The sequence below is a fragment of the Macadamia integrifolia genome, chromosome 5 (assembly GCF_013358625.1).
Source record: "Macadamia integrifolia cultivar HAES 741 chromosome 5, SCU_Mint_v3, whole genome shotgun sequence".
Classification (NCBI taxonomy): Eukaryota; Viridiplantae; Streptophyta; class Magnoliopsida; order Proteales; family Proteaceae; genus Macadamia; species Macadamia integrifolia.
Window position 1 is genome coordinate 27,088,513 of NC_056561.1, and position 72,089 is coordinate 27,160,601.

Genomic DNA, 72,089 nt, shown 5'->3' on the forward strand with positions numbered 1-72,089 from the left:
CAGGCCGTGCTGTCACTTCGACATCTCATCAGGCCGTGCTACCACCTCGACCCTCCATCAGGCTGCGCTGCCACCTCGGCCCTCCATCAGGCCGTGCTGTCACTTCGACATCTCATCAGGACATGCTACCACCTCGGTCCTCCATCAGGCCGTGCTGCCACCTCGGCCCTCCATCAAGCCGTGCTACCACCTCGGCCTGACGTCAACAACAAGGTTTTCAGAAACGTGCTTTCGTCCACCCCTACATTTAAGAAACGTAATTTCTATTCACGGGGATAAGACTCTATCCACTACACGTCATCAGAGGCGTCCACCCCTCTCACAACTTGCACCTCTAAGATCAAAGGAGAATATTCCCAGAACATGCCCTGGAACCCAGAATATTCCCAGTATCACAGAGCCACTCCCCTCAAGGACTCTACGCCTAAACAGGACTCTCCACAAATGCCCCTCCTTCTCTCTCCATCAGCAGCCTATAAATATCAAGGTAAGCCTCCATCATGGGGGATCGATCAATCACTTCTTTTACTGGAAAAGCTCTCTTGAGCATCTACTGTGGAAAGATCTAACTTAGGCATCAGAGAGTCTCCTGTCGGGTCAGCCCGGTTCTTCCCTGTCATCTCTTCTATACAGGTCGGCTAAAGCACTAGGAACTACAAGGAAGATCATCTGGTCAATTTTTACCGCATCAGATTGGCACCGTTTGTGGGAATTAGTTACAAAAAGTCACCTTGGACCAATGCAATTAAGGAGTTAGAAGGTGGTTTCTTCTAGGACAACACGAGTAAGATCCACCCACGAGTTACCACTTGGACGACCCCATTCACCACCAATGGCAAAGCAGAAGAATGTCCCAACAAAGACTCCTCCACAAGGACCCCAGCAAATCAGGCCTGATGCACAAGTTGCCCAGGGAGAGGGGGATCAGCGCGAGCAAAACCCTCGGCTATCTTAATATCCCATCATCCCAGGTAACTCACCCAAACATGGAAGAGCAGATGTAGAGCCTGTAGCTACAGGTGTTAGCGACAAACACACTGGTGCGGGACTTCATACGTCAGTCGGATTGGCACTTCCAATGCCACGGACTAGTTCAGCTCAGCCACCTAGGCCTGTTCCGGGCAGATAACTCAATGAGGAATCTCCTGACAATAGTGTCATCCCTCAATCAATAGCAAGGAGGGGGTCGGACAGAACGTCACGCACTGTTCACTCAGTACCACCCCACTCTCCTACTGAGGGGCGCAGGCAAGGTCCCGTTCCTGCCCAGAATGGGAGAGCTAGTTATGTCATGCGTCATCGGAGCCCAAAGACACATGATGTCCATAGATCCCCACCCTAGTAGGAAGACGCTAGCTGTTGCCTCAAAGACTCACTAGAGGCGTGCGTTTGCATAGAGAAGAACACGAAAACTCTCAGAGGACAGCTCGGTGAGATCAACCCCATGGCCATCAGGCCGACCAGAGGCGCACCACAGCAAGGTCAAGATTGACCTGGTGGTCACCAAGGCTGAGGAAGAAGCCCCAGAAGAGGTGAAAGGGCATGCAGATCCCCGGATCTTTGAGCTGGGGAGAGAAGGGATGACCTGGAGAGACACATCCAGCGCCTCACTGAGCGAATAGAAGGAATGCAGAGGCAAAGGCACCTGGCCGACATAACTGTAACTCCGGCCCATAATGCACTGTCCGACGAACTGATAGACGCCGAGTTGCCCCTAAATTTCATGATTCCCGTCTTCAATGGATATGATGGCACCACAGATCCCCATGATCATCTACTATATTATAGCTCAACCATGATGGTTCATGGTAGGTCAGACGCCATTCTCTGCTAAGCCTTCGCAGCCTCATTAAAAGGAGCAGTGCTAGTATGGACGTCGAACTTGCAGCCCCAGTCCATCTGCAGCTATAAAGAGCTGACAAGAGCGTTCCTCACACATTTCCAAGCAAGTATGAAGCAGAAGCAAACTAAGCAAAATGTGATGAACATGAGGTAGGGAGCAAGAGAGACTATAAGAGAGTTCCTTGCCTGATTCACCAAGGCGACACTGGAGATAAAAAACCTACCGGAAGGAGTGGCGTATAGCACGCTGTGAAATGGGGTAATGCACCCCAATCTGGTCTAGTCTCTGGCCCTTGTCTTGCCAAAAACAATGCACGAGCTATTAAGACGATGCAATCAATACGCCAACATAGAGGAAGTCTTGGCCACCAATATACTATTAAGCTTCTCCCAAATATCTGGCTCTTCTAAGGACTCAAAGACCTTAACAACTAAGGCATAAAGACCGAGCTGGAGCTCGGTAGCATCTTAGACTGAGCTCCAGCTCGGTAGCATCTAAGACCGAGCTCAAGCTCGGAACAATCAAGACCAGACCCTAGTTTGGCAACTCAAAGACCTTAACTAAGGCATAAAGACCGAGCTCCAGCTCGGTAGCATCTAAGACTGAGCTCCAGCTTGGCACTATCAAGATCAGACCCTAGTTTGGCAACTCAAAGACCTTAACAACTAAGGCATAAAGATCGGGCTATAGCTCGGTAGCATCTAAGACCAGGTTACAGCTTAGCAGCATTTAAGACCAAGCTCCAGCTCGGCAGCATCTAAGACTGAGCTCCAGCTCGACAGCATCTAAGACCAGACTACAGCTCGGTAGCATCTAAGATCAGGCTATAGCTCGGTAACATCTAAAACCAGGCTATAGCTCGACAGCATCTAAGACCGAGCTCTAACTCGGCAACATCTAAGATAGGTTACAGCCCGGTAGCTTGTAAGACCGAGCTCCAGCTCGGCAACATCTAAGACCGAGCTCAAGCTCGGCACTATTAAGACCAGAGTTTAGTTTGGCAATTCAAAGACCTTAACAATTAAGGCATAAAGACTGGGCTACAACTTGGCAGCATCTAAAACCAGGCTACAGCTCGGTAGCATCTAAGACCAAGCTCCAGCTTGGCAGCATCTAAGACTAGGCTACAGCTTGGTAGCATTTAAGACCGAGCTCTAGCTCGACAGCATCTAAGACTGAGCTCAAGCTCGGCACTATCAAGACCAGACCCTAGTTTGGCAACTCAAAGACCTTAACAACTAAGGCATAAAGATCGGGCTACAGCTCGACAGCATTTAAGATCGGGCTATAGATCGACAGCATCTAAGACCAGGCTACAGCTCGGTAGCATCTAGAACGAGCTCCAGTTTGGCAGCATCTAAGACCAGGCTACAACTCAGCAGCATCAAAGACTGAGCTCCAGCTCGGCAGCATCCAAGACCGAGCTCAAGCTAGACACTATCAAGACCAGACCCTAGTTTGGCAACTCAAAGACCTTAACAACTAAGGTATAAAGACCGGATACAGCTCGGCAGCATCTAAGAATAAGCTCCAGCTCGGCAGCATCTAAGACCGAGCTCAAGCTCAGCACTATTAAGACCAGACCCTAGTTTGGCAACTCAAGACCTTACGCAAGGCATGTAAGCCCAAGCACAGCTCGGCACCTCAAGACCTTACGCACTAAAGCATGCAAGCCCCAGCCCCGACTTGGCACTACAAAAGACCTTAACTCCAGGCACCTCAAAAGATCGAGCCCCATTTCGGCACTGTCAAGACCAAACCCAAGTTTGGCACCTCAAAAGATCGAGCCCAAGCTCGGCACCCTCTAAGACCGAGCCCAAGATCGGCATTCTCTAAGATCGAGCCCCAACTTGGCACCCCCATGGCAAGGCCCAGGATTGGCACCTCAAGAGCTCATAAGCTAGATATGGAAGATCAATTCCGAGCTCAGCTAGGGAACGGAGCCACACTCAGGCAGCTATATTGGTCCTTATTCTTCTAACAGTTACTCATTTCGAGCTGCGCTCGAAGTATAAGAAAATAAAGAAAGAAGCACAAGAATGCTGAGAGATGAAGACATCAAAACAAATTTTTCATTCATCAAAAAAGTGGAAAAAATCCCTCAAAGTACATTGCTCCAGAAGGAGACATCTACATAAAATATATATATATATATATACAATGCTAATCCCGGGGGGCTAATCCATGAGCCTAGCTCTTCACTTGGCTATCCTTCGAGTCGGATCACCTCTTCACCAACGTCAATTGAGCCGTCGAGCTGCACCGAAGTAGTAGGGGCGGGAATGCGCTACTCATAGTTCATCATATTGTAGTCTGACATCTTACTCAGGATGAACCGGATGGCATCGTTCGAGCCTACCTGAAACGAAGCAATGTTAATGCCAACCAACCACTTCTGACGAGCCTAGGGGTTCAGCCATCTCGTTGGCCTCCAGGTCAGCCCGATGTTGCCTTTCCAGCTCGCCAACCCTAGCTGTGAGCTCCTCCTCCTTCTTACGAGGGCCCCAAGTCTCGGATAACTCATCCTAGAGAGCATCATTCTCCTTCATCAAGTTGCTATTGGCATTGAGCTACTTAGCAACCTCCTATTCTAACTCTCCTGTTATCAACTCGGCATCATTGGCATGGACATCCTTAGATTGGGCCATTTTCTTCTCAACCTCAAGTTGGCCTGTGATCTTGTGCGGCTCCCCATGAAGGCGCTTTGCCTCCTCCTCCACCTTTGAACAAGCGACAGCCACATCCTTGAACCGTTGAGTAGCCTCGAATGAGAAAGTGAAGCAGCGCGCGTTTCGCACCGAGTAGACAGTGCATGTACGAAAGTCGAGATAGAATTAAATGCTCTAGAAGATCAATCCAAACTGCTAGAGCGGGGGGTTGGTGATGAGGCAAAATATGTCCCCTTCCTCAGCACGACTGAAGTGTATGCAAACCTAAACAGAAGACTGACCCGCCACCCCGGCATCTCATCAGGCCGTGCAACCACCTCAGCCCTCCATCAGGCTATGCTGCCACCCTGGCATCTCATTAGGCCTTGTTACCACCTCAGCCCTCCATCAGGCAGTGCTGCCACCTTGGCATCTCATCAGGCCGTGCTACAACCTCGGCCCTCCATCAGGCCGTGCTGCCACCTCGGCCCTCCATCAGGCCGTACTGCCACCTCAGTATCTCATCAGGCCATGCTACCACCTCGGCCCTCCATCAGGCCATGCTGCCACCTCAGCCCTCCATTAGGCCGTGCTACCACCTCGGCCCGACCTCAACAACAAGGTTTCTAGAAACGTGCTTTTGTCCACCCCTACATCTAAGGAACGTAATCCCTATTCACAGGGGTAGGACTATCTACTACACGTCATCAGAGGCGTCCACCCCTCTCACTACTTGCACCTCTAAGATCAAAGGAGAAAATTCCCAGAACATACCCTGGAACCCAGAATATTCCCAAAATCACAGAGTCACTCCCCTCAAGGACTCTACGCCTAAACATGACTCTCCACAAACGCCCCTCCTTCTCTCTCCATCAGTAGCCTATAAATATCAAGGTAAGCCTCCATCATGGGGGATCGATCAATCACTTCTTTTACTGGAAAAGCTCTCTTGAGCATCTGCTGTGGAAAGATCTGACTTAGGCATCGGAGAGTCCCCTGTCGAGTCAGCCCTACTCTCCCCTGTCATCTCTTCTGTGCAATTTGTTAAAGCACTAGGAACTGCAGGGAAGATCATTCGATCAATTTTTATCGCATCAATATCAAAAACAGACTGGTGAGAAACACAAGGCATTGCTTTGGGTTCTGGAAGTCTAGAAAGACTGCTAATGTACCCACAGGATACCCTACCCAAGTGTGGGAGCCACTAGTGGTTTCCCCTCAGGTGACCCTAGTAGTGGTAGAATTCAAGAAACCTGACTATGTAGTAGAGGAAAGCCATATACCCTATTAAAATTTGAAGATCCAAGGTGATATTAAATTAGACAGGCTGGGGTAGGATTGTAGGATTTTGTTCTAAAAATATTTATTTAAATATTCTATGTAATAGGAAATATAACTTGCGGTGAGGACGTATATTTGAATCATGAATCTGAATTTCAAGAGCTTGGACACAGGGGTGAGTTGGTGCCTTGACTTAATTTACGAAGTGTTTAATTATTTTATTTTAATTTTTCTTGTATCTCATGCATAGTGTTATGAGCATTTTACTATTGTTGTGATTGTCCTTGCGAAGCGGAAAGCTGGGAAAAAGGTAAGACGGGACAGTTGTGAGTGCCCGGCATTTATTGGAATATGATATGTATGGTTGCTGATTGGATATGCATCATGTAGAATTGTGGGTTAGGTTATCACTACCTGAATGCTACAACCCCTTGTCAGTAGGGGTGAGGTATTGACTAATCCCGACTCGTGGGTACATGATCAGCAATAAACTTCCATGGTACGATGTACTGTACCTAGAGACTGATAGCAGTGGGGAACACTTGCTGTACACTTGACTACCGAGGTTACTAACCTAGGGTTTAGCTGGGGGACTGAGGTTCTTTTTGGGACTTGTTGGTTTCCACCTGCAAAGAGCTTGTATCTCTGAGGCCCGACGTATTGGGAAGGGAATACCACCTATGTTGCGTAGCACTATACCACTACTACAGATTTAGTAATGGACTAAGAAATAGTATAATGTTAAATGAATCCATGAGCATCATATAAAGTGTGGAACATGCATTGCATCATTTGTATTGTGTTTCCTTGCTTGTCCCCACCCCCTCACTGAGCATGACGTGCTCACCCCTAACTTACCCTTTCTAGATGGTGAGATCAGTGTTTTGTTGCTTTCCAGCACTGATCATGAGACAGTGGCCATGGATTCTTGGCCAATATTTCAGAGGATGAGACCAACCATGGACCCGAGTGTGGATGTGATGACTGTACCTACGGAAACCAGTTCTTTTGAAGAATAAGACAAACCATCCAGATTCTCTTTTTGTATTTATATTCCATTGGAACACGTACTCTGATGTATATAGTTACTGCCGATGTAACAAGAACTGTGTAAATATTTGTTTTTTTTAAGTAAAATATTGTTTAAAATTTGACACATAATCCATCCAAACCATTCCCTACATATCTAACTAGAATTACCACACTTCTATCCAAAAAAAAAAAAACTAAAATTGTCACACCACCCGTGGATGTGCAAATGAGACATGCCAGCCAAAATATACCTTTTCGGGCAAGCCACATGGACGACTAAGGGTGTTAATCGGTTCGGTTTCGATGTATATGGTTCGGTTCAGTTCGGTTCACATTTATTTGGCGGAAACCAAAACCGCACCATTTATTAAACTGTTGCACTTTCTGAAACAGTAACCGTTTAGTAAACAGTTTCGGTTCCACAGTTTTTAAATGGTGTCAATTTCACGATTTTGATCGCAGTTTATTTCATACGGTTTCTAAATGGTTAGCAATCGGTTTGCTAGTTTATTCGCATACTCACTAAAATTTTCTTTTGTTGATAAATGCTTCAATCTTGTATTAAATTAAATGAGGCATTAAACAAGCAAAGATTTAACTACATAACTACATAATAGGAGTAAATTATTGAAGACTATTGGACAACCTCTATGGTCCTTATGTCTTCGCTAAATTAAACCATTATGTTTTGTTAAAACAACCAAATATTTAATCGTTACATGGGTTAATCAGATCAGTTTTAACGGTTTAAACAGTTCAATTTTCACGATGTCAATTTAGTTTGAAACCAACAGGTTAAACAGTTAAAACCGACCCGACCCATTTAACTAATCGGTCTTAAACTTGAAACCGAAACCAAACCATTTACTAAACTATTTTGCGATTTCGATGTAAACAGCTCAGTTCGATTTTGGTAAATGATTTCGGTTTCAAATTCACATCCTTATGGACGACACTTTACCAATTCTTATTTATTTCATTAAAGTTTCAAAAGAGTGCACATTTGTCATGGGGTTAAAGTGTGACCATGGGCTCTTGTTGATTCCTCCGTGGGTTTTTGCTTGACCCTTATGTGGGTTTACTATGTAATGGCCAATAGGCCCTTAAACCTGAAGAGAAAAAAAAAATCATGGGGCTAATCCTAGGCTGACGCATAACGTAAAAACAATAAAACCTACTCTTTCTTGCCTTCCCCACCCTTTTTTATATTATTAAATAGAAAAAAACCTTGCCCATGTCAGAAAGTGGAGCAGGGGCATGGGCATCTTTTCACAACCTTATTTCACTTTCACGTGTGTCTAGACATACACAACACTATCCGGTACACTATCGGGTAGTTATATTTTTTTCTTAATACACAAAAGGCAAAGAAGACTTGTCTCATCGCATGGAACCAGCGCCTAAACACAAGGAGCCCAAGAATTTGCGGCCCTGCCTCACCCCCTCTCCCCATAAAATAAAAAATCTCATCCATATTGATGCCCCTATGCATGATCTCATTGGCCCACGCTGGTGTAAGGGGCCACACGACCAGAAGTGATCTCGATGTCCATATATAAATTCTTTATACGAAGTCAAAAATTTTCTTCATTCAGATGACGTTTTTGATCCATTGAGGAGACCATAATTTGAACATCTAAAACAGCAGGAGACGCTTGCTCGGTTCTCTCCAAAATCTGCTCTATTAATAGCTTTCCCAAGAGAATGTAATTTGTTAATTGCTGTGGATGGCAGGTTCTCTCTGTGGCTCAGTTATCCTCATTAACTCCTCATAGGCCTCATTGTACACATCCAGTACTTCCTCTGAAAGATTTAGAACCCGGGGCCTAGCTATGTAATCACTATCTTCAATCATAGTTGGACATCCATAAGAAGATGATGGTCCTATCTCACAGTTCAAGAAGTCCCTTTGGGACTTGACCCCCCCTGATTCCACTAGGGGCGTCCAATTCCGACTTTGCTGAAGTGCTGTCTCAAGCTCCATGATCCGTTCCTCTAGTCTTGCTTGAATAACTTCATGAAGACGCAAGCTCAGCTCTCGAGGCAAGACTGCATAATTAGCAGTGTGGGTGGGAGTGGTAGAGGTGTGACACGTCTTGGTCTGAATCATATTGCCCCCTGTCCCCTCTGTTGATCATGTATGCTCTCAATTCTCCCTGCACAATGTCTCCGTAAAAATCCGGAAGAATCTGCAAACAAATGTTGGACCTATCAGACTCGATGAAATAAATATTTAAGTTGAAGTAGTTACCTCACATACAAATAGAGATCCATTTCCATCAATACAAACAGGGAACAGAAACATAAAAGTTATAGAAGAAATAGTAACATAAGCTTTTCTCCTTCCAATAGATCAGGAGACTGATCCGTTTCTTACTTTTCAACCATCAAAGAAGGTTAGACAAGACGATGAAAAAGCTCTCGAGATGGAGGGAGGGACTGATCCTCTATTACTGACTGAAAACAAAAGGAAATTTTTGACTCCCTCATATATAATCAACTGAATCCCTTTAGTTGTGACTCCAGTTCTGTTTCCAGAATGCTTGCAACTTTATGAGATCGAAAAGATTGTTAAGAGGGGAAAAGAGAGTCAACAAATTTTCATTATCTTGACTGTTGATTGCTGTTCTCCTATATCTTTAAGTTGACATTGAAGATTACCACTTTGAGACCTACAAGTATTTGATGATGAGATTAGGTTGATATGAAATCTGAGTTGATTCCAAACCCTTTCGTCCTTTCTTCACTCAAATCAATGTGTAGTACTACGGGTATCAATTGGTCGGTTGCAGTCGGGCTGACCGAGCCCTTTAGAACATATTGTGGAACTGATTAGCCGTATCTTATCGGCCCCTTATTCCCTTATTGATCATCAATATTTAAAAATAAATATAAATAATATATCTCTTAATTATCACCTTAAATTGAGTTTCTGTAGGTCCATAAACATCATATATGTTGATTTTTAGTAGTTATAATCAATTATAACCCAATGAATAAGCACATAAATAACAAAAACTATTGTTTTATATCGGTTTTTTTTTTTTTTTTTTTGGAATTCATTTGGTCCAATCGGGCCCGACTGAAGCCAAACCAATATTAAAGATTTATCTAAAATAAAACCGAAAGTGGACCAATAAGAAATTCGGTCAGTTCGTTTTTGGTTTTTTTTTCTGTTTGGTCCATATAGGTATTTTGGTCCAGCCTCCAAATTAACACCCGTAAGCAATAATACTGTCTTTGGACAAAAACAAGAAAAAAACACCATAATAACTGACCAATGCATATTCTCACTAAACTCTTAACTCAGGAGCCAAGTTGTCCTCAGAAATCTTCATTTGGCAGGAAGGTTCGATGGTAAAGTCCAGTTGACCTATGGTCTAAAACCTTGATAATCTCTGGATTTGTCCCTACAGGATCTGAACTCTTGATTATAGAGGTTGGTAATCCAAGTAAGAAGTGTTTCATTACCTTCACGGTTGCATCTTATGAAATGTAAATCTGTGTCCTTACAAAAAGGAAAATGCCTGGGAAAAAGGTTGCATCTGTACTTAGAGGATAAAGAAACAAATATGATACCAGGTAACAAGTAACCGTGACAGCAGAACATGCTACAACAGAAACCTCCTAATTATCAATAAATGAAGAAAGGAAGTAATCAAGTTTTGGAGAAAAGGAACTCCAACTTGTAATAGAATTCAAGTGACAGTGGAGGAGGACTAACTCTTAAAGAGTCCCAGAAACCTCCAAGGTATTGAAAAATTATTGGGAAAAATATCATTACAATCATCGCATCAAATTTATCATTATTACTATTAGATTGTGTTCAATGCATACCAAGTGTACAAGGATCCTGCCACTGCGGTGTCTGGGACTCTGTTTGAATCTATATAAAGCCTTTTTAAGAAGGCACACTTTCTCTTCAGCTGAAAGAAACTTGAAACCTGGTGGAGTTTGCTTATACACTTCCGCTTCTAAATCACCATGGAGGAAGCTTCACATACAGCTGATACAATGGGTAATCTCTATTATCTGCCGATGATAAGAAGTTTCTCATTGAATTGTGCTTAACCGCAGGAGATGTCTCCTAATTGTCATTCTCATACACCTAACTATACCCTTATGGCCACCAACTAGGCCTTTTATCTCTCAACAGAAACATTTGATCGGTACTTGATTGTGCAAACCTATCTACACCCAACTGGAACTCTCTCCCTCGGAAGATCAATCAGCTTCCAAGTACAATTCTTCTCAAGTGCCATCATTTTCTCAAACATGGCTATTTCGACTTTGGGTCAGACATGGGCCAAGTGACATTCTTAGGAATGGAAATAGAGGAAAGGACAACAGTAAAAGCAACATTTGTAGGAAAGAGAGCATCATATGAAACTAACTGGGCTATACAAACTCTCCTACCCTTTCGAATAGAAATTGGAAGGTCCAACTTAGAAGAAAGAGATGTAATGTTACGTGACCGAGGAAGGTGATCAAGATGTAAATCCAAAGAGGATCCTTGATAGGTCTTCTTTCCCCTTCATTTGCACACAAGTAACTCTTTCTCACTACCAAAACCAACACATGAACAATCACCAATATCAACAACATCCACTTCTTTGTGTTTCCTAACATCAAGCATAAAAGGAGGAATAGGAAAAGGTAGAAAAAAATGGATGACATCAACAGCCTTCTTCACTTATTCTCCATCTGAAAGAGGGTGCTAACGAGGAGTAACAAAAGGCACAAATTCAAAGAATGTGACATCTTTGGAGAGAAGTCACCATCAGGAATAGGGATGGTAGCACTTGTAGCCTTTGGTAAATGTAGAATACCTAAAAAAAGGTATTTTTGAGTGCTTAGGGTCAAGTTTAGTTTGAGTAGATTTATTGACATGAACATACCAAACACACCTAGACACCATGGGAGGAAGAGAGAAAGCAAAAGCTTGAGAGGATAAAATGTCCAAAGGAGATTTGGAACCATGAAGCTTAGTGGGGCATACTGTTGATTCGGAAAGTAGTAGTAAGAAGAGCATCTAACCAAAAAGTCTGAGGGACATGCTACCAAACAGTAGACTCCTACTAACTTCCAATAAATGACGATTTTTCCTCTCAGCTACCCTCATTTTGTTGGGGTTTGTCAACGCGAGCAAGCTGATGGATAATGTCATTATTGGTAAAAGAGTTTTGGAGTCCATACATGTACAACCCCCCTTTATCAGGATGAACAATCTTAATTTTAGTATCAAATTGACTACAAATCATTGATAGAAATTGTTCAGGTATGGTGCAAATGCCGATCAAAGCATGCTCAGTAGCTCGACAACCCATCTTTTCCTTTATAGCTACAGCCTTTTCTTCAGCCCATCCAAAATGGTTTGGTTTGATACTTCGACCTAGCCGTTCGACCGCAGATATACCACAAAGGTGTTGCGAAATTCGATGTGGTATTTTGCATAGAATATTCTGAATGTTGGGTTATCGAATTGCTTCTTATTGTCCATTAGCAAGATCTTTGGCACACCGAACCGATAGATTGCATCATCATGAACAAACTTTTCTATGTTTTCTTTCGTTATCCGAGCCAATGGGCAAGCTTCGATCCACTTCGTGAAGTAGTTGATTGCCACCATGGGGAACTTTACATTTCCTTGTCCAGGTACAAATTGTCCCAATATGTCCATCCCCCACAATGCGATGGGGATCGGATTGAGTATAAAGGATAATTGGGTGGCGGGTTGGTGTGTTACTGGAGCATAGATCTGGCACGGCCAGCACTTTCGAATGTAAGCCGTTACATCTTGCATGTTGGGCTAGTAAAATCCTTGCTAAAGGACTTTGTATGCCGGGGATTGTCCCCCTAAATGACTTCCGCATATTCCTTCATGTACTTCGGCCAAGGCATATTCGGCTTTAGTTGGACCAAGTCATATGAGAAGTGGCCCAGAGATCGTCCTTTTGTACAAGACTCCCTTTTCTCCTAAGACGTACTTAGCCGATCAGCTTTTAACCTTCCTCGCTTTGGCCCCATCTTTAGGTAGGGAGTTGCCCTTAAGGTATTTTAAGATGGGATCTATCCAGCTTGGTTCCTATTTAGCACAGTACAATTCTTCTTCCTTATGGGTCGGCTTCTCAAGCACTTCAATGTATACCGTGTTTCCTATGTTCTTATACTATGTCATCGCCAATCAAGACGAGGTGTCTGCCAAGGTGTTCTCTGCTCTAGGGACTTCTGATTTCAAATTTGGTGAATTGGGCGGTTAGACTTTCCACTTTCTTCAGACAGTTCACCATCTTTTACTCCCTTCCTTTATACTCATCGTTCACCTGATTCACAATGAGTTGTGAGTCCCTATAGACTAGAAGATTGGTTGCCTACACTGCTTGGGCACCAGGAGTCCTGCTATCAAAGCCTAGTAGTGCATATTGGATTTTGAATCCTTCTGGGCTAGTTAGGATCAATCCTGCTCCACTTCTCGTTCCGCTGCTTGAGCCATCAACGTATAAAGTCCAAACTCGAGTGTCTTGAGTATTTTTCTCATTCTCCTCATTCTCCTCGTCCGTCAAAGTGCATTCCACTATGAAGTCTACCAATGCTTGGCCTTTGATGTCTATCCTGGGGTGGTAATCAATTTCATGCTCCCTCAGTTCAACAAACCAACTAACGAGTCTTCTTGAAACATCTCGGCTTGTACAGTATCTTCTTAAGTGGCCGATCGGTAAGCACCACAATCGGGTGAGCCTGGAAATATGGTCTCAACTTCCGTGCAGAAACAACTAAGGCAAAGGCCAACTTCTTCGGGCCTAGGTATCTCGTTTCAGCATCTAAAAGAATATGGCTGACATAGTAGATCGGGCATTGTTGCTTCTTTTGCTCTTTCACTAGGGCTGCGCTGACGGCTACTGGTCAGACAGCTAGATAGATATGCAGTTCGTCACCTGGTTCTGGCCAAACAAGTGGTGGTGACTCGAGGTAAGCGGTCAATGCTTCGAAGGTGTGCTAGCATTCTGCCATCCAGAGAAAGTCCTTCGGGGACTGTAAGTTCTTCAATGTTTTAAGCACAGACACTTGTCCCCTGCATAGGAAACAAAGCGGTTGAGTGCCACAACCTGTCTAACTAGCTACTGAACCTCCTAAATGTTCCTTGGTATGGCCATGTCCTAGATCGCTTGGGTCTTTCTTGGGTTTGCTCCTATCACCCTCTAAATGCACATTTTGAAGGATTTAGTTTCATTTGATTTCTCAGCAAGACCCTGAAGGCCTCTTCCAGGTCGGAGACATGCCGATCGGATTTTTTACTTTTGACGACCATGTCATCCACGTACACCTCCATGTTCTTCCCAATCTATTACGCAAACATGTTGTTTACCATTCTTTGATACGTGGAGTATGCATTCTTCAAACTGAACAGCATTGCTTTATAGCAATAATTGCCCCGTTCGGTCAGAAAAGTTTTCTTTTCTTCATCTTCATCTTTATATGGTTATATCCATAAAAAGCATCCATAAAATTCAGCATTTCATGTCCTGTTGTAGCGTCGATCAACTAATCAACCTTGGCAAAGGGTAGCAGTCTTTTTGGTAGGCTTTGTTTAGGTGTGTGTAGTCAATGTAGATCCGCCACTTTCTATTGGATCTAGAAAACATGAAGAAATTAGCGAGCGCCAGGTGGGGAACCGGACTTCCCTAATCAGGTGTGAAGCCTTTAGTTTTCCACCTCTTCATTGATGATCTTTTGTCACTCAGGAGCAAAGTTACTACTTTTCTATTTGACCAGCTTTCACCCTGGCTCTGCATTGAGGTCGTGTTCTGCGATGGTTCGGGAATTCCCAGCATGTCCTGTGTTAACCAGGCAAAGACGTTTGCATTATGCTTGAGAAAACCAAGTGTTTCAAGGGATTTCTCTTGGCTCAACAAGGTGCCGAGTTGGACCATACGGTTCGGATAATCTTTAAATAACGGCACTTGTATCATTTCTTCCACAGGTTCCCCCTATTGCATACAGGATTCATCTTGGACATCTGCAATCTCTATGTCGTATGCCAGGGACATACTGACACTCTTCTTTTCCTTAATGAAGTTGGCGTAGCATTCTCGCGAGTCCTTTTGACTCGAACGATATTCTCCAATCCCTTGTTCTACTGGAAATTTGACTTTGAGGTGCTTTGTGGAGGCTATAGCCCCTAGGTCATTCAGTGCCGGTCGGCCCAAGATGCCGACCATCTTGACAACCATAAAGCTGAAGAGAGTTGTTGCCGAGCAGGGGCTTTCCCCAATGGTCATAGTGTTGTTTGCTAGTTGTCCTTGTTGACAACCTCGACCACATGTCGATGATGACGTGGCTAGTTTAGGTGACATGGCCAGAAGTGGTGACATGGTAGCATTCGGTCTCACTAATGAACTGATAGTGTTACATGATGCGCATGGAGTTGATTGAGTCATCTATATAAGGTGGTGCGGGATTCCGGTTTAAAGCTAACAAATTTGGCCTATTTACGCTCAGAGGCATTTTCGGCTGTGAAAATGATTTTTTTAGAAGATAGCTTCTTCATGGAAGTTCCAACACACCTTATTTCATCCAATTTCGATATCGTATGAAGAAGTTACAGCATTCATAGTAAAAAACTGGCTTATATGGCAATTGGGGGTAGTTTCAACATTGAAGATGATTTTTATGGAAGAAATGTCCTCCATGTAACCTTACGAGAAAATCCAATCTTTCCAAAACACTTGGTTTCATCACAATTCGATTCCCTATGAGGAAGTTACAACATCCGAAAGGTTCAGGGGCAATATGATCTTTTTCCATGGCTAATCTGATGATCGGGTCTTCTGGAAAATTATAGAGAATCGAGTCATGGACACCAAGCTTTTCGTTTCGTCATGAACGAAAATTGTATGAAAAAGTTACACGCGTTTCCGTAAAGCCGGTCCGAATTTCCAAACAAAAAAAAATCCAAATTGATCTCAGTGATGGGAGGGTTTTTTTAGTTTTTCAAGGGCTTTTGTGCGATTTTCAACAGATTATGGTAGAGGGAGCTGGTTGTTATAAAGGAGAAGTTGGAGATTCCCTTTGGGATGATCCGGTTCAATCTGAGATATTAGAAGCCGATCTAACGGCTGCTGAATCATTTCAGCTTTATGAAAAAGCAAACAGACAGGTTCCGTACTCTGCGCCAGCTCCAGCCAATAAGAGTTAGACAACGGCTGGCTGATGAAGTCAGCGCCTGGTGCTACGTCAGGCCTGTATCTTCAGATCCCCATCTCACGGCTCCAATCATTTGCCCATTACACAGATCCAATGGATGATATCTCAAGCGCCATAGGCCCCCGTTCGGGTATGCCTCTACATGCCTAGTTGAGTGCTTAAGCACCTTGTATGAATCTCCATAACACTGAGCAAATGTAGATTCATTGTTCTGAGATAGAATTATTCATCAAACTACTTGTTTGTACCCCTCAACAAATTAGTGTTGTTGAAAGGAAAAAATCGAATTTTGTTATAAATTGCTAGATCATTTTAATTTCATATGAATGTTCCTAAGATTTTCTAGAGAGATGTTGTTTACTACCTGTTATCTAATTAACCATATGCCTTCTACCGATCTTGGAAATCAGTCTTTGGTATTTGTTGTTTCCTCAATTCTCCATTTTCTTTACCACATAGTTTATGGTTGCATTTGTTTTGTTTATTATTTTTGCACCCTAGAATTGACTAGTTTTCTCCTCTGCCATTGTGTTTTTCTTAGGTATTCTCATACTTAAAAGGCTATCGGTGCTATTATCTTATTTCTTGATAATAGTATTTTAACGCTAATGTTACCTTCTTTGAGAGTAAATATTATTCTAACAAGGGTCATATCTTAGAAAATGAGATCTTTGCTACTCCTTCTACTGTCTCTCCTCCTATTACCACATTAATTTCACTTGCAAGTGATCTTCCTTGGTCGAGCACTAAGCCACTTCAAGTGTATAAGCATTGCCTTAAAGGTGAACCTCCCTCCTCCTTACCACTCTCTCCCCTATCAAAGTCCTTTTCTGGAGCTCCAATCCTTCTCCATGCGACATTAGCCATTTGGAAAGGTACTCGTTTATATATTTAAAAATCTTTTGTTACTTATCCTATATTCCTATTGCTCAATTTGTCAATATCTCATTTTCCTACTTCATTGTGTACTTTTACCACGTTTCATTTGAGAATTTTATTAATGAAAATTCTATTCCCAAAACTTATCAAGAGGCTCCTTCTCATTCTGGGTGGAAGATGGCTATGGATGTTGAGATGGATCCTCTGTACGGTTGCCAAACATGCAAGTTGGTTGATTTTCCTCCAGGTAAGGAACTTGTGAAGTGTCATTGGGTTTATTCCATTAAGTATAACCTCAATCGCACTTTTAAGCAGCTCAAAAGTCAACTAGTTGCCAAAGGCACACAGATCTATAGAGTTTATTTTGAGACTTTCCCTGTTACTCATCTTAATTTTTAGGTGCTATTATTTCTCTAACAGTTAATCTTAATCGTCCCTAATTGCAGATTGTCATTAAAATGTTTCTTTCTATGGTGATTTAAATAAAGTTTATATGGAGCAACCTCCTGGGTATGTTGCTCAAGGGTAGAGTGCAAGAAAAGTGTGTAATCTTCATAAGGCCACTTATGGTCTAAAGCAATCACTAAGAGCGTCGATTGACAAGTTCAACAAGGTGTTTATTGGTTATGGGTTTGCAAAATGCTATTTTAACCATTATGTGTTTATTCATTGTCAGAATTCCAAGACAACAGTTTAGTCATGTATGTTGATGACATTATCATCTATGGTAATGATTTAGCTAGTATCAACTATGTCAAAGCTTATATGCAACAACACTTTCGGATGAAGGATTTGGGAGCTCTCAGATATTTTCTAGGAATTGAAGTTATTCGAACCAAAAAGAGTGTGGTTTATCTCAAAAGAAGTATGTATTAAATCTTCTTATTGACAGCAACATGTTAGGCATCCCGTGAATACTCCTACGATCCTCATCTGAAACTTAGAGTCAATGATGATAAAGATTTGTGGACAAGCACAGGTACATAAGATTTATTGGTAACTGGTAAACTCATCTATCTTATTACCATCACCAGACCTGGGAGAATGTTTGCAGTTGCCATTGTTATTCAATTCATGGAGAATCCTTAGCTGGTTCACTGGGAGGCAAAATGTCGAATCTTGGGATATCTGAAGAGTGCCCCAGAAAGGCCTTATTTTTAAGCATCATAATCATATTAAGATTTGTGGACAAGCACAGGTACATAAGATTGATTGGTAACTGGTAAGCTCATCTATCTTACCATCACCAGACCTGGGAGAATGTTTGCAGTTGCCATTGTTAGTCAATTCATGGAGAATCCTTAGCTGGTTCACTGGGAGGCAAAATGTCGAATCTCGGGATATTAGAAGAGTGCCCAAGAAAGGCCTTATTTTTAAGCATCATAATCATATTAATATTGTTGGTTATTCTGATGTTGACCAGACTAGAGCTGAAGGTGATAAGAAATCTATGAATGCACTTTTGTTGATGGTAATCTAATCATTTGGAGTAAGAAACAAACTACAATGGCTAAGTCTAGTCTTGAAGCTAAGTACAGAGCCACGGCTCATTCTACAGTTGAGTTGTTGTGGCTGAAATCACTCATCTAGGAGTTTGCGTTTTTCGTTCACGAATCCATTGATATGTTTTATGACAATCAAGCCATAATTTATATTGCTAGTAATCTGGTTTTCCATATGCTGACCAAATATATAGAGTTTTATTGTCATTTTATTCAATATATTGTGACGTGGAAGCTGACCTCCACTCCTTTTGTTAGTTCTGCAAATCAACTTCGCGGTAAGTTTACAATGCCGTTATTTTGGAATGTTTTTTTCCTCAAGGTTGTTCTAAGTTGCGCATGGGTGATATTTATTCTCCAACTTGAGGGGGAGTGTTAAGAATTAATTTATGTGTGTTATAGTGCTTTTTGTAATTATGTTTTTCTTTCAGGAACTTATAAGTAAATACACATAAGGCTTATTATAAGTTAATGAACTTACATTATTATAAATATATTATTGTTAGCTGATTAAGGATTAACTTTTTTCCCAATTGGTTTGCTCTCTCTCTTACTTTCTTCTCTGCTTTCTTCTTCTTCTCCCCTATCTTCTTCTCTTATGCAACCATAGATACTGGTTAGCTTTTGTTTCAATTCTGTACAAGAACGAACAATTTAGATTTTCAGAAAAGCATGAAAGAGAATTCTATTTGGATCATCACCCTTTCCACTACAGGCTCCACTTAATTCAAATGTGGAAGGCTGCCAAATGGACGATTTAATGGGGCTAATGTACATAACTTGATTCATCATGAGTCAATAATATAATCTTAGCCCCATGAGTTCTTAGAGAGAGATTTTCAGACAGCATAATTATGACATTGGGTAATCATATCTCCCTTATGCATATAAAGGAGGAAAAACTCTGAAACAATGGACAATGATGGAAATTTAAAAGCAGCAATGCTTGACAATCCTACTCTAGTTTCCTTTGGGAGGAGTAGAACTTCCAAAACTACTTATTCTCGAAAGTAACTAACACATGCAAATAACCAGAAGGGCATAGTTGTATCCAATGTATGATATGATGAGAAAACAGCAATAAATACAACTGAACAAGACCATTGAGCAGTAATGAAATGAATGTTTAGGATTAAAATGACAATTTTACCTCCAAAAGATTGGATAATCTTGTCTGTACAGTAGTAGAGCACATGCTTAGCTCCAACCTCTCCAATTCAGCCTCAAGCTCTGCTTCAATTTTACTCATAGACTCTGGCTTCTCATCTTCCTTCTTATCATAGAGTTCTTCACTATCACAGTTATTTGATTCTGTGAATCTCTGTTTGGGGAAAAAAGGGCCTAGAGGTTGATGACGAATGGAGAAGTCATTGTTTTGTTGGGATGCATAAGCCTCATTTGCTAGCTCCTTCACAGTTAGTGAGTCTTTCATCTCGAGCTCCTCTTGCAGACCTTGAACCAAGTTCTCTCCCTGCTTTAACAACCCATTTAGCTTGTCCACCTCTCTTTTGTTTGCCATTATAGTAGAGATAACACCAATAGTGATTCCAATGCAGAATAGAAGCATTCCATTTGGTGAGCCTGATGTTATTTGTAGTGTTAAAGCATGACAGAGTTAGAAAACAAAATCTGAAGTGGTCATGTACTCAATACATTTGGCATAGGAAGCCAGACACAACAAACCTAGAAACCACTGAGAAGTCTTCAACCAAATATATAAAAGGCTCCGTTTGGTTGCAAGTTACAGGAAGCATAGTTGACACGGCGTTGGAAGGGAGCCTGGACAGAAGGCAACACCTACAAGGTGCCTAAGCACTCAACTAGGCAAGCAGGGCCCCTGGATGCCTAGGCAATGCCTTAACAACTATGAAGGGAAGTGAAGGAAAGTGACACCACTTTTGAAAAGAAAAAGAAAATTTTTGCAATCATGATTGTGTAACCTAACTAAAACTCATAGTGCATGAGGTAAATAGCTTTTCAATGTAAAATTTATTTTACTTTTCAAATCGAAGGAAATTTACGGAAAAGAGAAATGAAATTTAATAACCAAATCTGTTATGTTTTAGAGTTAGTTACACCATCATGTGAAGTAATGATTACAAAGATTTCCATGTTAGTATTGATTTAGTTTCACTCCCTTCACTTTATTTCCCTTGCAACCAAACTAAGGCAAAGGATTACATGTAATACAAACACTGGTTTACGGTTTCATGTCAATGTAGTATCAACACAAAAGTGTTTGGATGAATGATGACTACTCATACAATAACATACAGGTTGTTGTATTCATAATCCTCAGTTGCCTCTTGTCCAATTTCCAAAATCATGTGACCAACTCTTTGATTTAGACCAGAAAATGATTGGGCGCATAGATTCATGGAAACCATTTTAGGGTGGAAGCCAAACAGTAAACATGTTAGGGAAGAAAAAGGCAACTTGTTTTAATGCACGGAAATGTAAGATTTGTTTAAGGGATGATCTATGGAAATGATTGGGAAACAAAATTAAAAGCATTGAAGGAAGATATTTGTTCTGGAAAAAAGAGAAGCAAGGAATGAAGAAGAATTGACAAGAAAAAAAAGAGATACATAACATAGAAAGCTTTGATCTGATCGGGAAAACACAAGAGGTGATAAAGGAAATTTGTCGGTTCTGTCAGGTAAAAGGGTAAAGACAAAAGTGGGGACCAAAAAAAGAGAGGTTCTGATCATGCAAAAATTAAAGTAAAAATCATATTCAGTATAGAACTAATTTGGCATTACCAGAAGGCACCTCGAAAATTCACTTCCTGTTTCCCAATGGTCAATTCCTCCACCACCACCCCCCTCCCCCGGAGCCCCCATTTTCCCTCCAGGCTTGTTCATGCTTTGCTTGCAATCAGCATCCATCCATGCTGGAAACTATCATGTATAGGTTGTTGCCACTGGGGGAAAAAAATAAAAAATACCTGCTAATTGTTTTACATTTTGAAAACTATGGATAGAACAAGGAAATGCTAAATGTTTCCCAAAAATTAACAGGAAATCACAAAATGGAGTTCTTAGGCCCACTACATTGATAATGTTCTAGAGAATAGCTAAAGCTACCCCTGCTGCCAAGGATGACATATAGTGCAGCATTTCACATTTCTATTTTGAACAAATGTACTCACACAAACATTAGAGATCATTTTACGGGAAACAGAACGAGTAAACAGAAAGAGTTCTAAAGAATTCTCAATATAAAATAATTAACTAAGCAGAATTTCTTATCCATTAAACTGTTCCCACATTCATTTTACTCAGAAATTTGATGGCACTCTCCAGTAAAAGTTGCTGTGAGATGAAGTTGGAAGAAATTTTTTGGAGTCGTTTTCTCTTGCAAATTGATTTCCAGAATAACTGATCTTTGAACAGAAAAGGAAAAACAGCAAGTAATGGGCCAAAATAAGATCATTAGGAACAGATTACCACCTTGTGACCAGAAGTTTTTTGTAGTGACACTCATATTGGAACTGTTCGATCTTCCAAGGCAACCCTTTCCTCTTTTTTGTTTCAGTTTCTTTGGAAGTTCTACAGAATCAATTTCTGGAAGTGATGGAACCCCCAACACTGATTCTGTTTCTGCATATGCTTCACCTCCCTTTTGCACCTTATTTTCTCCACTTCCAAACTGTACTCTATATGAGTCACTACTTGCTCTGCAGATTATTTCTTTTACATCTGGTACAAACAATGGCCTCAAAGTTGGGGCAGTTGGGGATGGGGGTGGAGTATATACATAATCATCCATTTCAACATGCTCCTTGTACAACTGAGCTATGAGGCAGCTTTCCAAAGAGCTCAGAGGTTTAATAGAATACCCACGAGGCCACCTACTTGTAAGGAAGCTAGTGCTTCTGTTTCTGCCTCTGCCATACCTATAATAAAAATCTCTCTCTCCAGTGGTAGGTTCAGATGATATAAGATCCCAAGGATTATCAAAAACCGCACTCTTTCCTTTAATTCCATCTGCTATCTCTTGATGCTTGTTCTTCCCAGAGAACCCTGGAGGCAAAGATGATAAAGAGAGTATATTGTACTCCTCATACACCCGCAAATTCATAGAGGTTTCATCACCAAACCCACTAGTAGAAACCACTTCTGTTGCTAAAGCACCTACTGACCCATTAGCTTCGGACAATCCTGAATACAATTGTACCAGAAGAACAATTTCCTTCTGATTGCCTCCGAGAAAATCTATGGAGGGTACAGAATCGCTAGGGAATCTGTTGCAGCAAAGTCTGGGGCTCCGATTTATCATGTGTCGAGCCTCCGGTAAAAGACTGCGATAAGCCTTCCCCTTTCCTATTCATTGACAAGTGTTTGGCTACATATCCAGCACCAGCAGCTGCTGCAACAACCCACAAATCCATTCTTCACTCTGCTCACTTAACTTGTTCCGATTTTCAATCTAGAAACCCAGATAATAAATGCCCCATGAATCTACAAATAACAAGGGAAGCCCAAACCAATGTCCAGGAACAGAGACTGTAATCTCTCAAGGAAAAGAGGAAACTAAACCCAATATGGAAAATATAGACCCAGAGAAGCAGGAATCGAAATCAAAGAGCAGAGCATCTATACATAAAAAATCTAGGCTTTCTAGCATTTGTAACCTTGAACTAATCAAACCCAATTCCAATGACGAAACAATCGGCAGACCCAATAGTAAACTACACATAAATAATCCAAGGAGGCCAGCAGAAACATACCATTAATTGAAACAGCCCATTTCAAACATATTATAAACTGAAGCAAACCATTTCCCAATCAAACAGAAGCTAAAAATCTGAGAAAAGAACAGACGGCAACAGCTTACTTCCCTTGTCCTAACAAGAAAAGCTCTTCTTTTCTCCCTTTTTCCTCCTCTAAAGCTGTGAGGGGAACCAAACATTCTCCCAGCACTGCGAGCCAAAAGGTCTTGTTCTCGTTCACCTCGGAAGAACATCATCCGTTGCTATATTATCTAAACACTGGTGGCAAAACCAAACAGAGATTAAAATTCCATATAGCTTTATTAATCTGCACAAGAAAAGGAAATAATGACCAAAATGAAAGAAGACGGCCGCAAACCTAGGTAGAATTTATACTTGCCAGTTGCCAACAGAACAATTCAAATTGGGGAAAAGGCTGTACACACTGCTAGGGTGTACAACGCTCTCATTGTCTCTCTCTATCCTTGTCATTGACACATTCTCTCTTCTGGACCAGAGTAGATGGATGCTCAACATATATCCGACGGCTGGGGAGTCTTTTAAAATTTATAACGGTATGTTGAGGTACATGTCGAAATACTCTCAGCCATCAAACGTGTGCTAGGTGGCCAACTGCACTAGAGATGATCCATGGCCCTCTCTTCTCCCTCTTCTATTGTCAGGGTCTGTTTGGATTGAGGCAAGGATTTAGTTTCCAAGTATATCCCTATCTGTCTCAAAAAAGACCCTAAAAGCTAAAAAAAAGGTATCCTGAACAATTGCAATAATTGGGTTTATTGATAATCCAGATATATTAGATGCTATCACACATACAATCATACTCAATTCGATGGAATTGTTTGATCTTAAAGGAGAACTTCTACAATTTTGCACGCGAGGGGTTATTTCTTGGTTTCGTCCAGTCTATGAACTAGCTCATGCTTGACTAGCCAAGCAAACAAATGACCCAGCATCTTTTTTTTTCTCCCACATTTTTTATTTAAATATTTCACATTTATAAAGAAATCTATGAATTGACCCACAGTTTGTTCTTCTGCACAGAAGAATCATGCCTAATTCGTGGGATTTGAAAAATGTTTCAGCTTCAAAAGGGATCTTTGAAATAGATGGCAATTGTCGTTGTCGTTGGTGTTTCTTCCGAGCTCTATGCATTTCACCATTTCACCAGAAATTCCCTCTACCCCTACTGTACTCCAGCTTGGTAGTTTCCACCGTATGTCCATAGTTGCACTTTGGGATTTGACGGCGGACTTGAAGAGCCACCTATAGACGGTTTACACCCAATCATTTCGGATAACGCTTGCATCCTCTATATTATCATAGCTTCTGACACAGAGTTAGCTAATGCTTATTCCTCAGATACTATCATTGCTTCGATCAAATATAAGTTTTTTTCATTATTTTACCCTTGTTTTAATACCAATTCTCTATCTAGATTGACAAAATATGGACCTCAATCGATGTCAATAAAATAAAACCGATCTGATACTGATACTTAGAATCATGGATGGAAGAGTGGGTGGAGTGAGATTGTTGCCAAGGTAAATCGTTTCCCGCCTGTTAGTAGTGTAAACAAAAAATGTGGAGTGAAAAGAATATTTTAATTTTCCATTCGAGAATGAAAATTAAAATGAAATGGCATCCGACACTTCATCCGGAATGGAAAAGCATGTGGTCTATTGGATTTCACTATATCTTTCCGGTCATGGAGGATACATGATAAGCCTATTTTGTAATCAATAGATGCAATTCTTGGAGCTTGTCATATATTTTGATGTTAGAACAAATGAATTTCTCTACTTACGGTGATGCTTTTGAAATTTTTATATGAAAAAACTGGAAGGAATTGATCCAATAATATAAGAAGTTGAAGGAATTAGTCTCCGTACATGGTGGCATATGGTTAGACGCGATATTAAATTTGGCATGTGATCTATCCAAAGGATTCTGTACTTATTCAATTCAAAGATCAACACGTCAAATCATATAATCCACATGATACAAATTAAAGGATGTGTGTGTAGAAAAATTTCTTATATTAAGGTTAGGCTGCGTTTGGTAGTCATTCAGTTCCAAAAACGATGTTTCATGTCAAAAATAGAATTTTCAGTTTTATGCCAAATTACCGTTTTAAAACAAAACAAATGATATTTGGTGGACCTGTTTCAGGAACGATTGCCCTAATTTTCACATTTTTTTTGTATTTGGAACGAAATGTAAATGACGAAACAAGATTTTGTTGTCTCATCATTTTGCGTTTCTAGTCTTTTTTTCTCCCTTTTCATTGCAAAAAAATGGAAAAACACCAAGTTGACACCAAACATTTTATTTCATATTTTTTTTTTCTGTAAAATGAAAAAACTCTAGAAAAGTTTTTCTGAATGACTACTAAACGCAGCCTTATTAATTTTTTTGAGGGAAAAAGATACGCACAATGACTTGGTATATCTTCTTGCCAAAAATAGGTCACACACAATCTCTCTCCAAAAAAACATTATGTTTTATGTGATTTGCCCCAATTAGTGCACGGAGTGGTACCCCCCATTGCTGCCCTCCTTAAATAAGAAAATGATAAAAATATATAAGAGAAGCAAAGTCATGAAATTCTAGTCCGTCATTTTAATGGGCTAACTTACTTGGCTATTGACATGACCCATGTCTGGTTGGACAGTCAGTGGTCCAACTCTTGTGCATGCCCCATGCAAAGGGTGCACCATGCGGTCCATGCCACCAATGCCAATCACTTAAGTCAGTCACCAATGCCCACCAGTTTTCACTTAGTTAAGCAAACGTTTATCAAGAGATGCAGTTGCCCACCTCGTTAAATTGGGATAAGGCTAAATTTTTTGTTGTTGTTATTTCTAAGAGATGCAGTTTAGAACTTGGGCTAATTGTGTGGCATTTATGGCTAGGACATGTTGAAAATGATGGCCGCTAAATTATTAAAATAAAGAAAAGGACACGATGCATCTGTTAATAGTGTGTAGAATGTTTCTTACAGGAACAGTGTAAGAAGAAGCTTACACACTACATCAATGAGCGGCTGAAATGTAGTATCATCTACATGGACATGGTCTTTATTAGTATGATTTTTTTTTTTTTTTTTTTTTGATTGAAGGACCCACATTATCAAAATAGGAGAAAGTGTCAATGTAGATCATACTATTCATTATGTGAGAAGGGTATAAAAGAATTTTTTTCAAGGACAATAAAAGGAAATTAATATTGATTTTCACACATGATATGGTTTTCTTTTTCTCTTATTTCCTCATCTGGTCGACATAAATTTTCCCTTTTTTCCTAATATTAACTTATTGCATCTCAAACCTAGGGATACAGTACCAAGGGAGGAATTTATTTATTTGTTTATTTTTTCTCGCTTAGTAAACTGGGGCAAGATTAGATTTCTCAATGACTTCCCATGCTTTATAGATTCTAAGGAAAACAACTTTTACTAAATGAGCATGGTTTGATACTATTGTAGGAAAACTGGTAGTAAATCAGAACTTTTCCATTTTGATATAATGCATCAATCCTCTCGCAATATAGGGTATTTGAATCCAACAATATAATAGGGTTTATGGTTTTCTCTCGAGTGCCGCAATTGAAGCACCTCCAATGGTTCACAATGGTTGAACACAGGACCACACAGGACCATCAAAATAGGAATCAACCTCCAATCAACACTTTGATGGAGAAGAATGCAATGAATCTATAATATTTCAAATTTCTATTAATAGAATTTTGGATATATTGTAGGAAACCGATGAATATAAAGATTATTCGTTCGCGACGGTCATACAAAAGTTGAAAGAGTCACAACTGCTAGAGGTAAATTTTATGGCAAAATTTATGTTATATTAAGAAGGCCTTATATATGTGAGTATGCAAGTTATTGTATATTATTTGACTAAGTGTATGCTTGTATGTATATGTATGTTTTATATTTAATGATATGCTTCATAATGATCTTGTATTTAAATTTAGACGTTTTGAGCACAAATGGCAAGGTGGTCTAGTGGAATTAAATCCCACTAATGATGCAAAGCAGATTTCAAAATTACTTTGACTTAATCTTTAATGGAATCTGCATAATTAGTCTCTTTAATGATGAGTAAAACAGACAATGTACACTCAAAATACTATTCGGGGTACCGTGAATAGTATTTTTATTGTAGCATGCACTATATACAATTTTATTATTGGATGACACAAAAATAAGGTCCAATACTAAACTGGAGCAATGGAGATTAAACTTGAAATAAAAAAAGTTATAAGGTAAGTAGAATAAAGATGGAGTATATGATATGCAACTTTAGCAATACTATGATGGATGACGACATAGAGACAATTGAGGGGAGAGAGATACCGCAAAGTGACTTTTTTAAATCTTTGGTGTCTATCATAAATAAGGAAGAAGATATAGAGGATAATGCATCTCATAAAAATAAAGGAAGATGGACGAAGTGGAGAAGTGTGTCCAGAGTTTTATGCAACCGACGTATTCCTGTAAAACTTAAGGAAAAATTTTATAGGGCATTCACACACCTGGCTGTAATGCATGGGACTGAATGTTGGGCAATTCTGTGTGTAGTGGAGATGAGAATTTTAAGATGGGTGTCTGAAAAAACTATGAAAGATACGTTAATGAATGAAAGCATTAGAGCGGATTTGGAAGTCACCCTTATTCATGATAAAATTTAGGAAAGTTGTTTGAGATAGTATGACCATATTCAACGAAAACCATCAGATGCACTGGTAAGGAAGAGCGTTCTGATCTAAATAGAAGGATATAAAAGAGTCAGGGACAGGCAAAAAATGACCATAAGAGAAATGGTGAGGAAAGGCATACAGAGATTAGGCCTTGGTCCAAGTATGGCATCGAATATAGTGGATTAGAGGATCAAGATCGGGATAGCAGACCCCATTTAACTATGTTCTACTTCATTATTTTTTTTTCCCCTTACTTGGATCCATGTAGCTAACCCCATTAAGTTGGAATAAGGCTTTATTGTTGTTAGATACAATTTAAATTTAGTAGAGGAGGCTGACTATTAATTCAAAATATGAGAGATACCCCTACAAAGAGGGTTTATCACTAAACATATGGCAATTATGAACGGTAATCTCATTTTTCTTGTTTTCCTACCAAGAACTTCGATGCAAGAACTTAGAAAGAAGCTGTGAGAGAGAGAGAGGTGTTGAAGATCAACTTCAATAATTTATGCAAGTGTGTGAAGTGGAAAGATCATGCAATTAGGAGTGTGAAAAGAAGCATTCACAATTCTGATCATCAAGTCCTTGTTGAAGGAATTGAAGGAAGAAGGAGAGTCTGAGCAAAATATTCAACAACTTTCAATATGGGTAAGGAAAACTATACTCAATCTAGTGAAAGTAGAGCATTTTTTAACTTTGATTTCAAAAAGTGGAAGTCAGTTTGGTCGGAAACCCACAAATTGATAAGAAAGTGGGTTGATCTTGTAAAAAAGCGCATGCTTGTGGTGTTTTTATGTTGAAGGGGTTCAAATTTGTGTGAATGTGTTTTGTGTGCAAGCCTCAAGTTAAGACCAATCATAAGGATAGAGATCGAACCTCGGACTCGAAATCAGTTTCTGGGCATGATTTGGTGAGCCACTTGGGAAACCGGTGGGCATCAGTAGCCCCTGAAACCAAATGGTTCTCAAGGTTTAGCAGGCAGAGGTTTTCAATGAAGGAGCCGACACACCACTTGGCTACTGGCCTGGGGATCCGACGACACCAAATCAAGCCTTGTTTGATGATTTACTTGTTTTAATGGGTTGTGCCATTAAGATCTTGAGATTGGACTTCTCTAAGGTTATTAAACCAATTTTTTATGCTTCTTCTCATAGGTGATTTGTGATTCAAAACTAAAGTGCATACTTGTAAATTTGGCATTTGGTTTTGGCTTTTAGTTTATCAAGGAGAGTGCAATATACTTGGGTTACTTCCCAGTACATGTGTACATGTGATTTTATTCATATATTGATAAGTGATTGACAATTATATTGAGAATTTCTTAGATTTCCACTTGAATCCGGGGGATAGGCTAAAGTTTGGGAAGAAGGTCGATCCTTCAATCCCAGCAACTTGTTCCTCAATGTCTTTGACTCTCTTATTGCTTTATTTAGTCGTTTCACATTCTCTCGAAATTCTTTCTCTTTGTTAGTTTCTTTCCTAAGATTGGGTGGTGTTTTAGTGTTTGTAGATGTCTTGGCCAGGTGCCTCACCATTTAGTTCGTTAGCTCATGTTGTTCAGGACGAGAATTGTTCGGGAATCACATGAGGTTGTTGTTTTCTAATGTCGTGGCCAAATCCTCTACAATCTTCTTTAGGTCGGCCATCTAAGATTGAAGTTGACTTGTCTCGAAAGCTACCTAGTTAATACTCATGGATGAAGCTGGTGATGGCTAAAGTAAAAGATTTGAAATCTGACTCTTAACAGTCTAAAATGTGACACTTAAGAATACGACAAATATCAGACACGTTTGGAAGATCGGTGAAGGTGTGTAAAACTTAGTCCCACATCGCCTAAGGTGAGATTACTGGGTTAGTTGATAACCTCTAGCCTCCTTAACATTGCACAACGCTTTTTAAAAGCTTGAGGACTATGAACCAAATAGGACAATATTGTGCTAAGGTTAATGGGGCTGAGGAGCCGTTACATACAACCCTCCCTAATCGAGGTAGGTTGTTCCGTAAAGTGCGAAATGGTGCATGTTAGAGATATGTCCACACTCTTACAAGCTTGAAGTGAATTAAAGTACATTGAAGACAACAAGCTTGCAAGATCAACATAAAGACTCTTGAGGACCAACCACAAAGAAGAATGAAGACTATACACAAGATGTCTTAAGTTGTAGATACACTCAACATACATGCATCATATATGCATTCATCATGCTTAGAATGACCCTAGTTAATATTACTCTAGCAAGGACCAAAATCCATAGCTACAAGGAACCATTGAATTTAAGAAGCCCCTTCATTTACTGTGAAAAATAGTACTTCCGTGTTCAAGGGTATTTTGGATACTTAAGGAGCTAGTATCAGATTACAATTTTTTCACGAGATTTGTAGGTTTTCAAGTTACGGAACCATCAGACTTGGGATCAGCCCAATTAGAGCCTTTATGACCAAGTTAGAAAGATTTGAAAACATCATTGAATACAATAGAAATGGAACATCAATTGATTTCAGCTGATATAAATAAGGCAAGATACGTATTAACCAAAGAAGCTAGTCTCAACAAAATTGAATGTTGGAATGCTAGAATCCATAAGAGAATCGAATAACGAAATTATGGACTTGCAGGTTACCGAAGTGAATGACAACAGAAAATCACAGATTGGTTGATCTTCCTTTTTTTTTTTTTTGGTAAGGGTCAAATTGGTTGATACAAAACCTTAAGCATAGACTTCATAAAATCAGGACCAAGAGAAAGAGGCAGGGTAAAAATATTGTAAAAGCAAAACACAGAGAGAGAGAGAGAGAGAGAGAGAGAGAGAGAGAGAGAGAGAGAGAGAGAGAGAGAGAAGTATTTTCAAGTAGCAAATATTGTGTAATATCTCAAATTTTTAAGAATAGAATTTTAGTATATCGTAGGAGGCTGAGGAATTCAAAGGTTATTCATTTTCTATGGCCATACATGAATTGAGGGGCTATGAATGCCAAAGATAATTTAGAGTATTATGAATATTTGATTATTATTTTTTGTATGAAGTGTTTGATACATAATATTATGAATGATCTATAATATGTGTATAAGTACTATTTCATATGTTTTTATGATTAAGTCCATATTTGTAGTTATATATATGTCTGTTATAATATTCTTATATTTGTTTTATATTTAAAATTTTCATTTTGAGCACATGGGACATGGGCATAGGTAGCCTAGTGGTTGGCATCTTGACAATGAGGTCAAGTCTCCCTAAAGGTAAGTGACGTTTTCATTTTTAAGGTTTTGACTTGGTCTATGGTATAATGGTAAATTATGATGATAATAAAGGGTATAATGGACTTATTAAAGTTAAGTACTAGTATTTAATGGTACCTTAAATAGTGTTTTTAGTTTTTACTATTCACAATTTAACATGCAAGGGAGATTAGTGGCTTGTAGCTGAGGGGAAAATTGGGTATTTCACCCACTTGTGCCAATTTGTAATTTTATTAAAAGCATGGGAAGCTATGTGCTATTATGCGTGATTAGAAGGATACTAATTAAAGAGGGATTATCACCTAACGTTATATTAAGTTCATAATAGATATTTCATTAGGTTATATTTAAAGGGCTAAATTAAAGGTTAATTTCACTTTGCTATGTTTTACAACCAAGAGAGAGAGAGAGAGAGAGAGAGAGAGAAGAGAGAGAGAGAGAGAAGAAGAAGGGATTTGTGCTACAAGAAGAAGAAGAATTTGGGTAGAGTTCTTGCTGTTGAGAATGATTCAGGAGCTTAGTGTAGCATATATGGATGTTGTATTCGGAATTTGAGGTATTATGATATTCAAGATTCGAGGAAGGAACTGAAGGGAAATATAGTGTATTTCATAAAGAGTGGACAATCTAGGAAATAAGTAAGTAATTTATCTAAAAATGAGTATTAGATCTTCATTTTATTGCCAAAATATATGGGTGGAATGATAATTTTACCAAACTGTAGAGAGTGAGTAATGGGTTTATCATGTCAAGTTTAATTGTTTTCATGTTGTAATTTTTTATGATATTAGAGTTTAAATTGGGGTGAAATTAAGTATGAGTTGTAAGATATCAAGTTGTGAATCCTTGCATATTATAAGGAATTTTTTTTTTTTTTTTTTGTTAACCAAGGTGTTCGGGCCAGCTTACGCGCACCTCGACTAATTCTCGGGGAGACTAGCGTAGCAACCAACTGCCACGGTTTCCACTTAAATCGCAGATGCACAGATGAGGAATCAAACCTGGAACTGTGCGCCTATCCACACAATCTCCAATTCACCCTAACCATCTAGGCAAACCACAAGTGGGTGCATATTGTAGGGATTGAGTTTTAAGCTTGGAATGCCAAAAAATGAGCTAAAAAATCAGGTTCTATCTAGGAACTAGTCGACGAGCTGCCAGAGGAAATGATGAGCACCAGTAGCCTCTGGAACCCCTATTTTTATTAGGCTTTAACAACTGGTTTAGGTGTCTGGGTGCCGAAGAGCCAGTTGAGCCCTATTTATGGAATTTGTTCATTTCCTTGGGATGACCCATTGATGAGGACCTTTAGTTATGGCTTTTCTAAATTTCTTAAGCTATTCTAAATGGTTAATTAAAATAGCTTACCCACCCACTTATTGAGATACCAGAGATATGGCTAAGATGCTTACTATCATCTTAAATGTCCTGCTAGGATCTCAGAAACAATACTTTACTCTCACAATCTACAAACAAGTATTACACTAAAATCAGATACAGAGGAATAATAAGATTAAATAACTGATTTCTTGCACTGGGGAATTCAAAAATGATATTTAATTACATAGCCAAGTTTATTTCAAAATTTAAGTATCAAGACGTGCATCATAAAATTTAAGGAATGAGTATATTGGCTCTATGAAAGACGTGCATCATAAAATTTTAGAGTGGCCCTAATCAACGACAAGCTCTATGAAAGTTGTTTGAGGTGATATGGTCGTGTCCAAAGGAGGTCAGAGGTTGCCTCAGTAAGGAGGAGTGATCGGATCTAGATTGAAGGAGCCAAAAGAGTTAGGGGCAGACCTAAAATGACCATAGATGAAGTGGGGAAGAATGATATGCATAGCCTTGGTCTTCTCCCCACTATGACCTTGGATAGAACATTTTGGAGAGCAAGGATCTATGTAGCTGGCCCCATTTAGCTGAGATTTTTCTAAATTTTGGGCTACGCCTCTTTCCTCTTACTCTCATATTTCTTTTCTCATCTCTCATCTTCCCATATATCCCTACTTCACTCCTATTTGGATTTTTTTCAATTCTGCTTTGTAGGGATCCATGTAGCTGGCGCCATTAAGTGGGGTTAAGGCTAGTTTGTTGTTATATAACATCCAAAAGTATAAAAATGACAATAGGTAACATAATTCCTTGGTCATGGCACACTGTAGGCACAACTATCATATGTACAGTCCACATCATGCTCTCAACCTCTGGAGTACACCAGTTTTTGACGTACCTGATCATAAAGGAGGGAATATCATTGCTCATGGGTATAACCATACCTGCATCATCATCTAAAAGTAACACGCACGTGGTGTGAGCTTCATTAAGCTTAGTAAGAGATGGGGAACATGCAAGAAAATATGTATAGTCCATGATGCAATGTATGATGAATTCATTCTATTATCCACCTAACAAACTAAGTCGGATATAGTACTACTACAACACATTAAGTAGTAACCCAGGTCTTGAAGATCGCACATCGATCACATAACGATACAAATCCTAGTTGCAAATAGAAGCATGCCGGTCTAAAAAATTTCCCATCAGTCACCCGAAATACCCTAATAACCTCATCTTGGACGATCTCACATTGGTCACTCTGACTTGTTGCGCCTTCGAATATAATCGCATCGTACCACAAAAGTGGTATGTATCCTAGATAATTTCATCAGACCTACCACGATCAGTTATCTAACACATATCCTCTAATTGGCTAGGTGTCGTAACACAGGGTAACTCATCCTAACCATATGTAACATACATGAAATTTCATAATGATACAATTTGTATGGCAAAGAATTTAATATTGGAATCGACCTTGGCCATATTTCGCTCTAGTATTATACAGTTTAGTACGATGAACACAGTAAAAGAATCGACCTCGGCCACACCACAACCCCTTTCCAAGCTTAAATCTAATGCACATACAATGCATGATAATTTAAGCAATGTGGCGATCAGGGTACCATATTCCCCCTCGGCCACACTGGATCGCACTCATCCACACATATCAACCATACAACAGTTTCATACAAAGGTAGTCGAAAATCAATTATAATAAGCATTCATGAGATTATTAAACAAAAAGAACATGTATGTAATTGCGTACATCAAACTATAATTTAAAACACTAAAAAAAAAAAAATCAGACCACCCACTCACCATGTCAATTTTCTCGATGCAGGATTTCCCAAAATCAATCACTAGAAAAATGCCTAGCTAGGTCTTACTAAAAAATGATTGTCTCTGCCCTAATTGTATGTGTATCGTATGTCAAAATGTGTCTTAAAGAGTCCAAGGAAGGTCGCTTAAAAATTCCCAAAAATGTTTTAAAAATAGTTCAGTAGGGTTCACTAGTAGAATTTTGATCTACCATTGGGATCAAGTAGTGACCCAAATAGAGACTTATCTAAATTTTATTTTCAAACCATCCACTGATAAATATCACTTGTAGATTTCTGATCCATCAGTGACACAAATAAAGACTAAATTCTATCATGTCATTCACAAGTAGATTAACAACAATTGATGTATGATCTAATGGTGGATCTACCAATGACAGCCCAGAAAAGTGCTCTTCACTTCGGGATTGAACTACCTCAGGTCCTATGGCCATGTTTGGATCCATGGAGTTCATAGAGGGTTCGTCCACCGTTTATTGGGGTTTAGCTGATCGTGATTCCACTGGGCTAATCGGAAGCTACCTCGATTCCGTGATGGAAACCCTAAACCCAATATTGAACTAAAATGTCTCTGGAGCTTGGACAACATTTTTTGGAGCTCGAGAAGAGTTAAGGGGAGTTCAATACACACCACTCCAGCTGGTTTTAATCATCGGGGTTTGAGGTGTACCTCATCATCCTAACAAAACCTTGAAACCTAGGTCTACCCAAACCAGAATGAAGAGGAAAGGGGGTAGGGAAGAGTTCTCTAACCTGAGGAAGTGTCGATAGCAAATGGGGGATGGTTGTGCTTCTCCTTTCCCTTCTTTCTTTCCCTCTTTAGTGTAATGAGCTTGGTCCCAAACTTATTTTTTTAATAGACAAGGCTCACTAGGGTCCGTTTGCCTGCCTAGTGAGCTTTGCTAAATAACTTAACCTGTTTGTCAAGCCACCGGGACCCACCACCTTGACCTCACAAAGTGGAGTAGGTGGGTCATATATTATGTGGGGATAAGAGTAGAAAGGTCACTTCTCATACAACGGGTCCAATTAGGAAAATAATACAATTTGTAGACAGAAAGATCCATCTGTTGGTGTCACCAGCCGATCATGATCGATCTATGGGATCTACTGGTGACCAAAATTTTACAATTGTACTTAGTTATTTCCTGACCTCTTTGCCCATACTTAGGTTGGCTCCTAGGGTTTTGTGCATCGTATGGTGGAATCTTATCATGTATGCAAAGTCTGAGCAAGGGGGCTTAGGTCACTTAGCACCAAAACCTTAGGAGGTTTGAAACCCTTCCAATTCTCTTTGCAACATCTACACTAGCATGATGGGTCATTTTACCCTCTCGATATTAGATCGTTGCTGTCCATAGGTCACCGGCACTGAGACTCTTTGGTGTATCACCTCTCATTAAGAGCTTAAATTAGATCAGATTTGGGTACGTGTGTAACAGAATGAGAGATAAAGACTTCTTACTTTTCATTTCTTTTTGGATAAGCAAAGTTGTTAGTTTGATATTGAGGGATGAATGTATATAATAGTGATTGCCATCAGGATTAGTGAACAATGTGAATACTTGATCTTTGTTTTGGACCAAATGTGTAATATTTGTAAATTTGTTAAATATCATGACATGATGTGAATTTGCTTCTGCATATTTTGGGAATTTGTGTTTCATATTTAGATCTTGTAATCTCTCCCCATGAGGGTTGTTCCATGAAAATTAGTGGAAGAGTCTTTTGGGGGAGAGGCATGGTCGCGTGGATGTTTAAGAGCCCAAAGGTACACATCTGAGTGGTAGCAATAATTCTGTTAGTAGCGACGTTTTGTGCACCTGTGATAGACAATTTCAAGCTAGGATAGGGGCATTTCTTTCAGCCAAAACAGTTTGCCAAAGTAAAAACAATACATACTTTCATGTGATACATAGAGAAATATATATACTGTCTATGGTCTCAAGTAGAGATAAACCAGGACAAGTTTCAATTTTCTAACTCTTTAAGAATACGAAAATCATTGATACAAAGTGTTAAGATTAATTGGTAACTTTAGGTAGACATGTAATATCTTCATTAATGCTTATTAAAAGAGTCGTAAAAATATTTAGGAGAAAAGAACCCTGTTCGTTTGTGTGAAACTATGCCTAGACATAAGTAGGCATAAAAAGACCGCGTCGTCCCCTGTCCCAATGCCTTCGCACAGCCTCCCATTGGCCTGTGCATTAGTGCAATGTGTTGTAATAGAATTATTAAAGGGATAGTGTTAAACTTATCTGATATGCATGGTAGATGATGCACTTACTTTTGATATATAGTCCTTGTATCAGGTACAGAGTTGAAGCAATAGAAAATTCCATATGCAGGTACATACAGTAGGGTGAAGTCGTATAAGACACTTTCCTTAAGGTGTTAAAGAGCCCTTAATTTGTGCATATAGGGTCGATATACTCTTTTACCTCCAAGATAAAATCACCCCCTAATCACAAAGGCTACACTCCTAAGTGTGATTAACGAAGGGAGTCCGTAAGCTATACTAAGTAACTCAAAAACTCAATGAAAGGGAGGAGAGAAGAAGAAACTGAATAGTATACGACACAGAAACGTATTAGATAGAGTGTACAAGACAGACATGACTCTAGATTTGTTATGAATTTATGGCATGTAGGCAATGGGTATTTATAGACCCAAACGTACTTGTACGTGAACAGGTGTACCTGTACGTCTAAAGGTACCTATATGTACAAGTATGTGTCCCTTCATACAAAAGGTACACCTATTCTCTATAGGTGACAATGTATGTACATATAGGTGTGTCCTTTGTATGTATCCATACATATAAATGTGTCCCTTGCATGATATACATGTATGAGTGTGTCCCTTAACACTATACATGTACTGATAAATAAGTACATGTATAGTCAACTTTAGCTCACATGCTTTTACTAATACCAAAGAAATTGAACAAAGGAAGAGACTAGTTGTTTTGAAACTTAAAACTCTAACATAATGGCTGTGCAACTTGAAAGGATTCTCTTGTCCAAACTTTTAATTTTTCGTTAATGATAATTATATATGAAATAATAAGCTATTAAAACATTAAAGGAAGATTTTTCACCAAAAAGCATTAAAGGAAGATTTTTACTCCAAAAAAAATAAAATTAAAAGAAGATAGTGAACATACATCTAGTTTGGAATTCAGATCATCCCACCATTCTAGTTTCTAAATCAGTTAATCTCTTTCAAAAAAATGATTGGATACAAAACTTGAATTTAAATTGATGCGACCTCTCATATCACACACATAATTACTCTACAAAAAGAAAATATTTTGATCAAATCTTCACAAACCAAACTTTCTCGAGTTCTGAAACTTATAGGTTAAGAAGCAATCTGAGATCGATAACTGAACGATCTGAATCGGTTATCAGAATCAATTTAAGGGGTAATTTTTTTTTTTAATTATGAAAACTAAGGATAAAATTGATCAATACCGATAATTAAATCCATGAGAAGCATAGAACAAAAGGACTAGGGTTGACCATTTCTTAGAATAGTGCCATCTACAGAGCTACAAAAGTTTCTACAAACACTTCGAACACTTAAAAGTTGGAGGTGGGTTAGAAGCTATTCCAATTGTATCAATTTATATGACATTATCTATTAATGCTCTAACTTTGTTAGTCAATTGCATGAGTATGCACTTATGATTAAATGAGATTGTTGACCATGTTGCCATATTTGGAGCCATAAAAGTTTCTACAAACGTCTGGAACACTTAAAGTTGGAGTAGAGATCCAACACTAATATAAATTAGAAGCTTTCCAATTGTATGAGTTTATTTTCCTCACTAGCTATAAACAATTCCATGTTTTAGGGTAATGATTTAAATATTGAAAAAAGAATTTTTGTATAAGATGTACGACTGACATAAGATGGTAGTAATAGTTGGAATGACCATGGCTCACATCAGAAAAACATGAGTGATTCCATGTGATTATGAACTCCATGCTCATCTCATTAATCAAATTTCAAACCAAAATACTTAACAAAACTGTGAAGGGGAGATCAAAATCCTCAATAATAATAATAAAAAAAAAAATCCATTAGATTCGTTTTTCTTGGTAACTAAGGCCCTCTCTGGTATCATTTTTCTTTTTGATTTTTGCCTCAAAAATCGTTTTTGGGTTCATTTGATATTATTTATGAAGCCTATTTCTATTTAAAAAATATTGAAAAAACACAAAAATCAAAAAGAACGTGAAAGCCATCTATGGTTTTTCATTGAAAACCATTTGCAGTTGTTTTTGCGTTGAACATTAATGAGCACTTGTTTATACTTCCCAAAATCTAGGGTAAAAATGTCATTTCGTTATATTTTAAGAAAAACAAGTAGAAACTCATCTATGCTCTATCCCTACCCTCAACCGCCAGCAAACTTGTTCTCCTCCTTGCAAATCCGTCACTTCCAGCGATGGAAGTTATTATTGGCGATAGTCTAGTAGCAACGGATCCCCACTTCCATTCTTTTCTTCTCCTTCCATCAATCGATTGCAGCATTTTTTTTATATGGATATTTTCTGCAAGTATTTAGATCTACAAGTGGAAGAGAAGAGCGCTCAGCTGCCCACTAGTCGTGACCAATCACATGCAGTAGTCACGGGTGTTGGCCCTTGAGGGCTGGCCGCAGCAGGATGCAACAAGGCCCTTGGGGCTATTTGCGGTTTCAAATCTGAGTAGATATGAAATCATTTGAAGAGAGAGAGAGAGAGAGAGAGAGAGAGAGAGATGTTAAAAAAGGGGGAGGAGAAGGGATAGGAAGGATGAGAGGGAAAGAAGTTGCAGCAAATTACAAAAGAGTGTGGAGATTGGAGAAAGAGAGTTAAGAGGAAGATGGCTGAAGGAGACATCTCTTCACTCATTTAGTCAAAAACCCATTTTACACATAGGGATATCAAATCTATTTCTCACAAAAAACCATTTTGATTTAGTAATTGCCAAACCATTTTTATGCTTTGATAAAAAAATGGTTTTCATTAATGCTTTTTGTTAAATAGACAAAAATCGAAAAGAAAAATGACACCAAAGAGGGCCTAAACCCATAAGATTCTATTATGTTAAAATGACATTCTTGTTACTTTATAAAACTTTGTAACCACTTCAATAAATATTTACATTTATTTATTATTTATTTTTGAAAAAATTATGCCGTCTCCCCTATAGTTTGCCGAAATTACATGTGAATCCAAGGGTTTGAAAGAATTACACCCCTCCCCTACACTTTCAAAGATTCTTACAATTGGGTCCAATCCGTTAGTCTCCTTCAAATTGGGCATGTTAATTGGTGATGTCATCTTGCATAATACATTTTAACACCTAAAATGCCCTTATAGGTACATGAAGTGATCAATATACCCTTCCATTGGAAACAACCAAAATAGGGCTTTTTTTGTTCAAACCTTCACTCTTCGTCAACCTACTTCTTCTACAACTGCTTCATTCTCCTCCTCCTTCGTCCTGCTGCCATTTCAAAGTTGAAAACATCAGAGAAGACATTCGCATAGAGCACCGCAGAGATTGGGTGGAGAAGATAGCAGCCTCGACGATCGATGAAGCTCCACACTTCGTGAACCCCTTGCACCAGCGAACTCCCTTCCCTATAGTTTATTGAGACACAAAAGCTACGATTGAAGTTACAAGCGAATAACTATGTCCACTTAATTTTATATTTTCTTTTGTGTTCATTGGTATGAATCACTTTTTTAGATTTAGGGGAATTCATAACAAATTTTTCCCATTGTTCAAATCTCGTGTATGGAGTTATTTCATGTAATTAAACATACTTAATCATTCTCAGATTGTGCTACTAAAGATTTGATTTGGTGCTGTACTGGATTTATAAGAATTGCTCCTCTTTGAAAGCCTCACAGATATTTCTTTTATCCTAACTGACCAAATACTCATCCAAACCATGCCAATTAATCTCGCTCTTTGTAAATGGTGGGATTCAGAGCTTGTCACCAAAAAATCATGGGATAGGTCTCCTTGTCTCTTCAGTGTGTGCTTCGGATTTCCAGACCCTATCTTTTAATCCAGTCAAGAAGCTTTTGTAGAGCTGCCATGGAATCAAATAATTTGTGAAATAGATAGATACTAAGAGTGCACAAATCCTTTCCTGAAAATCCCTACAGGAAAAGTTTGAGGTTCAAAATACATTTGTGAAACTCCAATGTGCCACCTCCAGTCCTCCGGAGCTCTACCATATGCAGAATAGGAGCAACTTAAAAAATCTAGAATGAAAACGCTCACGATGTAGGGCTTCTTCACTTGAGATTTCTTGCAAAGGTTGCGGCAATTGCAAGAGCTCTCAAACCTAGCTTCTCCAACGGTTACGAAAGGGATTTGAGTGTTTTGGGCATAAGGGTATAATGGTCTATGAATATTAGGAACCATTTCCACTAAAGGATAATAATGTCTTTTGTTACTTAAAACCAACAATATATTCACATTGTCAATGCCAAGGGAGAGGGAATAATTCGTTCAAACCATTGGATCCATGTGTAATTTCGGAAAACTACAAGGGAGGAGGACGTAATTTTTCCCTTATTTTTTAACTTTAAAAATTTTTTATAAGTTGAAATGTAAGAAGTGAGATGAGTGCTAGACCCTCTGTAACAAAAGCCTGTCTATGCCCATCATAGTTCTAACCTTAGATTGAATTGGTCAGTATTGATCAGTTGGATTGGTATTAGCTTTGATTGATCCTTGATTTTGATCAACCTAATCCCAATACATAGATACGATTGAATTATAAGATCGTAATAGAAACTTGATTTTAATTTTTGATTGATCCCAAGTTTTATAACTTCGATCCCTATTTTTTCCATTTGGTAAAAATAAAAAATAAAAAATAAAAAATAAAACATATGACATTTTTTTTGTTGGTAAAAAACATGTGACAAAAATCATGAAGTCTTTAATAATATGTTTTGAATATATTTTCCTTTTAGAAATTTTTTTTTTAGGGGGGTTGAGGGGGAGGGAAAGAAATTAAGATTGTATTTCTTTCATCAAAATTCGAAGAGGAAATGGCATTTTGATTTACCTCTTATGTCAATTTGTTTGACTTTTATTGATAGTAAAACCTATTTTATTCCATTAAATATGAACCGTTCAAGCCCTCTCTCTCAATTTCCAAATCCATGTCTTGAAGACTTGGAAGTTTGAATTTCAAAATGGCATTTGGGAGACTTCTCACTAATACTTTGAGGGGAGAAAGATAGTTCACCTGAATTTTTTATTATTTTTGCTCACCGGTTGGTGTGACATAGATTTTCCCACACTGGCAGTGTAGTGTAGGAACCGTCTCCTAAAATGAACGAAAAGTCAAAATGCTTGGAAGCTGGGAAACTGGGAAACTGGCCTTGTTTACACCAGTAGTACAAGAAGTAATTTGGGTTCTGAACTACTAAACCTTTCGGACAATAATCCATCCTCCTTTATCCCTCTCCAAGCCTCTGTACAGATTACCAACTAGATCCGCCATTGAAGTTGTTCGGAACTCTCGACTACCTCCGTTAATTTCTTCAGAGAAGAAGAAGAAGAAGAAGTTAGGGTTTCAGGTTCAGCTTGCCTTCTCTATCTTTTTACCTCATTTTCTGGTTTCTGTATCTGTTGATTCCACTTAATTTCTTATCTAATTTGGTTGATGATTCCTGTCAATAGTGTTCGTTCTGGTTGTGGGTTCTGAATCTTCTGATTCCCAATCACCTGTTTAGGATAAGCTGCAAAATTTTATTCTCTCCTCCCCCTTCCCCTCTTTTGTGTTCTTCTTTCGATTTCTAATAAGTAGCAAGTAAGGGCTTTAGTTGGTCAATCTCTCTGTTACTTTTTTGGTTAGTTGTTGTAGGGATTATGCGGGTAGGGTGTGGGTCTGTACTCAGAAAGGGAAGCTGGCTACTTGTTTCCCTTGGTTGAATTTTTGCTTAACGTTGTGATCCTTGTTCAATTGAATAAAGTTCTGAAAGATTCTGGTTTCTGGGAGTTTCTATCTCAGTTTCAGTTTTCTGCGGGATCGGATTTCTAGTCGATGAAAGGATTTAGAAGGAAGAGACAATAACATGAGTGTGTAGTTTTTGTGATTGGGTTTCTTTTATAATCTCATGGAATTGGTCACAAAGCTGTAAGGGTCTTCGTACATTAGGAAGTAATAAAAACTTCCCATTTTTCTTCATAGTTCTTTGTTCAAAATTTAGACAATAGTTTAGAGGAAACTAGGGGGTTTGCTCCTTTTCTGCCACGAAGCCTGTGTTCTCTCGGTTCATTGTTACCATTCTTTCCGCGATTTGAAATTGGACAAGAGAGTTGCTTGATTCTTGTTCCTGATATTTTTTTTCTGCCTTGTCCTCTTGTGTCCTCCTGTGAAGGCATATATTTTAATTGTTCCAATTGAATTTCCATTTCTCCTTTGCTTTGACTGAATAGTTGAGCTTTTCTTTGGTGGGAAGTTCAGAAATGCTTGCAGTTTTTCATCCATTTGGTCTCATGCAATCTTGAGTTTGGATTTGGCAAGAAGGATTTCAGTTTTTGTTAGGTGATAGAATTGGCTTCCGTTGGGCTTTGTGGTTCTTGGAGCTCTGGTCATTGTTTGTGCTATGGCGGAATGTAAATCATTGATACCAACCATTGAAGGAGAAGATCATGTAATTGCAGCGGCAAAGCACATAGTAAGGGCTTTAGGGGCAAATACGAACTTGACAGATGATGTGAAGAAAATTCTGGCAGATCTTGACTCCCGATTGTCCACCATGACAGTGCCCTCATCAAACAACAGAGGGGAAATAATTGAGATCGAACAACGGCTCAACTTCATTCAGGAGAAGATTGCTAGTTGGGAGTCTGATCAATCTATCTGGGACTCCAGCCCAGAGGAAGCTTCCGAGTATCTTCAGGCTGTGGAGGAAGTCCAAAGTTTGACTGAAAGCTTGGGGGCTTTGTCTATGAATGAAGGTGAAGAAGCAACAAAGCTTCTTAACCGGGCTCACAGTGTTCTTCAGATGGGAATGGCTAAGCTTGAGGAAGAGTTCAGTAATATTCTTATGCAGAATAGGCAACCTTTTGAGCCTGAGCATATGTCCTTCCGTTCCTGTGAAGAAGATATTGTGGATGAGGAATCAACCATATCAGTTGAAGATGATTCAGCTGAGGACTCACTTCAGAGAGAGAGTACTTCCAAGAGCTCAGAGGAGTATACCATAGATTTGGTCCATCCAGATGTAATTCCTGACCTCAAATGCATTGCAAGTTTGATGTTCACATCAAATTATGATCAAGAATGTCGTCAGGCTTACATTAACATTCGAAAAGATGCCCTGGATGAGTGCCTATTCATTCTTGAAATGGAGAAACTGAGTATTGAGGATGTGCTAAGAATGGAATGGAGTACCTTGAATTGTATGATCAAGAAATGGATCCGAGCTATGAAGATTTTTGTGCGTGTTTACTTGGCCAGTGAGAAACGGCTATGTGACCAGGTATTCGGGCAGTTTGGATCAGTTAATTTAGTTTGTTTTGTTGAGGTATCAAGGGGTCCAATGTTGCAACTCCTGAATTTTGGTGATGCTATAGCAGTTGGGCCCCGTTTACCAGAAAAATTGTTTAGGATTCTTGACATGTATGAGGTGCTAGCTGAACTGCTACCTGATATAGAAACATTTTTCTCTGATGAGGTCGGTTCTTCTGTTAGAATTGAGAGCCATGAGGTCCTGAGGAGATTGGGTGATTCTGTTAGGGGTACTTTTCTTCAATTTGAGAATGCTATTCAGTCAAATGCATCCACAAATCCCTTTGCTGGAGGTGGGATCCACCCTCTGACCAAGTATGTGATGAATTACATCAAGATCCTTACTGATTACAGTGGTACCCTTGATTTGCTTCTTGAAGACCATGATGAGTATCCTGCTTCCCTACTGTCTAATATCAGCCCTGTTAAAGAGGAGGAGAAAGAGAAAGAGTGCTCTTCTTCGAGTAATTCACCAATGGCCTGCCATCTACAGTCAATTACTTCAGTTCTAGAATCCAACCTTGATGAAAAATCCAGGTTGTACAGGGATGAGTCTCTGCAACACTTTTTCCTGATGAATAACATTTGTTACATGGTGCAAAAGGTTAAGGGTTCTGAACTTGGAGCCCTTTTTGGGGACAACTGGATTCGACAACACAACAGGAAATTCCAGAAGCATGCAATGGGTTATGAGAGAGCTACTTGGAGTTCTATCCTCTCTTTACTGAAGGATGAGGGGATTTGTAGCCCAGGTTCAAACTCTGTCTCGAAAACAGTACTCAAGGAGCGGTTCAGGAATTTTAATCTAGCTTTTGAGGAGGTTTACAAAAACCAGACTGGGTGGTTAATCCCAGATCCTCAGCTTCGGGAGGATCTACGGATCTCAGTGTCACTGAAAGTAATCCAGGCGTACCGGACATTCACGGGGAGATATGCGAGCCAGCTAGATGGTGGGAGGCACAGTGACAGGTACATTAAGTACAGTGCAGATGATCTGCAGAATTTCCTCTTGGATCTCTTTGAGGGTTCCCCAAAATCGTTGCACTACCCCCGCAGGAGGTAAAGATCTCTACAATTATTGAGATTCAGAATTTACCACTTTGTCCTTTCTTTTCTGTCTTCGTGTTTTCGGTAATTTCTTGAGCTTTGGAAGATGTCCAAGAACTTGGTCATAAATGATACATTGCTGCTTATATTTTATCATACTGGTGCAGCTGTAGGTTCTCAAGCTAAATTTAGCTGTTGTAATTTTATGCCTTACTTGCTTTTTAATGAAATATATATATATATATATATTTATTGGATTGCACTCACATTATGCAGGTCTCTATCTTGATACTTTGTCTCTTAAGAGTCCCTGACCTCTGCTTTGTACATTTATTCAAATTATAAGGCAGAAACGTAATGTTGTGGAACCCATCATTGTCCTGAATGTGTGGTGATTGGGTGAAGGACCAAGCATATCCTAACAGGTTAGTATTGTTGAGACTGAAACTACTTGAGGATGGAATTTTCATGAGAACAGCCTGATCTTATACCCTTCAGAAAAGTGGTCACACCAAACTTTAGTTTTGAAGTGGTCATATTATGGAGAAGTCCCACATTCTTGACCCTTTGACCCTTAACCTCTTTTCATGCCCTTGGGGTTGAAAAAGTTTACTGTCCTAAGAGAATTGTTGTGCTTGACTTAATAGCTTCAAATGGAAGTCTTAAAAGGGGAAAAAAAAAAGAACTTGTATTATACAAAATTTGGTTTCTGTTTGCCTTCTATTCCTCAGGTTTTCCTCAGGTTTAACCAGAACCATGAAGTAGAAAAGGGATAAAAGGACTCATAGGGGTTAAGTGGGTCAAGTCCAGTCTTTGTTCTGCACTCAAATTGACCAAAATTGTTAGCTTAACCAGTGATCCTTAAAATCCAGCCAGTGGGCCTGCTGTTATGAGTCTATCTGTTTAACTACATGAATTGTTTATCTATCGGCGGCGGCCGCCAGCCGGGGGGGGGGGTGAATATTTGGAAGTCAAGACTACTCAAGAAAAATGGACATATATCTTGTGAGATTAACTCTCTCCCCTAAATTGGTTATCTGCAGCCTAAAAATTTGCATATTTTCCATGAGAACATGGTTCACTTCACCTGTTGAGAGAATTGAAATGGTAAATAATTCTGGGCCTTTGGCCTCAAGTAGCTGAAAAGAGAAGGTAGGTTCTAGGAATAAGCAAGATCATCAGATGGCATTGGGACCATGCTCATCGCATCTGCCTAGTATTGACAATTTATTTACTTCAGGATAAACAAGGAAAATGAATGCCTGATGGGCTTTACTAAGTGATGGGTGTACTAGTGTTTCTGACGAATTAACAGAAGTGGGTGTAGTAGCTTTGTAGCTGTTTCGTAGATGGACTTTCAATTCCATGTCTTTTGATAAGATTTGGAAAGTAATATACTTTGAGGTCTCTTCAAAACTTGTTTTGATGCCGCAGTTGTCAGCACACCCAGGAACATTCGCATTGTCTCTTCCTGGAATATCCCCTCCCCCTTATTGTCTCCCCCTTCTCTTGGGATAATGCTTTTCTTTGTCTGGGTTCTTTCCTTTGCCCTTTGGGTTGTATATTCTCCCCCCTTTTTTCTCCCTCCTTGGTAATGAATTTCTTATTCACCAAAAAAAAAAAAAAAGTTGGTGCTTTTGTTGATTCAATAGTACTATAGGTTGCCAAGAGTAGCCATTTGTAAATCCACCGTTTATAATTGGCATGCTTTTTTTCTATATGTACAACCTGATAACAAGAAACTGTTTTCTCTCTTACGTCTTCCTTAACAATTTTGCTCTTCAATGCTGAATGGTAAGGAGGAGTTTTACCGTCTTGGTGGATAATTTTCTCCCATGATTTTTTTCTTTGTTCCTAATACGTCATATTTTTTATGTTTTTATGTTTTTTTATTTTTTTATTTTTTTATTTATTTATTTATTTATTTTTCAAATTGACTGGAAATTTTGGAGTTAATTGGAAATCAGAAGGCCAAATGTTGTTTCTGTGAAGACCTAGCTATGATTATGCCACCATTTTCACTCTTGTCCTCTGTGGATTCTGAAGCTCTCTCCATCCACATCATTTACAACTAGCCCCAGGTGGAGATGAAGACAACCCAATACTTGATGCTGATAAATCAAGGATGTAAGCTTAAAATATGCCTTTGGCTGGGTTCTATACTTATGGGCCTTTGATCGAATGTTTAAAAGGCTTAAAATATGGGTTGGAAGCAAGGTTTAAGATCTTGCTCTTGCCACCCATTTCGCTATTAAAAAAAAAAAAAAATGGCAAGATCTTGTCGAGATCTTGTACTTTTTTGGCATTCAACTCACTGGTTGATCTCGGTGGTCATATGGCCTTTGTAGCCCTTGAAAGTAGTTGAACTTTGTGTTCACCCTATTATAGGCATTCTAAACACAGTGGAAACATTAGTTTTTTAAAAATCAAACTCAAAATCGTACTTTGACATTGTACCCTATATAAGTAGTGGACAACTCTTTGAACCCTTCATCTAATATGATCTCACCAATTGATAAAGGTGAAAACGTAATCTTGATCTCACCAATTAAGTGTTTAATCGGATATGGCTATATGGATTCTAAATATGGGTCTCGCTAGCCTAGCTGTCATGGTGATAGTCAAGTTTGGGAGATGAGGTTACTAGTTACCTCATCAATGGTCAAGGCTTGTCTGACACATAATCGACGGATAAAATCGCACCCTAACCACCGACCCTTATATATTATCTGCATAAAAAAAATATTGATGGAAGAAAGAAGCTTTATCGTATACTTTCCTTTTTTTTAGTTAAAAGATCATTTGTATTTAAAAAGAAGAAAGAAAAATTAAAAACAATATAATAAGAGACTGGAAACACCAAACAATCCAACAAAACTAGAGAGTACTCTCCGCTTTTGGCATTGCCAGCAATAGTGTGCACTTAAGTTTGATTGGCAGTTGGGATAATAATTTAAGGGAAGTATGGAGCGATTCAGAGGAATTGGGTCACGCACTTCTTGAAAGCACTACGACAACATGGCCTTGGAGTGCAGTCCCTCTTTTTCTTGATGTTCATAATTTTGTATCTATACCAATCTACATTCTCAGGCCTACAAACAAAGTAGTTATACTCATACGCCCTGTTGCTACTAATATCATTACCAAACTGTTACACATATACATTACTAATCTGAACATTGATGTACTTAACCATATATAATTATTGAATTTTCTTTCTTCTGATAAAAAAAAAAAAATCATTCCATTTCGAGTAACGACTGCATTTGCATGCATCATAATGTGATGATGCTTGAAAATTGATTCATGTCTTATCAATTATACATAATGATGTGTTACTAAACCATTTTCATTATCTTTTCAGATTTTGGTGACCAGTGGAAACAAAATTTTCGGCGAGTACCACTATATGTACTCAAGATTTTGCAAAATATTATTGAACAACTATGTTCCAAATGACGATGAAATGCAGCCATAGCTTATTGATTATTCTTACACTTTATTACTACTTATTATTTTATATGATCATACAGAAATAAAATCATTTTCAAAAAAGGAAAAACCCAATCCTATTACTATTCTCAAACTTGCTTTGTGGTGGATCACTTTCATGCAATCACACTGATCTATCCACTATGAATCTCAGGTACACCATTCACAACTTAATTCCATAACACCTTGTTTCCCAAATCATGATTTGTGTAATCGTATCAAATGCTTGCCTTATACTTCTAGATGGGCCACCTATTTTTTTACAAAAGGTAAAAATATATTTCATTCACTATGGATTACTTGTTAACATGAAACACTTACGAAAGAAGCACATGGGGGACCTTTCTTGTAGTCCAACATGCTCGGCTGAAGGGAATGGAAGCTTACAGGAATCTGGAGTAACTCCAAAGAATTCAAACTTTTATTTATTTTTTGACCAAACAAACACCTCATGGCATTGCAGCATCATTCCCATTTTTCTTGATGTCTGTAAGACCCTCTCTACTGATCTTTTTGGATCAAGCCCACCAATGAAGTGGCCGTTCTTTTGGCCAACACAGCTCACAAGGCTATTCAAAGCCAGAAATCCTTATGGATGTAAAGACAACATTAATGTCCTTGATATTTTATCTAATTAATTTTATTTAAAAAAAAAAAAACCTAATCAGAATTAAATAGGAGAAGAAAATATCATTAGTATAATACTCTACCTAAATTCTTTTTCGCTTGATTTAAATTCTCTGTACATAAAAATAAGACCTCTAGAAAAGAGAAAGGAGGAGAGACAAGAACTTCCAAGAGATACATATGAAAATCTTTTCTACAAAATATTAGAATGTCACGCAAATAACGAAAATAATAATCTCATATTAGAAGTGAATAGCTTGAGGTGAAAATTTATAAATGCTTGAACACCCTCTTTCTAATGGTAAATTTTAAGAAATTAATTCTACCTAAATCTAATAATAATTTCACATCGAAAATGGAAAGCCCAATGTAAAGATTATAAATACTACAGCACCAATCTCCTTGTAAGTGTACTTAGCCACCTTCTCATGGGGCACCCTTTCCTTTCCTTTCCTTTCTACTCCTTTCCTCTTTCTTTGACAATCATAAGATTAGATTTAAAGGGTGTCCACCTTAGCCACCATTACGAAAAGGTGGGAGATGGGTTGACAACTATATGTTTCAAAGGGTGAGCTACGTCACCCCCACCGGCATGCTTGACGAACTCAGCCGGAGAAAGAAACCTGCCATGGCACACACACACTATCCTAACCTCTTCCCCTTTCCTGTACTTGTATAAGAACCCTTCTATCCTCTTCCCATTGGGACCATCTCCTCTTGTAGACACACAAGGCATCTCTTCCGTAACATTGCTCCCCATCTCAAATCCATTCCTCACAATCTTAGATTTTTTTGATCTATCCTTTTCTACTCCACCAAACTTGCTCTCTGTACTCTCAGTTGCTCCAGGACTCATCACAGTTTTCTGTTCAACCTGCTCCGACAACGATTGAACACTGCCAAGGCATCCTGCTTCATTGCAACCGTTCAATCCTGTAAAGCATTCAAACAACTGTTAAGAACAGAGAACTAGTAAGAGATAACCTTTGAAGTATGGTTTAACTAGCTGAAAATTAGGGTTTGGTCAAAGGTATCCAATTCAAATTTAAATTATCCAGAAAATAATTATTCGATTCTAATAGAGTACAACTAAGTAATTAATGATCTTGAGGTTCTTGAAGATTCCACAAAAGGTTAAATGAAATACAAAAATGACTCAAGATAAATGATAGAAATGGATTTATATCATAGTCGAAATCCGAATTCAATTCATATCCCTATCTATTTACGGTTATCCATATTGGATCAGAGAATATATGAATCCATCATCCGTTTACATCTCTACTGAAAATGCACAAGAAGCAAGATATATTATAGGATACACTCCAAATTTGAGTTCCCAATTGTGCTAGATTCATAGTTGGGACTAGTAGATATTAGGTACATATTGGAAAAAAATCGTCTGCAATTCCAATCTCGTATAATTTCGTAAAATACCACCTTTAGGGGTGACACGTGTATTGATACCAATGCAATGGTCCAGATCTGATTTAAATGATTCTTCACTGATTTAAGGTTTTATTAGTTGTACCAGATCTGGACCATTGTATTGGTATCAATACACGTGTCACCCCTGAAGATGGTATTTCACGGAATTGTACGAGATCGAAATTGCAGACGATTTCAACCCGTAAATATTAGGTTGGGGAGTTGACACAGACAAGTTGAACAGTTCCTCAAACTGGCTGGCTAGCACCTCAATGTTAGCCTAAATTTCACAAGTCCCCAGTCTTGGTGTGAAAATCGTCAGCAGCCGCTGGATCGATGCAGTGAACATTGGGTGGCTAGAGTCCCTTGAGACGCATGCCTAGATGGTTTCAGCCGTCCGATATTTACTGCACCTCACCGCTCGCTGGAGAGGATGTACACTTTCTGTGTAAAAGGGCTGTGGTCTGGTAAAATGAGGGAAAGTTTAAGAAATGCAAGAGATGTTATACCTTCAAGCAGAGTGAGTAAATGTTCTACAGAGATTTAACATTGGCAACTAAAATGTAGTACCTTGAACTTGTGTGCTCTCAAATTCTGAAATCCCAGAAGAACTACTCCCCTGTGACCCAAGCGATGATACCTGTGGCGTCGTCGACGGTGGATATCCTCCCAAAGCAGCTGCAGCTAAGAAACTACTGTTCCTGTTCGCTGTTGCATCAAACCCACGGGGAAGAGCAACTCCTATGCCACAGGGTGTGGCCCAACTGGGAATTCCAAACTGAGGCGGCGCCGCCGCCGGCACCGAAGCAGACAACCCATTTTTAACCCCAAATTGGTGGTGTTGCAGTTGCAACTGTTCTTCGGCCAAAGCAGCAGTAATGCCATTGGCCTTCCCTTTTAAGTTAATGGACATTACTAATTCTTCCTCAACCTGCTTCTCTTCCTTACCACTTCCCTCCAGAGAAGCTTGATTTCTACCTGCTCGGGAATTCCTCTGCTTCTCAGATCGTTTCCTTTTTGCCTCCATCCTCTTCAGACACTGCAACTCTTTTCTTTTCCTCCGTTCTTCTTCCGTCTCAGTAGGCAACGAACAGGTCCTGGGCAAAGTCACAATCGGTGGTGGATTAACGGAATCATCTTCCCTCACCAAATTCGTTAACCCAGCGATTGAAGATGAACGTATGAGATGCCTTTTTTCATTGGGATCTACCCCAAAGCAACCACCCAAAGAAAGCCCAAGATTTAGAGCGATTTCTTCAGTATCTTCGCCTATAGCCCTAATTTTAGTATCCCGGTTACTCACAGACCGGAATCTCTTGAGCAGATCTATCGGGTACCCATTCATTTGCAGAGAGAGGTTCTCAATTTCTTTCCGTCCACCTCTTGTTGTTTCATCCATGGATAAGGAAAACGAAGAAAGATTAAACACTTATTTTAATCCTCTCATCATGAAATGCACAAGTAGAAAAACCCAGAGAAGAGAAGCCTTGACACATAAGATTTATGTTATTCATTTTCTTTCTTCCGAAATGACTCTTAAAATCATCTCAATAAAATCCATTCCAACTTCTCGATTAGAACCAGAGGAAAAAAACGCCGACGATGGAAAAGAAACCATTAGAGAGAGGAGAGACTTTTAGGAACGATGGAGAGGACGACGAGGGGTGGGGCGGAAGAAAGGAGTTTTAGTTGTGGAATTACGAAATTGCCCTCACTGAAAACAAGAAAATGGACCTCAAAGCGCCACGTGGGCACAATGGGCAGACAAAGGGACACGTGGGCTTGGCGCCATATTTAGCGGTATCGTCGAATAAGGGGCTCCACCTCCTATTCACCATGACCATATAAAAGGAAAAAGAAAAAGGCCTCTACCTCCTCTAACTTTAGCGGGCGTGGCTGTCGTCGCTCTGACACGTGTCTCCATAGTGTGTCGGGAAACGGAGGTAGAGGCATGTATCGGTAAGAGTATTGGAGACGTCTCGGCCTCGTAAAGCCCGCTTCTCTCTACAAATATCTCTTTCTCTGGTCTCTTAGCTGTCTTCCAGAACTACAGACGCACACAGCCTGAACGATTGACACGTGGTGGGAAAGTGGCCTCCCGCGTTGTCGTTTCTGTTCCTGTCTCTTCGACCGCAGCCAAGGATCATGGGGAATACGATTCTGGTCTCCCATCCCCTCCACTGCTATCTTGCGCCGTAAGTATACTTACATCAGTAGAACTACTCGTCCAGCCGGCACCGCTAGTCTTAGTTCCAATCCAACCGCTCAGATCGTGTAGACCTTTAAAGAAGAGGTCAAGGGGGGAAGCTAAATAAGACCAGCTGGTTTTTATGTTTGACGTGGCGTCAAAAGAATTGACTCTCTAAAAAATTCGTCATCCGCGAGAGGATAGAGGACTACTTGGGGGTAAAGTGAGTGAACGAAGTCGAGTCGGTGGTGGTCGATGTGACCTCGGTTGTCAAATTGAGAATGTGTGACCGAGTGATTATTGTCTACCGTGGTTGCCACGGTGCGATGAACATCGGACGATCGAAATAATATTGGCATATGCCCCAGTGTTATTTCAATTCATTGGATGCTCATTGTATTCGTGGTAAATGATGTTTTCAAGTGTGTGACTAGCATCGCAGCATCGCACAAGTTGAACTTTAATAAAAACATAATTTACAATGCTACCCCTAGAGAATGTCACTATTAAAGAGACAACCCTTGTGTAATATCTAATTACGCTCGCATTCCCTATTGTCAGTCACGATTAGATAATATACCTCATGTGCTGACATCAACTGGTTAATTTTTTATTCAACACCAAAATTCCCCCATCACAAACCGTCAAGTTGTTTTAGTTGTACGTCGCAACTACCCCTCAGCCTTTGACAACAAAAACAACAATAGCAACAACAACGTTGCGCTTACCATCATCGGCCTTTGTCGCCGACGTCATTGCCGTCATCTTATCTCTACATGGTTGGTTGCAATCTGCTCGACAGTGGCTGTGGCAATAGTAATAGCAGTGGTAACGGTTGATTAGGCAGCGCCCTCGACTTCGACGGTAGGAACATCGCTTCTAGTCTCCCTTCCCATCCCCAACATTTGCGACAACCATCATCACCACCACCAGAACGAAAAATGGTGAGGAAAAGAACTGTGTGATCTGGATCTCCAAACAAATGATTCTCAAGATGATTTGGCCTTGCCTTATGTGGCTTCTCCGGTTAGTCCTTGTTCCTATCAAAACGAGACCAAAACAACGCCGACGCTGCCACCACCGACACAACAGCTAACTCCGGTCGAGGAGATGGGCTCCTACTCCCTGCCCCTGCCGGCCCTTCTCCAAATCGATTTTAGAAATTTTCTTTTTAACACGTTAATGGTTCTTTTGGATTCTTGGAGATGGACTCTAGCTCCTAGTTTCAAATTTTCTTTTAACACGTTTATTTTTCTCCCGCAAACATTTCAGTTTAGCACCCAAGCTCTGGTCTTGCTATCACTGTTCTTCTTCTACCGCTCAATTTTTGATCTCTTTCTCCATTTTCCATGGAGACGAGATGAGAAAGGATCCAAGACTTTACACTTATATTTGCAAGAAGACTAGGTGATAACGTGTTCTTTGGAGAGCGGATCAGGTTTATGTACAAGAATGTACAAGAATGACCATGGTCCATAGATTTATAATCAATTTTCTCTCTCTTCATTTAATAGATTCTAAATCCATAGACTAGGGATGTATGAGAACATTCTTATACGTGAACCTGATCTGTTCATTGTTCTTTGTTGATATGTTAGTTTTGTCTTCCCTTGCCCCCCACTTATGTGTTTTTTTTTTAAGAGTAAAACCGTAATTTCAAATCCTCATTTAACAGAGACTGACGGTAAGAGGTGCAAGAGGGTGTTTCTCTAATAGTGGCATTCTCTAAGGGATGGCACTCTAAATTACCCTTAATAAAATGCTTAGCAATTGGATTTAGAAACATATGTTGAAAGATGATTACTAAATGCCATGTCGTCTATGAATAAATAATGGACCCCACAGCCTCAACACAACTACTACAAACTTTGCAAGGGCGACTTGTTCTGTAATGATTGTCATGGGGTTGCTTTACATTACCAGCTGACCATAGGCACGTATTCTGTCAGATAGATACCACTATGAGTCCATGAATGACGACCATTTACATATGAGGGAGAGGGTGCAAGATGTTCTCAAAAGATATAATGCCTGGTAGTAGGCGCAGAACAGGTCATATGCCAGTAACGGGTGGGTAAAGGGGGAAAAATGGGATAGAACTCCTCTGTTATTCTTGATCTTGCAACTTCTATGATATTCTATCTGTAGTGGACAACATGTGGTGTAGTTAAGGTTGATGGTGCAGACTTGGAGGGAGAAGAATAATTTCAATTTGGTTTACAAGCTCCTTAACTGACCATGGTTTCTTATCCGTCTATCGAACCGGTTAGGGGTTAGTCTTCAGATTCAAGCTTTCACAAATTTTGAATCAGTTCTCTTTTCCGCTAAAGACCTCGCACGAACTCTCATCCCTCTCTGCCTCACCTCTCTTTCTCTGTACTACTCAATCTCCATTCTCTTTTCTGCTGAAGAGTGAAGACCTTACATAAAGCTCTCATCCCTCTCTGCCTCACCTCTTTTTCTCTATGCAATATATTGAAGGTGACTAATATAGTTGATATGGCCAAACTAATTGCCCAGTCAGGTAAGAACACGTGGTATCTAAGGGAAGGACATGTGCCGCACACCTGGTAGAGACCGCAAGGATTCTAACCACATAAACCACGTGAAGAGAATATTCCCCAATCGAAGGGGATAGGACGTATCCGAGTAGGACTCAGAAAGGAAAAAAGGCAGACCCGAGTGGGATTCCAAAAAGGAAACCCTAAACCCTAAGCACTATAAGAGAGAGCGGGAGAGGAGGGGAGAGGTAAGAAAATAGACCCACACCATTACTCCTATAAAAAAAACTGTTTTGCCGGTCTCTAACTTTGGCGTCGAAGGACTAATCCCGGAGATATCTCCAACCCTCTGCCTTCGGTGCTTGTGCAGGATCAGCTCATACGTATTCAGTGTGCGGAGAAGGTAATCCTCCACCCCTCCTAGGGCACAGGAATATGTGACAAGGGAGTAGTTCGAAGCCATTCAAGAGAAGTATGACCGAATGGCTGAGACAATAAAGGAGGTCCCCAAGGCCGTCTCTCAGAAGACCGACGGAGCACCGCAAGGCCCCCATATCCAACTAGAGCATGCTCAAGACGAGGACTGGAGTAGCACAGGATTGATAAGGTCCGATAAGAACCATCGCAATCGAGCAATAAGGGAAAGCCCCGCACCCAAGGATGGGACGCGACGCGCCATCAAGACCAAGCATGGGGAACCATGCCAAGTAGATAGACAGAGACATAAGGACATGGGGTTGAAGCAGATGATCCTAGACCTGAAAAGTGAGATCAGGAAGGTAGAGGAAAATCAAGCGAGAACTCATGAGCCGGACCTCACTAATGACACGGCTCTAGCTGATGAGGTCATGAGGGACCCGCTCTCGATCGATTTTTTCCACCCAAATATGACACCTATGATGGGTCAGGGGACCCCATCGACCATCTGGAAGGCTTCAAGGTTGCTATGCAGTTCCATTGGGTCTCAAAAAACATCATGTGCCACGCCTTGCCTCTGACGTTCAGAGGAGCGGGAAGGCTCTGGTACAACCGCTTGCCGGTGAAATCAATCCATAGCTTCAACGATTTAAGTTACTTCTTCATGAAAGGATTCTCCAATAGCCAACCCCTTCAAAAGACCACGTTGAGCCTGACTAACGTCAAACAACATGAAGGGGAGTCGCTACGAAACTACATAAAGCGCTTCCAGCAAGAGAAGATCATGGTTAGAGGTTTGGACTCGAAAGAAGAGTTCACGACCCTGCTGGGAGGTGTCAAGGATAGGGAGATGAAAAGGTCTTTGACGAAACATACACCGAGGAACCTAGCCGAGTTGAGGGCCCAATGTGATAAGTACATCCAGATGGAAGAAACTCTCCAAGCCGATGAAGAAGCTGAGGAGAGGAGGCGAAGGAAGAGGATCTCTGGAGCCGAGGACAAACCTTTCGAAGAAGGCAAAAGACGGAAGTCCAAACGTGGTCGGGAACCCAGTCCACCGAAAAAGTTCCAGAGATACACGCCCCTGAACCGGAAAGGAACAGATGTGCTAATGCAGATAAAGGACTCCTCGGATGCCAGAGCCATGAAGTGGCCAGGGAAGATGGGATGACACCCTGAGAGATGTAATATGGACAAATATTGCCACTTCCACTGGGACCACGACCACGACACCAAAGATTGTTGGCATCTGAAAAGGGAAATAGAAGGAATGATCCGAAGAGGATATCTGGGCCGATTCGTAGACCGCGAGAAGGAGGATGCCCAAGACGGTAATGACTACAGGGATAACCATAGTAGAGATGACAGAGGCCTTCATGAAAGAAGGGGACCGGCCTACAGAGGCAATCAGGAATGACGAAGGGACTGGATAACCGAGGAAGCTGACCATCACCTCCGGAACTAACATAAAAGCCCAACTAGGGTCATAGCGACTATCTGTGGAGGCTTAGCCACTGGAGAAAGTTCAGTCTCGACCAGGAAAGCAAAAGCATATGCAAGAAGAGTACATATGGCTGAATGGTCGAACAAGAAGGTGAAGACGGGGACGGTTATTTCCTTCTCGGATGACGACTTAGAAGGAGTGCACATGCCACACGACGATGCCCTAGTAATCACCATGTCCATAGCTGATTGCAAAGTAAAAAGGATCTTGGTGGATAACGGTAGTTCAGCTGATATCCTGTTCCTTGAGGCTTTCCAAAAGATGGGCCTGGATGAGGGAAAACTGAAGAAGGTCGAACACCCATTACAGGGATTCTCCAGTGCCCCGGTCAAAGTGGAGGGATCGATTGAGTTACCAATAAGAGCCAGCACCAGAGACCGCCAAGTGACGGTAATGATCAACTTCCTGGTAGTAAGCATTACTTCGGCGTATAACGCCATACTAGGGAGAGTTGGTTTAAACCTGTTAAAGGCTGTCGTCTCCACTCCACACCTCAAGATGAAGTTTCTAACCAAGAACGGTGTCGGTGAATGTTGAGGCGATCAGGAGGCATCCCAGAGGTGCTATGCCACCACCTTATGGGGAAAAGAAAAGGTGGGTGAGGCGCTCCCAATAGAAGATCTGCGCGATGACACTAGTTTTCAAAGGGGGGAACCGGCTGAGGAGCTGATACAGGTTGAAGCCGAAGAGGGGGATAACAATCGCCAGTTCCAAGTGGGGGCTACAATGCCAAGACAACAACGAGAAAAACTCATCTCCTTCCTTCGAGATAATTCTGACGTCTTCGCCTGGTCAGCCTTGGAAATGCTTAGAATAGATCGAGAAGTAATAAAGCACCATCTGAGTGTCAACCCGACTAAGAAGTTGGTACAGCAGAAGAAGAGGACCTTTTCCCCCGAAAGGCGGCGAAAGATAGATGAAGAGGTAGAAAAGTTGCTGAAGGCCCAGTTCATCCGTGAAATCCAATACCCGGAGTGGATATCCAATATGGTGATGGTCCCGAAGGTAAATGGAAAGTGGAGGATCTGTATTGACTTCACCGATTTGAACAAGGCCTGCCCAAAGGATGGCTACCTCCTGTCGAAGATAGACCTCCTCATCAATGCTACAGCAGAACACGAGGTGCTAAGCTTCATGGATGCATACTCAGGGTACAATCAGATAAAGATGTCTGAGGCCGATGTCCCAAAGACATCCTTTGTAACTGAGGGGTGATTGTACTGCTATGAAGTTATGCCCTTCGGACTCAAAAACGTAGGGGCCACCTATCAAAGGTTGGTGAATAAGATTTTTAATGGGATGATTGGTAAAACCATGGAGGTGTACGTAGATGACATGCTTGTGAAAAGCTTGAAGGCGGAGCACCATATTCAAGACCTAGAGAATGCGTTCCAGGTGCTGAGGTGGTACGGCATGAAGTTGAACTCGATAAAGTGCACATTTGGAGTAGCATCGGGAAAGTTCCTCGGCTTTATTGTCTCAGAGAGAGGAATTGAAGCCAATCTGGTGAAAATACAAACCATCCAAGATATGAGGTCACCGCAAAATGTGAAACAAGTCTAGGAGCTAACAGGTGGAGTCATCGCCCTAGGATGGTTCATGTCTCGGTCGGCTGACAAGTGCCTCCCTTTCTTCAAAGCCTTGAAGGGATCCAAAAGGTTCGAGTGGACAGAGGAATGCGAAAAGTCCTTCAAACAACTGAAGGAGTACTTGGCCGCACCCCCACTACTGATGAAGCCAAATACGGGGGATACCTTGCAGTTATACTTAGCTGTATCAGTAGTGGTTGTAAGTGCGGTACTGATAAAGGAAGAAGGAAGACAACAATGACCAATATATTACATAAGCCGAACGCTTCTGGACGCAGAAACGAGATACATAAGTGGAAAAAGTAACATACGCCCTGGTGATAGCGGAAAGAAAGCTGAGGCCCTATTTTCAGTTGCACACCATGTGTGTGCTCACAGACTAACCATTGAAGAAGATACTATAGAAGCCGGATATGTCCGATTGCCTAGTAAACTAGGTCGTAGAATTAGGAGAATTTGACATCCAGTACAAGCCAAGAACAGCAATAAAAGCACAAGCTTTAACGGACTTCATAGCCGAGACGATGCTCCCAGATGAACCCCAGGAGTCTGTCGAGGCTCAGGTAAAAAATACTTGGGCATTGCATGTGGATGGTTCATCCAACAGTGCGGGAAGTGACACTAGGATCATACTTGTTAGCCCCGAAGGATTCAAAATCGAGTATGCAATACGGTTCGACTTTGATGCCTCCAACAATGAAGCTGAGTACGAAGCCCAAATAGCCAGAATAAATCTGGCGCAGGCCTTGATGGTAGAGGAGTTGGTAGTGCATAGTGACTCTCAGCTCATGGTGTGACAGGTGAATGGGGACTATGAAGCCAAGGAACAAAGGATGGCCGAATACTTGAAGGCGGTGCGAGAGAAAGCAACAACCTTTAAGGAATTCGAGGTAAGGTAGGTGCCGCGGGTGGAGAATGCCAGTGCAGACGCTCTGTCACAATTGGCCACCTCTGACTTCACAGACCTTGGGCGATCGGTGTACTTTGAACTATCATCTCATCTAAGCATCGAAGAACCCCGGGAGGTATTATCCGTAGACGAATACGGCCCTAGCTGGATGGATGCCATAGTTGAATACCTGAAGGAAGGAACACTCCCCAAGAATAAGGACGAGGCAAGGAAGGTACGAATGCAGTCTGCACGCTTCCTTTTGAAGGATGAGACGCTGTACAAAATAGGGTTCACTATGTCGTACCTCAAGTGCCTGAACCCTGTCGATCGTGAGTACGCACTCCGAGAAGTGCATGAGGGGATATGAGGCCAGCATCTGGGAGCCCCAGCCTTGGCCCATAAATTACTGAGGCAGGGCTTGTTCTGGCCACAATGAGGAAGGACGCGGAATCATTCGTCAGGAAGTGTGTTAAGTGTCAGATGTTCGCACCTGTCCCCAGGAAGCACTCTACCAAGCTCTCATCCCTATCAAGCCCAATACTGTTCGCCATATGGGGAATGGACATCTTGGGCCCGTTCCCCCTGGCCATGAGATAAAGAAAGTTTGTAGTGGTGGCGGTAGACTACTTCACGAAATGGGCAGAGGCTGAAGCATTGGCGACGATATTCGAAAAGAATGTAAGGGACTTCTTCCAGGGGGCCGTAGTTTATCGATTTAGAATCCCTTAGGTGGTGGTAATGGACAATGGAACTCAGTTCGCCAACCCGAATTTTGGCTTGTTTTGTGATACCCTCGGCATTGACCAGAGGAAAACATCCGTCGATTATCCATCGACCAACGGATTGACAGAGGTAACCAATCGTACCTAGATCCAATGAATAAAGAAGAGGTTGGATGATGCTAAAGGGTTATGGGCAGAAGAGTTGTACAACATCCTCTGGGCTTATCGCAGAGCCGAGAGGTCGGCCACTGGAGAAACACCCTTCATTTTAACTTACGGCACCGAAGTTGTACTCCCAGTGGAGGTAGGAGCCATGACCCACCGATTCAGTACTACAATGAAGAATAAAATGATAAAGGACTCCGAGCTAATTTAGACCTTTTGACTGAAGTCAGAGACACCTCGCAGGAAAGGATCGCCGTCTACCAGCAGAGGGTTACAAGGCACTACAACTCCAAAGTTCAGAAGATCGAGTTCAAAATGGGTGACCTCATCCTCAGAAGGGCAGAAGTATCAGATCCGAGACATCAAGGAAAGCTAGCTCCAAATTGGAAAGGTCCTTACAGAGCCTCGAGGATAATACGACCGGGGTCCTATCACCTGGAGACTACGGGGGGAGAAAAGGTACCCCGATCATGGAACTCGAAGAACTTGAGGAAATTCTACCAATAGAACATTTACATTTACATTTACATTTCGTAATTTTTTCCTAAGCACTTCAAAGTTGTAACTCTCCATCCAAAACACTTCAAAGGATTTTCATCTCTTAAATATATGAGCTGGCTTACGACTATCACTTCCCGATGGTTGTAAATATAAGACTCAGGCGAAGGCCGAGTAGACCTTACCAAAGGTCACAACCCCGGTAGGGTGCTCAGGTGAAGGCCGAGTAGTCCGGACTGAAAGTCACAGTCTCGGTTGGGAGCCGACAACTGGTAGGTGTTGTGAAGGAAACACCTGCGGCAGCGAAAGACACCCGAGGCTCGTGGCCTTTATTCCCCCACCATCAGACCAATGGCTCAACAGGACCGAAACTTGGGAAAAAGGTAGCTCCCACCCATTCAAATAAGAGCTTCGGCCTCCATGCCTCCACCCGTAGGCCAAAACGTAGAATCACCCCATCGGATTCGGTATTGATTTTTGGAATTATATAAAAAAATTGAGATTAACCTTCATACATGACCTGTAGGCCGAAGATCTGGAAAATCCCATCGGATTCGGAATCGGTCTTCTTGATTGCAAAAGAAGAAAAAGGTGCAAGTCGGGAAAACATAAAAAGGGAGCATTTCATTCATGAATCCCGAAGGCCAAAATTATATGAAGCCCGAAAGATAGGATTACACGATGGAAAAAGGATTAGTAATAAAGTGGCCTCATGGAGCATCTACTGGAGGGATGGCCTTGCCCCCGGCATTGTCAACAGCGTCTGTATCAGAGTCTCCTCTCCCAGGAGTAAGAGGGACCTCACGAGAAGCATGGACCCCCTCTCCCTCACTGCCACTGTCCTTGCCATCTGCGACATCGGTGGTGATAGGAGTTGCATCGGTGTCCTCGAAGATAAGGCCACTCCCCTCAAAGGACACCTCGGGATGATGTTCGAGGACCCAATCTCGAACATCGGTGGCACCCATGATGAATCTGGGGGCAATGGCACGCTTTACCAACTCCCAAAAGTCGTCAGAGGACTTATAGCTCTCGATGGCTCAGGTTTCAGCCTTCTTTAACCTCGTGACCATTTGCTCCTCCAGCTCTCAGAGCTTCCGATCACTCTCCTATTATGCGTGGAGGATTTTGGCCTCCAGATGCTCTACTTTCTCAAAGAGGACTGTGCGCTCCTTGTCGAGGGCCAACTTTTCATGCTTGGACTCCTCGAGGTCCCTGGTCGGGGCTTCAGCCCGGATAGTCAGCTGGCCGACCTGGTTTTGAGCTTGAGAGATCAACAGAAAATAAAAATAAGATAAAGTAAAATAAAAAAATTCTGGAGGCTGAAGATCGAAGATTACAGTCGTCATAAACACACAAGTGCTTGTTATCATTGCCTTGGTCCCTTGGCTTTGGGCCTCGGCCATATCTCCTGGCAGGCTCCCCTTCTGGAGAAGCTCTCGGGTAACCCACCCGATGGTCAGTGTCTCGCCCTCCTTAATGGACCATCGAGGGACGAACCCAACTTCGGCCTAAGGATGATTGCCCCTCGGACTTCGAAAGTCGACACCGGGGGAAGAGGCTCTCGGAGGAGATTCATCGCAGATTGGGCATCGAGCGCTTGAACTGCCTCGGTCGTAGGGCCTTCGGATCTAGGCTTCTTCGTTGGGAAGGCCTGGGAAGTCGAAGCCCCTCTTTTCTTGCCCTTCAGTTGCTTCTGTTGGGCATCTTAGGCCCTGGCCTCCTTCAGCTGGGCCTGCCTCTCGGCCGCAGCCACTCTTGCTTCTGCTCTCGATATTTGCACTGCAAAAAAGAGGATAAAGATCAGTACGAGAATGCTAAATCCAAAACAAAAGCAGTTGCAAACCTAAGACTCACCCAGGCTAATCCTGAACTAGAATAGGAAGGCATCTGACTGGAGGCTACTGGACTCGACAGGCCGATAGAGGGTCTTGTCCCTAGCCATCGACGGTGACTCTGCATTTGTCCCGAAGAGGGTAGGTGTAGAGTTCACACTCTTCAGGTCTGGAATGTCCCAGGTATTACTGAAGGGGAACCCTTCGGACACCCTCAAGAAAAAAGAACTTCAACTTCCAACCGTGTATCGAGGTTGGGTATCGGTTCAGAAATCGGCGGTCTTTCCTAGGGCAGAAGTAGTACCAGCCCAAGTCCCTCTTGCTGGAACCAAGAGACAAATAGTTGAGGAAGAATGGAAGGGAGAGAGGTCTCCCCATCCGAGAGAAGAAGACAATGAAACTCAAGACTTACTGCCACCCATTCGGGGTCAGCTGGGCTGGAGAGATGCCATAGTGCCATAACACCTGGCTAAAAAAAGGGTGAAGGGGGAGCCGAAGCCCGGCCTTAAAGGCATCCCGATAGAAGCAAAGCTCCTCAGGATTTCGGTAGCTTGCTCTATCTTTGGGCCTCGGTACCTGAAGGAGGAACTCGTTCGGTATGCCACATGACACGCGGAGCTTAGTCAACTCCTCTTCGGTTATAGTCGAAACTATACTCCTGGCTTCGACCTCCAAGAACTCGTTTTCCTGGGCCCTGGAGTCAAGAAGCCCCTCCCTAATACCTTCACCACTCATGTCATTAGCGGTAGAAGGCGAGGAGACATCTAAAGATGTGGATGTGGAGGACAAGTCTGAGGACATCCCTCGGACCCGATCAGGACTACGAAGCCTAGAGACCGCACCCTCAGATGATGAGGGGCCACTACCTACAGAGTTGGACATGACTTACTTCTGAATGACTGGCAGAACCGAAAGTCAGAGGAAGTTAAGGATGAAGGTCGAATGGTTAGAGAAATAAGTAGAAGTCGGAAAAATGAGAGACTATATGTAGGCAACAATGCGTCGGTGCAACCCAGAATCATTAAATGCAGTACACATCATCTAAGCATGATTCCTGAAGTACACTAGCAAAGCGCAAGAGTGCATCACTGCGCCTGGACTCGCACTGACTTGACCAAAGGTCACCACCTTAGTTGGGAGCTCTGGCTAAGGCCGAGTAGACATAACCGAAGGACACCACCTCGGTTGGGAGGGCCGAACTAACCTGACCGAATGACACCACCTTGATTAGGAGCTCCAACTAAGGCCGAGCTGACCTAACCGAAGGTCCCTACCTTGATTGGGAGCTCGGGCTAAGGCCGAGCAGACCTGTCTGAAGGACACCACCTCAATTGGGAACTCCGACTAAGGCCAAGCTAACCTGACTGAAGGTCCTTAACTCAGTTGGGGCTCTGGCTAAGGTCGAGTTGACCTTACCAAAGGTCCTTACCTCGATTGGGTGCTCCGACTAAGGTCAAGCTGACCAGACTGAAGGTCCTTACCTCAGTTGGGGGTTCGGGCTAAGGTTGAGCAGACCTGATCGAAGGACACCACCTCGGTTGAGAGCTTTGGCTAAGGCCGAGATGACCTGATCGAAAGTCACAACCTTGGTAGGGGGCTCAGGCAAAGGCCGAGCTGACCTGACTGAAGGTCCTTACCTCGGTTGGGGGCTCAAGCTAAAGCCGAGTTGACCTGATCGAAGGACACCACCTCGGTTGGGAGCTCCGACTAAGGCCGAGCTGACCTGACCAAAGGACACCACCCTGATTGGGAGCTTCGGTTAAGGCCGAGCTGACCTGATTGAAGGTCCTTACCTCGGTTGGGGGCTCTGGTTAAGGCCGAGCTGACCTTATTGAAGGTCCTTACCTCGGTTGGGGGCTAGGGCTAGGGCCGAGCTGACCTGATTGAAGGACATAATCTCGAATGGGAGCTCCAGCTAAGGCCGAGCTAACCTGACCGAAGGTCACCACCTTGGTAGGGGGCTCAGGCAAAGTCCAAGCTGACCTGACCGAAGGTCCTTAACTAGGTTGGGGCTCTGGCTAAGGCCGAGCTGACCCGACTTAAGGTCTTTACCTCAATTGGGTGCTCAAGCTAAGGCCGAGTGGACCTGACCGAAGGACACCACCTCGGTTGGGAGCTTCGACTAAGGCCGAGCTGACCTGATTGAAAGTCACAACCTCGGTAGGGGGCTCAGGCAAAGGTCGAGCTGACCTAAATGAAGGTCCTTACCTCAGTTGGGGGCTCTAACTAAGGCCGAGCTGACCTTACCGAAGGACACCACCTCTGTTGGGAGCTCTGGCTACGGTCGAGCTGACCTGACGGAAGGACACCACCTTGGTTGGGAGCTCCGACTAAAGCCGAGCTGACCTGACCGAAGGTCCTTACCTCAGTTGGGGGCTTTGGCTAAGGCCCAGCTAACCTGACCGAAGATCTTTACCTCGGTTGGGGACTCCAACTATGCCGAGCCGACTTGACCGAAGGATAATACCTCGATTGGGGGCTCAGGCAAGGGCTGAGTTGGCCTAACCGAAGGTCTTGGTCGCAGGCAGCACGAAAGCCAAGGTTGAAAGAATAAGGCCTATGCGACACATGGATGGAAAAGAAAATGATGAAAGACATGATTACTCCCACAAGAAGAGCCTCCTAGTGGAAGTAAGGGGGCTACTGATACGGCCAAACTAATTGCCAAGTCAGGTAAGAACACGTGGTATCCAAGGGAAGGACATGTGCCGCTCACTTGATAGAGGCCGCAAGGATTCTAACCATGTAAATCACATAAAGAGAATAGTCCCCAATCGAAGGGGATAGGACGTATCCGAGTAGGACTTGGAAAGGGAAAAAGGCGGACCCGAGGGGGATTCCAAAAAGGAAACCCTAAACCCCAAGCACTATAAGAGAGAGTGGGAGAGGAGGGGAGAGGTAAGAAAATAGACCCACACCATTATTCCTGTAAAAAAAACTGTTCTTCTAGTCTCTAACTTGGGTGTCGGAGGACTAATCCCAGAGATATCTCTGGGCCTCTGCCTTCGGTGCTTGTGCAGGATCAACTCATACAGATTTTTGGCGGCAAAAATAGTTTAACCATATCCTTAAGCATCCTACCATATAATTCCAAAGCCTTCTCTAGTTGTCTCGATTTCACAAACTCATTGATCAATATATTGTAGACAACAACACTAGGTTTTCCATCAATTAATTTCTCATATTCTCAAATGCGACCGACGCCTCATCTTATCGTCCAACTCTATAGCAAAAATTGATGATGAATCTGAAGATGGGTCCCGTCCTAGGGCATGAAAAAATTCCATCGGAGCATGGACATGGGTTTGATATCATACCTTCGAGGAAAGATTGGAGATCATCAAGCTTGTTGGTGATTGCTAAGGTTTTGATCATCCACTCAAAGGTAGAGTGGTTGTGGCAGAAATAATCAATCTCCGAAGCCCATTAGAAAATGTGGAGGTCAAATTGCATGAATTTGGGTGGTAGTGCAGCTTTTCCTCAAGGAAATTAAGGAGCACGTGAGGAGTGAATGGGGGTTTAAGATGGCTTCTAAGGAATTGCAGGAGTTGTTCTTGAGAAGTGAGGGATAGAGAGATACTTGGGAAAGGGATGAGTTTAGGGCTTTATTTTGTGGGGATAATAGCTGAAGGAGTCTGTAGAGATTTCAATATGGTCATCGGCTTTGGGAGCTTTCTAAAGGCCATTTTATGGAGCGTTGAAGGGTTAGAGAACAAGTTCTTCTCTCCAAGTCTACTTTTGCTCTTCGGCTTCTCTAATGTTTTAACAGATCGAAATAACCCCTAACCGGTCTCATGGAGAAACCGTGGTCAGTTCAGGAGCTTATAAACCAAATCAGAAGTATTCTTCTCACTCCAAATCTGCACTGTTCACATCAGCAGTGCCACATGTCATCTTCTGTAAGTAGAATAACACAGGAATTGCAAGATCAAGAATAACAGAGGATTTTGATCCGAAAAAACCTTTTGGAGACTTGATCTGGGAGAGAGTGGCAGAGAGGGCTTCCACTATAGACATGTGACAGCGAATGATCTGACGGCTGAGGATAAAAGTCGGATTTGGATTCCAAAATATATGATTTTTTAGGTCAAAATCAAAATCTTCTCCCTTTTAAGCAAAACCCACCTCTCTTCTCCCTCTTCTTTCTTTAGGGGGTTTGGTACATACATGTGATGGTGAATGATCCGCCGGTTGAGGATAAAAGTTGGATTTGGATTTCAAAAGATATGAATTTTTAGTTTAAAATCAAAATCTTCTCCCTTTTAAATTTTCTTCTCTCTCTTCGTATTTGTTCAGTGGTTGTGAATCTGCAGCGAAACCCTCTTCTCATCTCCCCTCTTCTTTCTTTATTGGGTTTGGACCTCCGATATTCTTATGCATTGGGATTTATTGACATGGCTCAACATTTGGACCTAAAAATTCACACCTTGTTTCTAGAAATTTCTTGGAGACGTCCTCCTATTTTGGTAAGCTGGGGGTGGTAAATGGATCGTGTTCCATGAATTTCCCTTTCTGGCACGAAGTATCCCTCTTCCTTTGGGGGAATCATGTTATCCTTCTTTCTTAGGAGAGATTGAGTCCTTCTATGACTCTGCCATGGAAGGATGGTTGGATCTACCTCGTATCCCGAGATCCAAGGTTGCTAGCTCCGTAAGGTATATCTAGTTTCCATTTTAGTGAGGCGATTAATTGGTTTCCACGTGTTAGCATCCTGTGGAGGTGGTGAGTTTTATGCATATCAGAAGCCCCCTTACTTCTTCTGCAAGGTTTTTCTTGAGAGATTAAAACTATTCTCATGGTGTACATATTGATCCAAACTGCTCTCATGAAGTTGATTAGGTTTTTCGATTGAATTCATTCGGCCTTCGGTAACACCCTTTGGTTATGTTTGTTCGGCCTTAGCCATGGCAATTGATCGAAGGTTCTTCAATTGGTCTCGTTCAGCCATGGCCTGAGCCCCCAACAGAGGGAAGGCCCTTTGGTCAAGTTTGCTTAGCCTTGACCTGAGCCCCCAACCATTGTAGGGTCCTTCGATTAGGTTTGCTCGGCCTTGGCCTGAGTTCCTAACAGAAAAGGGTCTTTCTATCAGCTTTGCTTAGCATTGGCTTGAGTTCCCAACCACGAGGCATGGTCCTTCGATCAAGTCTACTCGGCCTTGGCCTGAGCTCCCAAGAGAGGCAAGGTCCTTCGGTCAGGTTTATTTGGCCTTGACCTAAGATCCCAACCGAGGCAAGGTCCTTCGATTAGGTTTGCTCGGCCTTAACCTGAGCCCCCAACTGAGGTAGGGTCCTTCGGTCAAGTGTGCTTAGCCTCGGCCTAAGTTCCCAACCTAGGCAAGGTCCTTTGGTCAGGTCTGCTCGGGTTTGACTTGAGCTCCCAACCGAGACAATGTCCTTTGATCAGGTCTGCTCGGCCTTGACCTGAGCTCCCAACCGAGGTAGGGTCCTTCGGTCAAGTCTGTTCGGCCTTGGCCAGAGCCCCCAACTGAGGTAGGGACCTTTGGTAGGTTTGTTTAGCTTTGGCCTGAGCCCCTAACCGACGCAAGGTCCTTCGGTTAGGTCTACTCGGCCTTGGCCTAAGCCAAGTGGCTTTTGGCTGAGTGGACTAGACTGAAGCTCATAACATCCAATCATCCAACTATAGCTATAATCATAAAATTGATCTCTAAGCCCATAGTACTAGAATCCTCCATCGGTCACACTATGTTTCAGACCATCAATCTTATAATCATTACTGCCTATCTATATTACTACACATCCACAAAACCACGGTCACATCAATCTCGGTAAAACCATGCCACATGTACAATATATATAATTAAAAAATTATCTTGTACCACCCCTATTTTTAAACTATATATGAGATACCATCTTAAATTACAAAAAATATCAAATGTACCCCTAAAGTCTAACACCGTTAGTTTAGAAATGCAAAATGCTATTTTAACCCTAAAACCAATTTTGAATTAAAAGCAACTTCTCATCGTTTTTCACCTCTTTTACTCTGAACCCTAGAACAAGATTGTAGCCATTTAGGGTCGACTTTGAAAGGCCTGTTGAAGGAGGAGCAGCCATTAAGGGTGAGTTTTGGAGGAGGAGTAGTCATTGAAGCTGAGATTCAAAGGAGCAAAATAGCCATTAAGAGTGAGAATCAAAGTAGCAACAACCATTGACGGTGAGGCGACAATCGAAGGACTAGCACCTGGGTCTGTGTTCCTAACCATAGACATACTACATAAGATGCACAATTATCAATCATCCATAATCCATACACGGAAACATGGTGGTGGAAATCACCCTTAGCCACCCTATGCTCCACAATAACATTCATATTATCCACTCTCAATGAGATAACAATGTCGAACCATTAACACACACACACACACAACATATACTTCAACTTAAAGAATTGACATGTAACATAGATTTAAATAAATGACATGATCATGCATAAATAAATTAAAAGCAAACACTCCATAAATAAAAGACAACACCCACTCACTTCTCGCCTTTATGAGCCATATACTATTGATGACCTCACATCACGTAGCCTCATCTCTTGATGGTTCTATTCATTGGAAACAAAAGGGGGGTTTTATCTCAAAGCTATGTATGCTTCTAATTCTCTTTTCTGGTATTGATTACACCCCCACCACATGGTTTGCAGTTAGGTAGTATGTACATGTTACAGTTAGTAGTCCAAGGCTAGATTTTATACATGTAACTATAAGGGTAGCGGCCGGAGGTTCTTTTCCCTTGGGGGAAAAAGACTTGCATTCGGCCCTCTCTCCTCTCTCTCTTTCTTAGGGAGGTGTGTGTTGTGTGTGCTTACTTGTGTACCCTGCATTTTCGTACCGCTGCTTAGAGATACGTGGAGGCCTATTTTGCAAGAGTGTAAAGATCGTCATTGAGACGGGGATTTGATGATGGTTCAATACAGGGGATTGAGATTATGCAAAAGGGACCAAAAGTTAGTCTGGTCCAATGATTTAGGGTACGTGTCAGGTTGTAGAGTTGGGAAGGTGTTAGGCACCCAATCTACCTGGTTCAACCAGTCTTCCTACTAGATTCTTAAGAGCGAACATTTTTCACAATTATTCCTATTCCACATGTATGGCTAAATTATCACACATATATACATTTCCTGAATTTAAATAATTATGTACACTAAAACAAGGTCAATATAAATTCTACATTATGCTAATTTTTGGTGAGAAATTATACCTGAGCTTGGCCCCTGTTTCGTGTCAAGAGGGGTGGACCCCCAATTAGTGCTGGCACGAGCTTTCTTGTGGATTCTCCTGGCTCAGGGGAAGATGGTCTTGACCTCCAACTTTATTTTTGGAGAGATGCTGACTATGGTAATATTTGGACTGAGTTTCAACTAGGAATGGTTACTTCGAGCTTAGACTGAAGTGTCAATTTGGTAGAGCTTCCATTAGGGATGGGCTACTTCTAAATTTTGACTGAGGTGGCACTCCGATAGAGCTTCCACTGGGGATAGGCTATGGGAAGGCTAGGTTGAGGTGGCACTCTGGCAGAGCTTCTATTGGGGATAGGTTATGGGAGGGCTAGACTGAGGTGGCATTCTGGCAGAGCTTCCACTGGGGATAGGCTATGTGATACCCTACTTTTAAAACATAGTTTACTTATGTGGTTGACCCGATTTAACCATGCAGGACCCGAACCAGAGAGGGTTAAGGTGGGTTCCCTATGGACCATGATGGCAAGGGTGACCTTGAACACAGGTAGGCTAGACAAGTCCGAGTCAGTGCCAGAGGAGACAGGTGTACCCAAGCCGTGAACATGCACGTATCATAAGGCCATGTACGGGTAATACTGGTATATAGCCGTATCCTAAGGTGTATATATTATATATCTTGTACCGAGAGTGAGAGACATGTCGAGAGTCGAATTCCATCGAAATCTCAATTGTTTAGCTAAGTTTCGACCAACAGGTGGACGGTCATAGGCGGACGAATCCACCCACCTGAGTGACCCACCCATGTGGTTACTAGATATTCTCTAAGTATAAATAGTACTTATTGTGTTCTCCTTTTTCTCATCTAATGCATTAAAAATTTGGTGAGAAGAGTAAAGAGGAGAGAGAAAAGAAAGGAAGAAAAGAGAACAAAGAAGAAGAAAGGGAAAGAAAAAGGAGGAAGAAATGATTTTAAGTGATGTCGAGGTATAATCTTCTCATTTCGGCACCGAAAAAGTGATCCCCAACATGAGACCTACAATTTGAGGTGAGCGAAAGCTATACTTCTTAAACTTTCACCAAACCCAAGTGAAACCTTTGATTTGGGTAGAGTTCCTTGGGATCTTGTTAATCCCACTTATAATAATGAATCTAAGGTTTAATAGATGGTCTATGTGTTGATTTTGAAGGTTTAAAGAAGTGTTTACAATATTTGAGAAGCATTGGTGATTTCTTGAGTTAAGAGGTGATTTTGAGGTTTTGGAAGAGTTCTTGAGCAAAGAAGGTAAGATTGCTTTTCAATCCTTAAATCTAACTTAGATCTAGGTTAGAATCATCTTATAAGACAGATGTGTGGAAAATATGATTGGAATAGCCCCATTTGGTTTTCCCAAGGTTGTGGAACGTTTCAAAAAATAAAACAAATTTCTGCCCCCAAAGGTGGGTGAAGCCGCCTGCCTGAGGGGGCAGCCCCTCAGTCCTTACCTATGGGCAGGGACCGACGGGCGAAGCTGCCCACCCGAGGGGGCCCACCGGTTCAACTGGTGGGCTATCCGGCCCACCTGAGAAGATCGGTGGGCGATGACAGGTGGGTTGCCTGGCCCACCTATTGGCCCCCCAGTTGGATTTTTGAGCCCGAATGGGCCCAAAATGGATGGGCAACCCTATTTTATAATTTTAAACATGATTTAAACATCAAACCTCATTATTTTTTACCCCAAGGTAGTGAAATGCTAACCCTATTCGCTTATGATAGGTTCCACTAGAATTTACGTTTCTCACGCAGGATCTCACCCGTACCGAATGTGAGCTTTTGTACCCATCAAGTAAGTTGGGAGAGGACATTTGACTTTATTTTAAGCTTGTTTTTGCATCATTAAATTATATCTAGACTAGCCATATCATCATATAAATTATGTGTAGATTAGTCATCCTCGTATGCCGTTCGCACGCATTGCTTGTGCATTCTAAACAAATGATTTATGATATGTGTGTTGTGCTTTACATTATCAATATCAAATGATTGATGTGCTTATGTGATGAACGATTGGATTACTGTGCATGATGTATTATTAGACTAGACGCTATAGTCAGCTTAGAAATGAGTGCATTGGTGGCCCATGGTATGGGACGCGGTGGCACTATACAATCATACTTTGTCATATTAGAGCTTG

General features: G+C 41.2%; 3 protein-coding genes across 5 annotated transcripts; 1 reads left to right on the top strand and 2 right to left on the bottom strand.

Moving 5' to 3' along the window:
- Nucleotides 1-8,109: 8,109 nt before the first annotated feature.
- Nucleotides 8,110-23,726, bottom strand: LOC122078815. Of its 2 annotated transcripts, XM_042644957.1 has the most exons (4): nucleotides 23,483-23,726; nucleotides 21,842-23,382; nucleotides 19,540-19,970; nucleotides 8,110-8,993 (listed from the first exon to the last, which is right to left on the bottom strand). In XM_042644957.1, the coding sequence occupies exons 2-4, from the start codon at nucleotides 22,668-22,670 to the stop codon at nucleotides 8,862-8,864; spliced, it is 1,392 nt and encodes a 463-aa protein (XP_042500891.1). In that variant the 5' UTR covers nucleotides 22,671-23,382; nucleotides 23,483-23,726; the 3' UTR covers nucleotides 8,110-8,861. The 2 variants fall into 2 exon arrangements, with proteins under 2 accessions (XP_042500891.1, XP_042500890.1); XM_042644956.1 differs by lacking the exon at nucleotides 23,483-23,726 and having other exon boundaries at nucleotides 21,842-23,460.
- A 17,927-nt stretch (nucleotides 23,727-41,653) lies between these two features.
- Nucleotides 41,654-48,246, top strand: LOC122080009 (exocyst complex component EXO70E2-like). 2 transcript variants are annotated; one of them, XM_042646853.1, is made up of 3 exons: nucleotides 41,654-41,870; nucleotides 42,761-44,869; nucleotides 45,134-45,390. In XM_042646853.1, the coding sequence occupies exons 2-3, from the start codon at nucleotides 42,903-42,905 to the stop codon at nucleotides 45,144-45,146; spliced, it is 1,980 nt and encodes a 659-aa protein (XP_042502787.1). In that variant the 5' UTR covers nucleotides 41,654-41,870; nucleotides 42,761-42,902; the 3' UTR covers nucleotides 45,147-45,390. The 2 variants fall into 2 exon arrangements, with proteins under 2 accessions (XP_042502787.1, XP_042502788.1); XM_042646854.1 differs by lacking the exon at nucleotides 45,134-45,390 and adding an exon at nucleotides 48,222-48,246 and having other exon boundaries at nucleotides 41,654-44,869.
- Nucleotides 48,247-49,196: 950 nt separating this feature from the next.
- LOC122078799 (ninja-family protein AFP3-like) lies at nucleotides 49,197-52,084 on the bottom strand. Its single transcript, XM_042644934.1, has 2 exons — nucleotides 50,975-52,084; nucleotides 49,197-49,909 (listed from the first exon to the last, which is right to left on the bottom strand). Exons 1-2 carry the CDS (start codon nucleotides 51,801-51,803, stop codon nucleotides 49,500-49,502), a joined length of 1,239 nt encoding a protein of 412 aa, XP_042500868.1. The 5' UTR covers nucleotides 51,804-52,084; the 3' UTR covers nucleotides 49,197-49,499.
- Nucleotides 52,085-72,089: the final 20,005 nt, after the last annotated feature.

Bases quoted from the DNA above. Each gene is read 5' to 3' on its own strand.
- LOC122078799 (XM_042644934.1), bottom strand. From the start codon at position 51,803: ATGGATGAAACAACAAGAGGTGGACGGAAAGAAATTGAGAACCTCTCT. The intron at 49,910-50,974 runs GTACTACATTTT...AATGCTTTACAG, and splicing joins TGAGAGCACACAAGTTCAAG to GATTGAACGGTTGCAATGAA.
- LOC122080009 (XM_042646853.1), top strand. From the start codon at position 42,903: ATGGCGGAATGTAAATCATTGATACCAACCATTGAAGGAGAAGATCAT.
- LOC122078815 (XM_042644957.1), bottom strand. From the start codon at position 22,670: ATGATAAATCGGAGCCCCAGACTTTGCTGCAACAGATTCCCTAGCGAT. The intron at 19,971-21,841 runs GTGGTAATCTGT...AAATAACATCAG, and splicing joins AAAAAACTTCTGGTCACAAG to GCTCACCAAATGGAATGCTT. The intron at 8,994-19,539 runs GTAAAATTGTCA...ATTTGTTTGCAG, and splicing joins GATTATCCAATCTTTTGGAG to ATTCTTCCGGATTTTTACGG.